Raw genomic sequence first — 61,209 nt, 5'->3', positions numbered from 1 at the left:
TACACTATCAGACAAGTTTACACATTTGGCGTAATTCAGCATGGAATAATAATTTTGCCTTTGATGGTTTTGGTCATTCTTTTTGGATGTAGGCGCTTTTCATTAAAACGGATAAACGATGGAAGGGATTGGCTAATCTTCTGTTAATCTGTAAATACTTAGCAAACATTTGTGTTCATGCTTGGAGTTAAAGTGTGAAAGAACCTCAGATTCATGTCAAAAGCATCTTTACAAAGGTTTTCGAAAGCTGCACTATGAACATGAAAGTAGAAAGATGCACAGGAAGGCTTAGTATATGTACCAATTAGGATTATATTATTAACATCTGCTAGTTATACCTCCATATCCATGTAAGTTTAAACACTCATATCCATTAATACAAGGAAGAACTGCAAAATCCTAACGTTAAAACCAGATTTAGATCTAAAAATGTATTATTAAAATGTAGACACAAGTACAGCTCCAAAAATATATGTATGGCACTGTCATACATTTAAGATATCGATCAATTTCAGATCCATTTAGAATTATCCCTCCATATTATAATTAAGCACAGATTGATATAATTAATAACAACCACAGCATACCAGATCTGATCGATGAACTTTGGAGCAGCACTTATCAAGACATTGATTTCTGGTGGCAGGTAAATTAGGTTTGGGAACTGGTAAATCCCCTCCTAACAGGGATAACAACTCATGGGGATGGAGTAAGTTACTCCAGACCGTATATGGATTATGGAACGTACATGCTACTATTTGATAACTAGCTTCATCATTACTGAAAATTGTACATGTCTGATAGAATTATTTCAGGAGTAAATAAAGTTACGTACAATGACGCGCCTCTATAAGGCACCTAAATGATAAGATCGCCATATTGGTTTGACGAGAAACACCGAAAATCCATGAGTATCTAAGGAATGACCAACCTATGCGATAGCATCCGCAGCAAAATTGGCTTCACTAAACACATGGGAGAAGGAGATGATGACTAAAGTAGATTAGTTTGATGTTTGATAGAGTTCATTTACTGCATTACGACCGTACAGTATTCAACTCCATATAAAAAATAAAAAAATGAAGGGTATGCTGTAATCTTATATATGTGTACGACTATATATTATGTTCGAAGTTCAAATCTAAATATAAGAGATGATAAATAGTATAAGTATGGTGGTGACTGGTGAGTCGTCCATTTGACTTGGTGCTTCAGCTACCCATTAAACCTGGCATCCTTTTCCTGTTTTAAATTAGCACTAGAACAACCTCATTAAGAATAGTGATTGGTGGGAAAAGCTTGTCACGTGGTGTCGTGTGACTGAGAATAGAGGAATCAAATCACTTAATCAACACAGATAATGGTTGCTCTTGCCTGAAGTTGAAGAAGCCTCGTGACTGCACTCACCACCTTACATATTATTTTACTGCTACTGCTCATGATCTAGTTTAGGAATCTCAGCACGAGATAGATCGACGAAAAGGGAAGGGCCGGCCGGGTTGCACTGCACATGAGAGAGAGAGGCAATGGAGTACTATATGCATGCATGCCTCGTGGCCTGGATCGAGCTTTTTGTGTTATACCAGTCCTTTATGCATTGTCTTGTTTGCAAAGGGAGCTAGGAGACAAAGCAGACCTCCCATCAGGATGAAGATCGACGTACGATCACATTACGTACGCCGGTACGCGTACTCATCATTCTTCATATATTGAGCTAGTGATATATAATTACTAGCTAGCTACAAATGTAATTTGATCTTTCTTAATTTCAACAATCGAGATCCTAGTTTGCCTGTGGTTTTAGGGTTTTTACTGAGTGGAGAGATAGAAGATCAATATTCCGATACTCGACGGTTTTTATAAGAGTGTAATTGCCCAATAGTTAAGTATCTTCGAATATGCAAGAGCCTAGATACCGAAAACAAGTTTGCCACAACAACAAAATTATACTAAACTAAATTAAAAGAGACTTATACTATCACTCTTATAGCGAATGACATCAAAATTGTAGTCTAATCACACCAGACCAGTTTTTAGGATGTCATACGTACATTCTTCCAAACATCGATCGAGAACTTGATTAATTATATTCCCCAAAAATGCAAGAACATCATCATTCCATGAATTTTGAGTTTATATGGACAAATAGCTAGGGAACATGGCGCATAGTGCATTTCGCGAGCTTATTCATATAATTGCATAAAGCAAAGCTAAGCACATCATGTGCATAAGACTTCATAATAGACATATAATTGGACAACCAGAGTTTGGCCAAGAAACTCCATTCCGCTTTTTTAGCTTTCAAGCTTGTTGTCCTTCGATTCGATATTAAGCTATGTTTGGGGCAAATATAGAGGAATTAATTCCTACTTTCATTTTCAAACACAAGCAATGAGATTTCATAATCAAATCGCCTCGGTAAATAATCTAAATTGGTAGCTAGCTAGCGCGCTCATACATTTCATTTTTGTCATACTTTGAATCATATCCTCATTTCATTAGAATTTCATATAGTGCTTTAACCTTTTTCTTAATTTCATCAAAACTTTCATGGCTCAAATTTTCCTCAATAGATCTACAATATCCATATACCATAAATCCATAATTAATGAAGATGTTATATATTCGTACAACCTTGTCATGATAAATCAATTGAAGCTTGAAATATCACGACATCATGGTAATTCATATATATGCTGCATAATCACCATGATCGATGTTGTGATATTTCAAGTTTCAATTGATTTATCATGACAAGGTTGTACGAATAAAACATGCAATCTCTCTTCTGGGTCTACATATGATCTCGATCTACAATGGAAAAGATAAAACGAAAAAAAGTGCATGTCATAGTTACATTGAGGAAATAAAATGAGGGCATGATTGAAATGATTGTTGCCAAAAAGCTTCCAATTATGAATTGTTAATGGCTAAGATTAACGATTCCCTTCGAGTTTCAATTAGCGCAAAATCAAATTTAATTGAACTCCACCAATATATATATTCAGATAGATAATTAATCTATCATTGAAGTAAATGTTAATTGATACGTGCATCATCTTGAGTCTTGACATCTTCGTGTGTTGGCATGTTGATATAATTAGAAACGAAACTCGGATCTATAAAGAATTGAAGAAGAACAATATGTTCTTTTCATGTAGATGCATGGTTCGATCCATTTCGTCAATTTGAATATTTTTAGCAACAAATGAAGTTCAATCATATATATATATATATATATATATATATATATAGCCAATTAGCAATGCAGATTCTCATAATTGGTATTTCATTGAATATATAATTCCTTTAAAAAAACTCGATAGATTCTAGCTAGGATTGAAAAACGCTTATCAAGGATCTTATAACATGAACTGATGAACCTGACAATATTTAATGGAACACTATCTTTTTATCCTCAACCATTACTACTATTAGGGAATCACAGTCACGGAAGAAAAGCAATTATTTTCTAAAGTGTGCACGACCAAAACGCTCCATCTAATTATACTTGCATCAGTCAAACTCCTTTCCATTTGTTTATGTGTTTTCCATACCAAATATCCCTTAAAGTGTTTTATTTTCCGTTTTATATTTAGCCTCTTTTCAAAAGAGAAATGCATTATTGCTAGAAATCTCGGTAGCACTATGTAAGTCGTATATGAGAATTGAGAGCTTTGATATTAATTCTTTGTTGTTGGTGACTGGGAATTTTGCTTTGATGTTATGGAATGTTCTTCTCTTCTTTCAAGGTTTATTACCAGTTAAGCTTTTCTTCTTTCGGCGCATCGAAAGAAAAGCATCGATCAACAAAGACAGCTTATCTAGTATAAATGTATAATCTAATTATAAACATCGATGTTGAATGCTAGCTAGGATTCTCCTTGAAGCTAGACATGATACGGAGTTGATACCTATCATCTTTCAAGCAAGAATCCTCCCATGAATCTATCGATCTACCTTATACTACCTAGATCACCATTCTTGTAATTGATCTATCTCTTCGTACGAAGACCACCAACGAAAAGTTCTTCAGTACATATAGACGGATTATTATTAATCTGTACTATTACTCGAAAATAATATCATCGTGAGCAATCTAGCTTAAAAAGTTAGTTATATTGTCTCGGGAAAATATTTCTTTTCTTTTCATTCTCAAGTCTCATCTTAAACGCAAAAAATGAAAAACAAAAAATCTAAGGGCACCCACACCGCACTCGCTTCTAACTATAATAAGTTCAAACTACTCTTGCAAAAAATTGAGCGAATGTTTGGCGGAATCACGGCAACGTATAGCTAGCGATACTTCGCTAATGGACGAAGTAAGTACATTGTTTTATCATATATTATAATTTTTATTTAATTATATGAATTAAATTATGTAATTTATATCTAATTTGTTAAAATATGTAGCATTGTTTACATTATTTGTTTTATCTAATTTGTTTAAATATGTAACATTATTTACATTATTTGTTTTAATATATATAATTTGTTTACATTATTTGTTTTATCCAATTTATTTAAATTATGTAATTAAATATGTACCTAATATAAGTTTTTTCACATCAGGAACGACAAGCTCAATCATGTTACTATAATGCCAAGAAGAAAAAGTTTACATACTTTGAATTTCATCTTTCGTTGCGGTGCTACCTACTACTCCATCTCCATATGCAAGTAGTTACCATAGTACTCCTTCCGCAACTGAATCATCTCCAACCATCAATTTAGATGACGACCAATTGAATTAGACACCTCAAAGCAACACGGCAGCTCCATCGAGTCCACCTAGACCAATGGGAACCAAGGCGGCAAAGGAAACTAGGCGCCAAAAGAAACAGGGTAAAACTCCTATAGTCCTATTGAGCAATGAGTTGATGTTTTGCATACCATTGCAAGTGACCAAACATCATGGCATACGAAGAGGCTAGCCCATAACGAAAGTGAGCTTAATTATTACGCGGAGTACATAGACATTCAAAAGCGGAAAGAAGCAATGGCAGAAGAAGAGTTACGATTGAAGAAATAAGAGAATAACACAAGGATCATGACAATGGATTTGGAGGCTATGACCCCAATCTCGAAAAGGTATTTTACTAAGAGGAAACTAGCAATTCTTAATGAATGAGAAGCTAGTCAAGATCAACATACCGATGAAACATATTTGGATTGTTATCACCCAAGTCGCGTGCTATTTCCATAGTAGTTATAGTATTGTACTAAGAATAAATCTGGGCTTGGCTCGTCATTTTATGTAATTTAAATTTTCGAGAAATAAAATGTAATTTATTTATTAAGTTGAAATTAAAATACACATTAAATTAAAACACATACTTAAATTAAACACAAGCTTAATAATTAAACACAAGCATCATGAAAACACAATAAAACATATTTAATGTATTTCACCGATTTCCACCCTCCAAATGTGTTTCACCAAGTCTCTCTGGAACTCTCGATGGATGTAAGCGGATTCGAGATTGGCAACACGGTCGTGAAACCGTTGTATATTATCTCCATCTCTACTGATTGGCTCAAAAAGAACTCGATTCCCTTGTGCATTCACCGGCCCATCATAAACCCGGAAAGCCCTCGATGAGTTTTGCAAGTCTTCTTCTTCTTCTTCTTCTTCCTCATCCTCATCCTCATCATCCACATACTCTTCCTCAACAATCATGTTATGCAATATAATGCAAGCTAATATGATGGTAGTCATTACCGATTTGTGGTGCAATGTACAACTATGACGTATAATTGTCCATCGAGATTGCAAGATGCCAAATGCCCTCACCACATCTTTCTGGTATGCCTCTTGTTTCTTTGCGAAGAGCTTATCTTGCGGCGTCTTGGATTGAAAATTGTTTTGACAAATGTAGAGTACCTTGGATATATTCCGTCAGCCATATAATAAGATGTGGTGTACCTTTGTCCGTGGACTTCCTAGACGACAGTTGGGCCTCTTCCAGCAAGGATCTCTGAGAACACATTCGATAGGTGGAGCACATTAATGTCATTTTAGCTCCAGGACATCTAAAACAACTGTGCCATATCCACGTATCATACGAGGTCATTGCCTCTAGGATAACCGTTGGGCGACCCTTTCGCCCTGAGTATGCCCCTTGATAGGCGGTTGGGCAGTTCTTCCACTCCCAGTGCATGCAGTTGATGCTTCCAATCATACCTGGAAAACCTCGGCGTTCGCCTTTAGCTAGTAGTCGCGTGAGGTCTGCCGGTGTTGGACTGCAGAGGTATCTTGGACATAGAGATGAACCACTTGGCTGCAAAACTCCTTCATACATTTCAGGGTAGTCGATTCCCCATCCTTGTAATTTCAGTACACTGATCTACGGCTGACCCGTACGCTAGCATTCGTAGAGCCCCGGTCATCTTTTGTTGGGGAAGTAGCCCTAGCAAACCAGTGGCGTCTTCTCTTTGATGCCAAGACAGGTCGTGGTTGTATAGGTCTGTCATGATAATGTTGAATCAGTCTCTGCTTATCCTGTACCTCCGGCAAAAGTCTTGAGCGTCGAAGATTGGATGAAGTAATCTTCCATGAGATTTCGTCCCCTAGATATCCTATGACGTGGCTTATTCGGTTTTTACCGCGACGTGAACCGCTTGGTCGTGTTGATTCATCATCGTGTTGTGCTTCCGCCATGACCACCTGATTCACAAATGATTGCTCAATATCGTCATCCTCTTCTTGTTGACGTTGTCTCCAATTGTGGAAGCTGAAAGGATTCATCAGAGTGATGAACAAAGAAATGTTGCTAAGTGCTTAGATTAAAGGATGAGTTATATGCTCGGATTCTTCACAATGGTGTGAGTATAGAATGAGTGATATTAGACGTTTTATAGCAAATTGGTCGAAAATCTTACCAGAAATCTTGTCCAATTATTTTGACGACACTGACACTTGGCAGTGACATGTGTCAATTCTCTATTACTCGAAAATCTGCTCTAATTATTTTTCCGACAATGACACGTGACAGTGACACATGTCAATTCTCTATTAGTTGAAAATCTTATCGGAAATTTTGGATAATATTGAGTCGATAACGACACGATTGTAAATATATCAGGTAAAAAAATTTAATCATTTCACAACATGACAAAATTGAATTACTCAAGCAAATTGTGAATGTGTGTGTGAAAAAAATTAATTTGCATACGTAAAATATGAAATCGATTTGCTTGAAGTAAAATTTACTTCTAGAACCACATTTTATTTAAGCAAAATTATTTTATGAGTTCAGATACTAATGAAACTATTTGGTGGAAGCAAATCATAATCAGGCCCAGTGAAAAGAAAAACGGCGGGCTTATACCTGAACTTAATTCAAACTCAAAATAAAAGGTACTCCACTCACCTTCTTAACTTACTTCGGTCATCTCCTCTCTCCTCTGACCCTAAAATTCAAACTCTTACTCACTCACTCCTCTCCCTCTCTCTCTCTCTCTCACTCAATTCTCCGGCGATGGACTCCAATCCCGAGGACTCCGTCCGGTCGAAGATGGAGTCACTTAGGCTGGCCTGCGACAGAGAGATTCCGACTCAGCTCCAGAAGACCGACGCCGCCGCCGCGGCGCTGCACGACTCCCTCGCGTCGATCCGCGCCAGAGTACAAGAAACCGTCCAGTGCAAAGGTCCAGTTCAAATATTTGCTTTGTCTTACTTCAAATTTAAGTTCTGGCCTTGTGGATTTGTGATTGTATCGATTTCGCAGTGAAATTAGGGTTTTCGGATTGGGGCAATTGAGTTGAATTTTGTTTTGATTGGAATCAGGGAAAGTCGGAGAGGCTAAAGCTAAGTTGAGGAAAGCCGAGGATGGCTTGTTTAAGGCCCTAGCAAGTAAGTTTCTGTTTCACCTGCATTTTACTGAATTGGAATTCGGATTTACTTATTCAAAGTTGAAATTTTTAACCAACTGATGCAGGTGGTCACTTCAATTGGCTGAAAGTTTTTTTTTAATAGTTAATCTCGGTGTGATTTATTATGTGTAAATGTGATTGATTGGTTTGTAGCAAAGACTCGTAAAGAGGCGAAGCGGATGGCAATGATGGATGCAATTTCCGCCAGGAAAGCGAGAATTGATGAACTTAAGAGAGTGGTGCAGGATCGGAGGGCTAAGCGGGATGAGTACGCTGAAATTATCTCCCAGCAATATTTTGGTACTTCCGTTTTGACGGCCTCGGTGCATTGGATTAAATCATTATTGTTGTATAATAATGGTCAATTGGTGCATTGGCATTCTGAATTCTTTTTAATTGATGGTGGCTGTGTTTTGAAGAAAATGTATGCTTGTGTTTACAACTTTGTCTAGTCTTCTCTCTGTAGTCCTGACAGCTTTTTAATATTGGCAGAATCTGAAGATAGGTCCATCACCAATAGTAAAGAAGAAGTAGAAGAGGCCATATTATGGTATAATAAGGTCCTCGGTTTCAATATTGAAGGCGGACATGGTAAGTATAGTCATTTGATTCTGTAAACAATTTTGTGTAAATTCATGAAAAATGACTTAAAACTGTCCTTTTGCAGGGGTGAGATTCACATTCAAGAACATCAATTTGAAAAATCCAGATGAGGAATTCTCCTTCACTGTTAGGCATGCGAATGATGTGTATACCTGTAAGTATTGTAGTTTCTAGAGGTTACTGTTTAACATTCAATTATCTTAAGGATTTGCATATTAACCTTCCCGTATTGATTTTTTAATCATCAGTGTTGGATTGTGAACCACATTTGAATGAAATCAAAGAGTTGTTAGATGAATTGAACAGAACCAATGGATTATTTAAATTTGTCAGAGATATGAGACAAAGGTTTCAAGAAGCTGCTTCTCAAGGTATAACCTCTTAAATTATGTAGACATCAACTGTGTTGACTTTTGAGAGAAGTATTAGTACTCTATTACCCATTGTTTCTGACAAATAACGTGTCCATTATGATTGAATAGGATTAGCAATGGTTATGCATCAAGAGTACTCCACAATTTCTGGGTCTGCTCCAGCTTGGTCAATGTCAACAGTCAGAAGTGAATCTTTTGCCAAGAGTCATGAGAAAGACCAAGTTCAGCATAAAAAACCTGCTAGACTGGTCAAGAAACTTAGCCCTGGAAAGGGGAGTAAATCACAAAGTCAATCTCCTGGGTCTGCACTGTCTCTTCGCCGCTCTCCTCGGTTCAAGGTACTTTATTAGCTCTTAGGCTACTTGTTTGTCTGGTTTGGATTTATTTGTTGCAGAAACTTTTGAGTGACATGAACTGAAATTTCCATGGCAGGTCAGGAAATGAAGATGGACATACTGTTTGCTATCTTTAGTCAAGTACTAACCTCCTCAATAATCACAGTTCACACCTTGAGTGCTGTCACAAATAACTTTAACTGATAGAAAGGAAGAGCTTCATGGAAGTAAGTTTCGCAAATTAACATGACAATTGCCTTTGTTGCTGGTTTTTGTGCTTGCTCACCTAGTTTGTTCTGAATTGATAAGTTGATGTGATGACAATGTTGGGCATGTCATTTCCAAATTCTGTAGTACTGGATATGTGAATATCACCTTATTTTGTATGCTGATATGTTGTAGTTTTGGTAGTGTGATGTGTTATTATTTTGCAGCAGAGCTCATTAGTTATATGATTTCCTTGTGTGTGTGTGTGGAGAGTGATAAGATATATCAGTCCAACCGCAACTGTTTGATTGTTTTCATATTTATTGGTTACCAGTTTGGAGAATTGGAGATTATAAAATCATTTTCTATTGCTTCTATGACAACTATTGGCTGCATGTTTTTTTCGATGTGAGAATTATTTTCAGTATTTCCTTTGGTACTGCAAGTATGATATGTAGATTTCTATAAATAGTAATGTACAGTGCTAGGGACCTTTGTCATTTTGCTGTCAAGGTCTCACCATAACCAACCCAGACGACCGAAGCTTAATCATGTTGAAAATGCCATTTTACTATCTTTTTTTTATCATTTTAAGCTCTCAGTACTATTTTCATTGTAGATACTCTGCATTTAGGAAAGTACATTCATATGGAGCCTCTATCAAATGATCTATTTTTCTGGCCAACTTACACTGGAATGGTACATAATCATCTGTCTTATTTCCAATTGTCCCAATCAGAATAGATACATATGCTGATCACAATGGCTCTCCTCCCTGGTAAACAGTCGCAGTGAATTAGTAGGCCTGCAAATGGCTTTGCTGAGGGCGCTGCTCCCTTGTAAACAGTCAAACTGGCTAGTCATTATGCTGCAAATCCTGCAAGAAATCGTTCAAACATTTCACATGTGCCTAGCGATTAAGTCTTGGGCCTGAGAAATCTTTGAGATAGTGTTATTAGTGTAAATTAAAAAGATGAAATTTTATTTAATTAATTTAAGGGCCCATATAAAATCTCTGTCACTATTTTTAGGTGAAGCTGATGAGTTAGAAATCTTCTGAGTACCATTTGCATGATAAGAATCAACATATATTTGGAATGAACACATATATAGTTCTTGTCCAAAGCAGAGCTCCGCTTTGAATTAAAGAGCATAATTCTTTGTTTAGCTAACTTTTCGGTTACATTTCCACATTTCAACTGTAAATATTTTAGAACCCAATGTGTAGATCACTTATGCAAAATTTCATCAAATTTAATGATCGTTTGAGCTTTAGTAATTGTGATTTACACAAACGGTTTATGTTGAACATTTTTTTTGTGTTCATTGATTTAATACAGTTTCGGTACCTTAACATACTTAAATACTGAACGGTGGAGATTTAGAAATATAACCGAAAAGTTGGTTAAATAAGAAAATCCGCTCTTTAAATTCAAAGCAAAGCTCCGCTTTAGAAGGGAGATATACACACACATATATACTCTTGAGCTTTATATCACATATAGGCCCTGATGCTTTTGAAAAATTACAATTATATGTTATATGAGGAAGGCGCCGACCTCCTGTGGATGATTCTGACTGGAAGGCGTCGAGCTCCTGCAAGAGGTAAGAACACGAACCCAAACCCAGAAAAAAAAAATTGGCTCTGATACCAAGTGAGAAAGAGAAATGAAATGCTGTATTGATTGTTGATATATTACACATATGATTGTTCTCTATATATAATCAGATTGCCCCACAAATTACGGAAGAAATCACGCTAACAAGAGAAAACTAGTAAAATACGATGAATGAACTTCCAGAGGTCTCATAAAAATTCTTTGACCCGGTGAAGAAATTACTTAAAATAGTAGTATATTGGAGAATAGATGTAAAATGTAATTAATAAAGGATAGTAATTAATTGGTAGAACTATTGATTGTTGTATGATATTACGAAATCACGGGATTTGATGATTGTGTGATTGGTAGTATAGGGGTATCTTTCAGTTTTTTTTTTAACAATTTCACATCATTTGTCACTGGGTTATTACGCAATAGACAAATATTATTTAGCTTGTGTAAGGGCATATATACATGACAGAATGACTGAGGGATACATATGTTTTTAAGTTGTTGGTTGACATAGTCGTCTATGGATAAGAATACGAGTTTGCTTCCATAACTTGTATGCTTCACATTCATCATTTGCTAGATTTGAGCACTCATTCTCATTGCAGTCTGCAAAGTACTTTCCAGTTACCCCTTCTAATTTCGGGCTTAAAGCAACATAGCATGTTGTTGAAGCACCCTGAGATGTTGATTTTAACAACTTGGAAGCTATGAAGAACACAGAATCTGCATGAAAGGGAAAGCTTATTAGATTTCAATTCGCACTACTGTAATATTGATTCAGATTGGATCTTGAACAACATCGAGGAACGTTGATCTTGAATCCATGCCTGTGATAAAGCTTTTGTGAGCTTTAATAATTCCAGTCTTCACGATTCCAGGGTGTACTGCGTTGATGGTTACCCTTGCATTTTTCGCCTGTTAAGTAAAGAAACACTTCGCTGAGTGAGATGCTGATCGAGATCTTTCATTCCTACACAAAATCATGGATCATAATGTGGATGAATATGCCAACTCTAATTCAACATTTGCATTATATCCTTTGCACATTGGACTACTCTTATTGTGCTATCAACTTCACATGCACGCATGTTGTAAAATTAGAGCGGCACATATTCTAGTGTCTCAGAAATGACCTTAAGCTGTTTGCTCAGTTCCTTGACATGCAGTATGTTGGCCAATTTGGACTGTGCGTAAGCTTTCGTGCCATTGTAACTGCATGAATGGAACTAATTGCAGTTAATTATTACCAGCAAATCATCGGGACTGTTAAATTAGTAAGTAAAGCTCAGTTTGATGTAATTTACTTCTTTGGGTTGAGTAGTTGATTAAAGCAGAAACTCTCTCTTTTCACCCAGCTGTGGATTACTGAAGTAACATTGATGATTCTTCCAGTGATACCAATCTGAGCTGCCGTTTCCACCATTTTATCCAGCAGCTTTTCTGTCAAAAAATGATGGCCTGCAAAAGAACGCCTAAATGATCAAATTCATATCCTCAAATCCCCAATCTATACCATGTCAAATTGCCAAGCTAGCTAGCAAAATATAGAAACGATTGAATATTCATGCATGCCTGCTTTGCCTAATATGCATGGTGGCTCGCACAAGGACGTATGAGCTAGGAATAGCACACCGTTGGCCTGGTGGTCCATTAATGGCACAAACTAAACGAGACTGCCTCAATTTCTCTTGTCAGTTTTTGGGAGAGGGGTCCTAGCTAGCTAGAGTTGTGCCCCAAGAAATTTAGGGACGGTATGGCAGTCGTCTATTCCTGTCCCATACATATGTGAGATAAAGCTGTGCTTGTCCATCACCAATTCTGCATTAGTAAATGGGTTTGCCTATGATGATTCCTAATATACACTACCAAAAAAAAAACATAAGAAAATGCTACAAATGTAAAAGTCACAAAAGTATAGAATTGTGCCCTTTAATGATGTGATCATTGTGAAAAGATCTCACGTTTACATTCAAATGTGGCAATTTGATTATTATAAAAATTAAATTACCACATGAAATTTGTGACTTTTTTTTACAATGACCACCAAGCCAAATGCCACACATGTTTTGTGCCATTTGTCCAATTTTTTTGTAGTGACACATCTTCATTTGGTTCAACACATTCCCCTCGAATTTCAATTTCTGGGTTGTTGTACGTTGTGAATTTAGTGAAGATATAATCACTGTACTGCTGGTTGTTATCATATCAACGTTATTTGATCTCGACTACTGGTATGACGACTGATTCAATTAAGTGAACATGAACGATTGATTACATGTATATATGATAATATTATTCATGGATTCGTTTGTATATAATTACCGTACTCGTACCTTTAGCTAATTACTCATCGTCGACTGGTAATATATAGAAGTTGAATCATACATGTTTGTGATAGGGAAAATTTTATGAACCACGTGTTGCTGACATGAAAATCATAATATCGGTTTGATAAAAATTTAACAAACGTGATTCTGATTATAAACATTCGACAACACACTACTAAAATCGACTAAATCAAAATGCAAGTTATTAACAAATGACCGGAAATGAACTAAACCCGTTTTAAAAATGCATGTACGTGACTCAAATAGAGATGCAAATTGCAAAGTGATATAGAAAGATACCCAAGTAATTTGTAGCAAATGTCATCTCAATCTTGTCCTCCGAATACTCCAAACCTTTAGAAAATATCCCACCATTATTTCTGTAAATTACATGTGGAAAAAATCATGCATCAGAGCCAGGAACAAGTTCTATCATTAGTCTGTCCGAGAGGTTAAGCTATATAGCTGTTAGAAAATAGAGTAATGCATGATACACATGGGCTGGGCGGAGCCAGGCAATTTTATCTAGGGGCCAACGTATGACAATTCCTTGATATACAATTAATTTTTCGACTGTTATCATATCTTAAGGGAAAAAAATTAGAATATATTGGTTTGAATCTACACTAGGTAATGTGCATTGTATTTTATTAATTTTCTAGGGATTACCCTATTAGTATAGTACTAATTTGGCAATAGATGGGAGAAAAGTTCTTTATTTTATTTCTAAAAATGACTAAACTTTGTCATAAATATTGTCCACTCACTAATTAGGAAGTATACAAATCATCACCACTTGAAAAATTAGGAAACTCACATGAGGATATTGAGGGGTAGTCTTAGAGCCAAGAACTGGGAGCAGAATCGATTAACAGAAGTAAGTGAGCTCAGATCAATCTCCATTATTATAACCTGAGCGTTTGGAGTCTCCCTTTGTATCCCCTCCTTCACTTTCGCCGCCTTCGCCAAGTCTCTCGCCGGCATCACAATCCTCACACCTCTCGTAGCCAATACTCTTGCTGTTTCTGCTCCAATCCCTGAAGTTGCTCCTAAACATTTTGCATATATTCAACACAGAAATCAGCCTTTTCATTAAACACTTTTATGTCTGTCAATTTTATTATTTTCTGTTCATGTAAGTAGGTACTTGATCATTATTGGTTTCCAAACAATGGTCCAGAAAGCAGCACGTAGTGAGAACAACTCTGAACCAATAAGAAATTACTCTTGATCAAAAGAGACAAAACAATATCTTGCCAGAACCCAAAAGAACCACTAACTTATACTATTAAAATCTCAGATTTAATTATATATTAAATTGTAAATAGTTTGTTAGTATGTAGCAGAAAATGGTTGGGAAAAAAGGGTAGGAATGGAGAACACAGAGATTTTGTCAGATATGTTCAATCCTTGTAGAAAACCTTGCTTTAAAAGTACTTTTGTAGAAACTATATGGTATATAGTTTACTACTCTGATCAAAGAATTGACAACCCTGATCAAAGGCCTTTCAGTTCTGTTGCTGAAAGTCGACCAAACAGTAATAGATTCTCATCACAAATTAATGTGAATTACTTCAGAAGACAAACAGCTCTTGATGAGTTGAACAACCATTAGAAAACCACACGCAAACATATATTCTGTTAGACAGCGTAAATTAACGGACGATACTAGAAATCTTCATCATGTATGTAAAATCCAGAGTTAATGTAGTACGTACCATGTATTACAGAAAAGAATGAGATGAATTCATGCATGTCTTCATTTTCATCTATACTATAAGTCTGTGACCACGTTAATGAAACTAACCAGTAATTATTGCAGTTAGACGATGAGAAGGCGCTGATGAAGAACAACAAAAATCTTGAGTAACTTGTTCAGCAGTTGATTTTGAGCCATAACCACTTGGCCCTGCAAATCCTGCCAAGTACTTTAGTGTTCCTTTCATTGTGGATAATTTTTGACAAATACTGCAGCATATCAGAAGAGATGTATTCTGGGTAGAAAGAATATATGACAGGATTTATAGTGCAGTACAGTGGACGTGGAGAGTTATAGGGTAGTCAGTGCAACACGCTAACTAGTGTGGTCTCTATTAATAAACACAAATGTTGTAATTTTCAGTCACCAGTCGATGTAAATGATTGGTTCAGACTTCAGAGTCTAGACCACTTATTGTAATTATATCATATCAGAAATTCTCGGGTTTGGACGTCCGGACGGTTTTTTTTGTCCGGATTTCCGTCGATTTTCTATGGTCCAGATTCCGGTAACGTTGTTTCTTCTTGTCAGAGTGACACCACACATTCATAAACGCTACTACAATGAAGAAGAAGAAGGCGAAAGAGATCGGAATCAGAGATCCACTATTATTAGTGATGAAGTTCTGAGTGAGATTACTACACAAACCTCTGATTTTGATGTTTTTCGTCTTTCTTCATCGTAACAACATTTAGGAAGATGTGGTATTACTCTGGTGAAAAAAAACGGCGTCACTGGCGTCCGATTTGTGACAAAACTGCAAAAAATCTGGACGAAAAAATTGTGACGTCTGCAGTTGAGAAGCACTCCATATCAAATTGTCCCTAGGATAAATGATTAACTTGATCAAAGTGTGTTACTTTAGAGCTAAAAATGCACCATTACTTCTTTTATCTTTGTTTCTCATTATTACTGTCTGTCAATTTTCAATCTTGATTGATTGCGATTTTCAAGTGCATTTCAAGGCTAATTCAAGTTATGATAGATATAATTAATAATGATCATCCATCACAAAAGGAGGTACTATCCCATTAGAGTTTTTTTTTTGGGGGGGGGGGGGGGGGTAAACTAATGGAGTGGTTAATTGTGTCGTCCACTTCTTTTGTAATTTTCTTAGTCTTGGATGTGATTGGTTGAGATGCTTAATTTTGCTAATCATGTTTTGGGAAAATTACTGTTCTTGGCTAAAACTTAACAGTAAGGATTGACATTTGTGGTTTCACTGGTTTGATTAGGTGCTTGATTGCAATATTTAAGTAGAAACGACGATTAAGATATCAATCAGATTACTAAATTAACAAGCTAGTTGAATCCAGAGATCAAGTGTTTACGCTTTGAATTGCATCATAGCATATATATGTAAATATATGTAACATTCACATCGACATATATATACAGTACTGCATGCTCCATGTGGATGGATTAATTGTGTTTTATATCAAATTAAAAACATTGTCAACAAAGACAACAAGAAATTGTTTCACTTGGTGAACTGAAATGCGACGTACTCTAGGAGGAGAGCTAATTAACCTCTCTTAGATTAATTGCATCCCCATGCGTAATGCGTTACGTATATGACAATGCCTAATGATGTAGAGGATATGATTGAGTTTATTAATAGACTGAATCTTATACTCTAAACGATAACAATATGGAAGATAATAAATCAACACATGTTTTTTTTATAGGAGGGCTAATGCGGCTACCTTCAAACTTTCATTAATGAAATTATCGAATACAAGAATGGATGTAAAACCTAAATTATTGATTACAAAGATCTCACATAATATCAAATATCTCTATAAACAAATACTCAATAAAGCATCAACTAGTAAAGATTAATACTCTAATGACGACTATATTTGCTTTGAAACAATGGTGACATAATGGAGAAGACAATAGATATGAGACCCTAACAACAATGAAGCAGCAATTACATATCCTAATATTCAATACAACAGTTCTCTAACTATGTTGTCGTCGGACAATCAATCTGATAACACTTAGTCTCACTGTGCGACCATTAGACGAAACAAGGAATTCACCGCCTACCTAGAGCAGATAGTGCACAACGAATGCACACACGGACACGAAACCCGACTCCCCTTACAAAACTCATGTAGGGAATTATTAAATAAAATAAATAAAAACACTAAATAAATAAACAAGCTGGTTATGGCTCACAAAGGAAGCCCAACCGTTATTATCAAACCAAGTAAGGCCCAACAGAAGCCTCAAGACCCAAAACCAAAAAAGAGTAAAAAAGGCCCAAGGATTGGTCTAAGATTTGCACCGTCGTTGTACTGAAACCACCACTTCTCCACCCACCTAGATCCTTGTGCCACCGCCGCTCTTGGCCTCTAATTGCCAATAGAAATAAGTCACTGATAGAGAACCGGCAACCATAACCCTCCGCCACCGCACCCTTGAGACTTGAGCGCCCATATCTTAGAGACGCAAGATCCATCCCCCCATATCCGTCATCAATTACCTTCCCATTGCCACAAGGACAAGCAACACAGCCGCCGTTGCAAGACCGATCCACCCCTGCCACCACAGACCCCCCCTTCTCTGGCGACGCCGCCACAACTTTTGGGCTAACCTCATCCCTACTTTGCCCCAACCTCCGATCACGAGCCCAAAGCACACCACCTATGTCTCGTCCGATTGCACATGCCACGAACCAATGAGGCTAGAGGCCGACGTTGCTGCCAACGGGCAGCCAAATGAGAGACAATCTAGATCACAACAACCTTCTCTCTAACCCCGAGCCCGTGCGGCGCGTGCTAGGGAATTTTTAGGAGGGCTAGGATTTAAATCAACACATGTTAGATAATAAAGCATCATCTTCTACATATAAAGGGAAAATTCAACCAACGGTACCTCAATTATTGATTATCCTAACTTTTAGTACCTCACATTTGAAAAATATCGCATTGTTACCTTAAGTTTTTATTTCAGTCTAATTTTAGTTCATTCCATCAATTAACATCGTTTGTGGCTTCATTTCCCACTAATTTTAAAGGGCATTTTCGTGACTTCATTATTTTTCGATTTCATCTTCAATTTTCCTTCAATTTCAACTTTAAAAAAAACTAAGTTAATTAATTCACATCATTTCATTATAAAATTAATAAGCATTCTTTATTTACCACAATTATTACAAACAAGCTAAATTTCGCCATTACAACATAAACCAGCATATATTTCATATTGTATATGTCAATCAAGCAACAACCATATTGTTATAATAATATGCTCAAAAACTCTATCATATCCTCATAGGCATTTAAATGTTTCAAAAGCAAAGAAAATGCTTATATAACAATTGGTTAATTTGAATGATATAAAATGTTGGCTATAAACTAAGTGAAATCAGTGAAAAATAAAGTGACGAAAATGCATTTAAAAATTGATAGGAAATAAAGTTACCAACGTAGTTAATTAACGGAATGAACTAAAATTAACTTGAAATATAAACTTAAGCTACTAATGCGATAATTTTTAAATATGAAATATTAAAATTTATAATAACCAATAATTTGGGTAATGTTTGTTAAATTTACCCACGTATAAAATACACTAAATGATCTTCATCCAAGTAAGTCCACTTACAGCATCAGCATCAGCATCATTCAGCACGCACCAAAGGAGAAAAGGGTTCAGACCCAGAAAAAGAAAAACAAGAATTTGTGTGAATTGAGAACCCCACACGTGCACAGCAAGATTAAAATGATCTTGCATATGATATAATTACAGGCAATGTTCTTCTTCTTCTTTTTTGAGAAGAAACGACAAATGACAATGTCATTGTTCAGAATGTTTTGAATAATTCTATGAAACAAGGGAGAAAGAAAATTGTAGACTCTAGATGATTTTTGCACAGACAGAAATGCTTTGTTGCGTGCGATCTGTCTCCACGTCTCCTTTTTGTCCCTGTGGTCATTTTTTCACACTCGGTCAATTCATTTTTACTTTCTTGTTTAGAAATTAATGATGGCAGGTCGACTCATCAACAATGGAGTATGAACTGGCTATTGCAAAAGGGACCCCTCCTGTTTCCTCTTCTCCTTACACCTCTCGATCATGATTTGCCACGCATGAAGAAGCGCCTCCTCTCTCTCTCTCTCTCTCTCTCTCTCTCGCCCTCACTGATTTTGTTGTGTCGGAGCATATGCTCCTCCTTTTGTACGTTGATTGTCCTGGCTTCCTCTCTCTCTCCATTGTTGAGCTGAGATTTGAACAACAATACTTACTAGTTATTTGTATTGGACTACAAATTATAACTGGGCCTCTGTTTGGCGTTGCCCCTTTTATTGTCTATGAAATATTCAGCATCAACAAAAAAAACACATGAAGCACCTCTCTCTCTCTCTCTCTCTCTCTCTCTCTCTCTCTACAGTGTTTGCCCTATGTAGCTACCTCTTTCTATTCCATCATGGCATGCATTCTAAAAAGTATTAAAGCTGCTGATCGAGCGAGGTTTGCTTAGATATATAGTTGAATGGGTTGCCAGTTTATCGATCTGTACGTACAGTGCGCCAAATACAGCTGATACGTATCTGATAACATGCTTACGGAATACAAAAAAGTGAAGAAGGAACAAGAAGGGCTTTAACTTTAGTTTGTTTTTGGATTTAAACTGTATTGCATGTAGTTTCGTCGTGGGCGTGACCTGTATGTCGAGATGATCATGCCATTGCTTTTCGAGCAAAACAAATGGTGGGAGAATTCTCTGACAAGTTGGACAAAAAAAAAAAGAGAATTCTCTGATAAGGATGTCCTCGATCCTACACCTATTTCATTTTCTTTTTTTAATTCGAAGTATTTACTTCAAAATATAGCTTGCATAGCAGTTAAGCAAAAACAGTGTAATAAGTTAGACAAAATTATAAGTGGTACGTAATTGCTTTACGTCTAGAATTTAAAGATATGAGTAATTATTTTGTGTACCCGCCATACTACGTGATATTGTTATGTGTTGTACCCAATCAATCATATTACATCATGATATAATTAACATGCATGCAGTGAAAATGATAAATTTTTATTTACATATATAAGAACTAATAAATGAACCAATAACATTAAGGGAGTACGCCACATGAGATATATTACAGGTATATATAATAATTTCTCTTAAATATATTTACAAAACTACCTAGCTTAACTTGTCAAATTGTACAGGCAAGACATCAAATAAAAACATATCCAGCAAATTAAGCAACTCTAATTAAGTAATTAATAAAGTATAAACATGTAGTACGTAGGAGCTACATACATACATACCTACATAGAAGACCCTTCTAGTGAGGGATAATTTTTTTTTGGTTAAAAAAATGAATATGTCACTTGACTAATTTCTCGATTATATTTTAACATCTCCATCATTCAATTTTTAGGGCATAATGTGTAGATCATACCTGTAAAATTTCAATAAAATTGAAGGTCGCTAAGGCATGCAAAACTGAGATTTAAACTTATGAGCATGAATTATCCAGGTTTGACACGTCCATTGCTTTAACCAAATTTAACTTTAAAATTTGAACAGTATAGATGTGAAAATGTAGTCGAAAAGTTGGTTAATGAGCTATCCCTTTAAAATACCCAAAAAAATGGACCCCTCATTGGAAGATGGTTGTATATAGGTCACTTGACTAATTTCTCGATTACATTTTAACATCTCAAATGTTCACTTTTAGGGTCTAATGTGTAGATCATTTATGTAAAATTTCAGCCAAAATAGTGATCGTTAAAGTATCAAATTTGGTGAAAACAATGGACACGCCAAATCTTAACCGTTCATGCTTTTAAGTTTAAATTTCAGTTTTTGAATACTTTAAACACCTCCATTTTAGTTGAAATTTTACATATGTATTAGACTTTAAATGTTGAATAGCAGAGATGTTAAAATGCAATCGAGAAGTTAGTCAAGTGACATATCCCTTTAAAATACCCAAAAAAATCCATTAGTAGTAGAAGGGTGGATCACAAGAGGATCACAAGAGGACGTCCGCACAACCCTTAAAGTGTGGACGTCTCAGCGTTTTCAGCCGCCTGATGCCGACAAAAGAACCGTCACTACCAGCACTGGGCAGTTGAAAACACAAAGACGTCCTCTCTTTAAGGGCTATGCAGACGTCCGTTCTCTAACTGGCCTATATATATATATTATATGATTGGCTACCTGGCTATATGCATAAATTCTTTTAATGAAATAGTTGTAGAAAAGATGCAGAACAATGAAGTTCGAATTCCCTAATTGTACTTGAGGGAGGATCCTGCTCAAATGTGAGTCATGTGGCTAATTCATTAAGCAAAGGTGGAGAACAATGACAATGAAAAATGGATTAAATTCAGCAAAATGTATGAAAATCCAATTCCTACATTTTAATTTCGTCTGTTTCGAAAGCTTGGCAATTAGTTTTGATAAATCAGTCCTAGCTATCTTTATTAGTGCAAACAGTGCCCCCATGTCAACAACTCCATTAATAGTACCAAATCAAAAGGAAGTCTAGATGTGAGAGCTTAAGCACAACCTCTAACCTAACCAAAGAAGATGATTATCTATAACCATCTCAAGAACCCATAATTGACTAAACACACAATATTGATACTAAATGTTCACTCAAACGAAGAGAATTGAAATACTCTAGGAAACCCGAGGGGCCGATGCCTAAAAAGATGTCTCCTCCCCTCAGCAAGATTTTCCCGTACCTGAATTGATTCACTCGTTTCCCATTGCCGACAAAACCCCAAAGCCTTTCCTCATATCAATCATATCAAAACCAACCCTTTTCCTCATCCATGAAGATTAAGGCAAAAGCTAGGGTGCGTTGGTTACTTACTTACTTACAAAAGAACCTTATACACATTTCATCTTGATCATGAGTGCCATCTCCACGTGCCCACAATCCAACCATTCGATGAAAAATCAATGGAACCTACAGAGTCAATCACGGAATAGAGTGAGACACAATTTATTATTATTATTATTATTATTATTATTATTATTATTATCCTAATCCATATTACCTCTTGCATGCTAAGGATCTTAATCAATTGCTCTAAGATTCTGAAAGAATTCCATAGTAGGGGGCCCTTGTAAGCAAGATTTGGAGGAAAAGTTTGCTTGTCTTCATCTTCCATATATGTATGAACTTTATACAGTAAAATTTTATTAAATTAATACATAATTAATTAATAATCTTACTAAAATAATAATTTTTGTCGGTCCCGACTCGGGGTCAATGTGCTAAATTAATAAGATAATATAAATTTGAGAATTCATATAAGGCCAATTGAATATATAAATTAATAATAACATAATTTATATAATAAATTTTACATTAATAAAATCATCATAAAATAATATAATATTTTGAACAATGTAATACATATGAAAAAACAGTATATTTAATAAAGTAAAGAACAATGTAGTAAAAAAAAAACAATGTAGTGATAGATGCATGAACAATGTAAAAAATATATATTCGAAAAAGTTAAACAAAATATTTATTACACTTTGATAAATTAATAAGTTATTAATTAATCGATATATTAATATCTCACTAAATTAATAAATTTTTTTAGTTCTGAGACTATTAATTTATAGAGGTTTAATTGTATATCTAATTTAATCTAAATCAAAACGACGTGGGATTTGAAATTTTAAATACAGAGTCTAAGGAGAATTAGTGTATTAGAATATGCTAACGTAGCTAGCCTGATCGTGGTTCGATTGAAGGCACGACATACCTCCTTCTTACCAACATTATTAAAGAAATGGTTAAACGTGTATAGTCTCGAAGGCTCGCTGGTTAGTCACATGGTGGATCTCTCTTGTTAACACTAGCTCCGGTGGTTGAAATGGAGATATTTATAAGAAATTAGACCAGTAACCATTCAAAGACAACATAATGTGTTTTCCATTCTTGGTGAGTGGATGATACTATGTAAAATTCAGCAAGTCAAAACTCAAAACATATGTTCCCAAATGAAATGATGATAATCAGACTCTTATGTTCAGAGTGGTTACAGTTCCTAGTTAAGTTTGATATCCGGTAGCTTGTGCAATACTATTATACTTGATTTATCCCGAAAGAGAAGTTATTCCCTTTTCTGATGGAGTAATGTTGAAGGATTCCGATTCGTTTATCAAGCTTGAATTGAACAAAAAACGTGTATGTATATATGATCTCTTAGGCTTGGATTATGATCTGCTACCGTTTAATTAATTCCAACCAACTAGCGATAGTTTATAATTATATGCACTTTATCTTTAAAACGTCTTATATGCTCAAAATATCGGTATTATGATATGTTGACAATGTAATGACCGTTGACTTTTTTTTAAATTCAAATTTAATAGCTGAAATTGATACTAACATGACTGAGTATTAAAATTATAAGCATGAAAAAACTTTTGAACAAACGTGGAACATCCGACCATACAATGAGTACACTCTCGAATAACCCACTAGACAAGTGGCTCAACTAATGGTGTTCAATATAACAACCTAATGGGAGTAATGGCAAACGATCATATACTTCCGTATAAAAAAATGAGCATACGCTTGTAAACCCCAAGGAAATTCTTCATTGAACATGAGTTGGGCTAAGTAGATAAATTAATGGTCCAACAATCCCCAAAATATTGGGCAAACCAGAAAGCCCAATAGACATGATAACAGCTGTTCCCCCCCAACCCGACTCCAAAATTTTACACTGATTTGCGAACTTCGCGGCTACAACTTCAACTCTCATTCTGTCTTACTCCCCAGAAATTAGGGTTTTCAAATTCCATGGATCCCCATCCTCGCCTCGATGACGTAAGCCTCTCAGCTCAATCCTCATTCCGTTTGTATCAGCTCAATTTCTCGTTGTGATTAATTTCGATTTCGATTTCGTTTAAAATCAGGATGATGATTTCGGAGGTGACTTTCCGGGAACTAGCGGTGCACGCCGGTCAGGTAAGCTTCGATCTCGCCGTCAAGCTCTTAATGCGTGATTGAATTTTTTAGTTGTTGATTTCTTGATGTGTGTAAATTTCAGGGAATAAGAGAAGCTTTGGGGAGATTGAGGACGAAGATGACTTCTTTGGCTCAAAGCAGGTGTCTTCATATTCGTTCTTATCGAAATTTTGAAGAATTGTGTGTGAATTTGTATGAGTCTATATAGCAAATGAAGCTTTAAGAGGCTTGAAAGATTATATGTATGAGGTGTACAGACATTACAAAAATTTCGATTATCCAATGTCACTGTATGATGATGAAGTGTAGGGTTTATGGTGCATATGATTTTGGATAAATTCTGATAGGTTTCATAGGAAGAAAATGATTTTACAAGTTACATCCGATATACTGTATATTGCATTGCTTTCTGTTCAGTTATTGGTCAGTCCTTGCTTAAGAAATATACTGATATATTTACGATGTAGGCTAAAGCAAAAGTCGAAGAAACTGCTCCTGGTGTTGCAACAGGAATGATTTTGTCTCTGCGTGAGAGGTATGCTGAAATTTGGAGTGGCATATAGCTTACTGATTAAAATTCTTTACTTTGGGTAGTTGGTTTTGCATTGAATTTTCTTTTGGTCCTGAATTGATTTTGACCGTGAACTTTTTCTTTTTGCAGTCTCCAGACGTGTAAGGATGATCTTGCAAAGTGCCAAGTATGTAACAATTCATCCCCCCACCCCACCCCTCCCCCCTCTCTTATCCTTCTTCAATTAGTGATATAAAATTCCTCTAGTTGGAAGCTAATGCTAACTAGTGTGTAATCGTGACAATCAAGTCAATTCTAATTCCTTCTAGTCACATGCTTGATTCATGGTTCTCCTGATGTATGCACCACCATTATACAGGTTATATGGGCGTACTTGTACCAAATGTTCTCTCTTATTTTGAATTATGATCTTGGTGACAGATGGAACATGATGCTGCAAAATCTGAGGTTCAAAAGTGGCATTCTGCATTTCAGAATGAACCCTTCATAAATCCGGGGACTTCTCCTGGTTAGTTTCACTTTTCTATGGGGTGTTTTTGTTCATTGTATGCCATTATTATATTATTTAATTTACACGATACCTTTTCTTTTACAAGAATAACTAGCTTTTTCATCATTGAACATATATCCTTTGCCTTTTGAACTAAAACTCTTTCAAAACTTTTATTGTAGATCCTACATTAGTCATCAATTATCTTCAGACCCTGAAAAACTCTGAGGAGTCCCTGAAAGAACAGGTTTGTGTTCAGTGTTCCTTATATTCGTCTTTAGTAATCCCCAGATTTTGTTAATCTTTATTTTCTTCTCCACAGTTGGAAAAAGCAAAGAAAAAGGAAGCTGCATTCATAGTTACATTTGCAAAACGGGAGCAGGAGATTGCAGAGCTCAAGGTAATGTCTTTTGATGTCTTGTCCTACTAAATCCCAGTCTATATGATACAATATAAATATGTACATCGCGCATGTGAGTTTATAGTTGCATTGTAAGATGTACATCTCGAGCTTATAAATATGTACATTTCGCATGTCTTGTCCTACTAAATCCCATTCATACGGCTCCGTCCCGAGCTTCCGTCGTCGGCCTTTGTCATTAGACCACTATTTATGCATGTATTTGTTCTAGTAGGAATAAATTTTAAAGCTCTTGAGGAGAAAAAAGAATTTTAAAATAGCAAATATGTACAAGGTGTGAATGACGAATCCGCAACTTGATTTAAAGAACGAAATTAAAGAGCTTTCTAAAAAGTTACTGGACATCAATTATCAAAACCATCTTTTATTTCACATGAGCTAGCATCAATATATCAAAAGAGTAAAAGACGGTAGCTCCTAAAATCAAGAGAATTTGACACCCAAAGGGTTGACCAAAAGAGAGTAGGAAGTAAAAAAATAAAGTAAGAAGCAATTACTGATGAAGACATGTTCATCAAAGGCTTCTGGAATGTTGGCCTTGAGTGGCGATTTATGCGATAGCATCCCACTCATTACCAGTTGGATTTAAACATGGTAATTTCCAAGTAAAAGATTGTAATCATGCAATTCACTTTTACTATGTTTTCTTGATCATAGAATACTTCTGATATGATACTCATTGTAGATCATAGATATGACTCTTTTTATGCTAGGAATGTCTTACGCTGCTTGATTTTCGACTAGTTTGATTATTCCTTGTGATCATAAGACCCAATTTCTTAATACAGTCTGCAGTTCGGGATCTTAGAGCTCAACTCAAGCCACCATCTTTGCAGGTAACTTATCCATTGTATTTTATGAAATAAAAAAAAAGTTCAAATTTTGTGTTTTTTTTTTCTGTTACTTTTTTTTAAAATTGTTTTATTATTAGTTCAAATGTATTGCTTGTTGCCTGATGCTTTTGTTCTCATTAATTTACAGGCAAGAAAACTATTGCTTGATCCAGCAATTCATGAAGAGTTCACTCGTCTAAAGGTTTGTGATATAAGTTTTGAGTTCTGATATAAGTTTGTTGAAGTTATTGATAGTATTTTATCTTCTCCGATTGGATGTTAGCTGGAGGCTAGTTTACACTATTATATGTTATCTTTTTAAATTTTATTTTGGTGGCTGATTGGAGCTACGATGTAACTCATGAGATTTGTTTATTTATAATACCTTTTAGCTTTGTTAATGTCTTAGGGAATGTAGAATGAAACATTGGCCAAGACGGAAAGAAATATAACAAATGTCTCTTGTGAAAAATAGGAAAATAACATCATAAAGGAAACAAGTTAAGATGCAATTTGACCTCTTGTGTGCTTAATTTCTTGCATGTCTATCACTTGCATGGTGGTAATCATTGGGGATAATTTTAATTTGGTTCTTTTTGTTGAGGTTTTCTATACATTTGTAACTAACTTTTATCTTTGTTTTCCTGGTGCCGATGTTTCAGAAAATGGTTGAGGAGAAAGAAAAAAAATTGAAGGAGTTCCAGGATAATGTCGCTGCCAATAATTTTACTCCACATAGCAAGATGGGAAGACAATTAATGGCAAAATGTAAGACCCTGCAAGAGGAAAATGAGGAGATCGGCAATGAAGCATCTGAGGGAAAGGTGATATAATAAGTGTTATTCTAGTAATTATCATCCTTTCATATTTTCATGCCTGTAATTATTCTATGCATCTGGTGCTTCCTGAATTTATGAAAGGAAACTAATTCAAATGCGAAAATTCTGTGCATGCTTGCAACAAATTTGTCCTAGTTTTGTTAGAAAACATATCTGTATGGTTTCACTCTCAAAGGTAATCTGGTTTTCTTATAAACTTGTTGTCTGATTAAAGATTTTATATTCGTTGGTCTGCAGATGCATGAATTATCCATGAAACTTGCTTTGCAAAAGAACCAAAATGCAGAACTTAGAAGTCAATTTGAAGGTCAGTATACATGCATTGTTCAGTCTTGGGCCCTTATCAATGAGAATGTATATGCGTTATGCCTCACATTAGCTATTTAAGGGTGGCTTTTATAGTCAGTTGCTAATTTATTTATTCTTTGTATGTTTTTTCTTATAGCATTGTACAAGCATATGGAGGGTCTCACAAATGATGTGGAAAGATCAAATGAAATGGTTTGATTCTCTCTAATTTTCTCGTTTATTGATGTACATATCACTGGAGCACCACACACACCGTTTATAACTATGTACAAGTCTATTTCTTCTTTGTTCTCAGGTTGCATCTATCTTTTTGGATGATTTTAATAAAATATTGAGTTGTGTTGTGTGTATTTCTGGGAAATAGTAAATGTGGGACTAGTTTTAGTTATTCTGGGATTAAGAGAACGTTAAGTAACATTTTCTGATTTTGTTTCTTGTTGAAAACCAAAACGTGAAGCATCTCACTTCGCAGGTTGCTATCATGCAAGAGAAGCTTGAACAGAAAGATAGTGAAATTAAAAGATTTACGGAGGAGCTTGAGCAGAAGATCGTAGTGGTGGAGGAGAAAATTGATCCAGCTTCTGATGATGGAAAATCTAGCGATGAAGTAATAGTATCTGAAGAAGCCGATGGCTCGGATAATAAAGATCTGTAGGCTATTGTAGTTTCACTAATCCTGTTGTATGTACATTTATCATCAAAATTTTGGAACTAAAATTTGAAATTTTAGTGTTGTGGAAATGCAATGTTTTGGGAGCTTTTCTGCTTCATTTGTTTTGGCATGAAGCAGAAGCTTGTGGAGCAGGCTTCTCTTTACTGCTGAGTAACAATCTGCTCTTTGGTTGGCCATTGCTGGTTGATTAAGAATTTTAGAGATAGTTTACAGTTCATCTGGGAAATACGTATATTCCCGTTTCACTTAGTTCTGTTTCCCATCAGCTGATTTGTCACCTTATATTTTCTTAATAAGGAGAACGTTCACATCCATTTAAGCGTTTTTGTCTATTCTACTGGATCAACTTGCAGGGTCTTCTTTCTTCATCAAAACTCACATTGCTTTCTTTGGTCACTACGAATTTGCTGCAATTTAAATCTGAGATACCAAGCTGTCCAAATTCTTTGGTTGGATGACTTGGATTGTACCCCTTTGCTCCAATTTGTTTGTTTACAGATGGAACAAAGGAGAACCAAAGTATAATTTTTATATATAAGAAATAATATTAAAAATATAATATTAATTAGAATGATAAAAAGGTTTTTTAGAATAATTAGTTAAAGACTTTAAATTTAATAACGAGTTTGATTTGTTATTTTTAGTTTATTACAAATAAAAGGGATTGTGTGATGTTATGACATCCGATTTTGAATTTTCTTTTTATTTCTTAATTTTAAAATTTTAGTTTCATATGATTTAAATCGGCTCAATATGAGTTTGAGCTCGTTTAATAAAATGAGCCGAGCAAAAATCAAATTTTAGCCTAGCTCGATCTCGATCGGATGAAAACAAGTCAAACATGAGCAACTTAGTATTCGGATTTGTTCAGCTCATTTGATAACATGGTTATTGTCCAAGTGTAATGGCCTAGCTCAGGAAGAACAACTGTAGTTGAGTACCTCTTTTGAGTAAAGGGGAGAACCAGAGAAGTTGTATGATCGTCATTGCTTTTATTGCATGCATATAATTAATAGCAAACTATTTAAAAGTATCAGACAACAATTTAGTTTAAAAATAACTCACTACTTAATTTGATAAAGCAAATGAGGACTAAAATTTACAAATAAAGACCAAATGATGGCAAGTTGCCACATGTCATAAAATATTTTACTTTTTTACATCTATTTGACTCATAGTGTTTGCTACTATCAATTGAGAGGTTATCTGCTATTGTTGATTATAAAAACTAACTGCTACTGTCGACTATAAAAACTAGCTGATACTGTCGAGTTAAAAACTAGTTGATACTGTCGACTTGAAAGACACATGTTACTGTCGACTTGAAAGGTACATGCTACTATCGACTATGAATCTAACTGCTACTGTCGACTTGGAAGATACCTGTTACGGTTGACTTGGAAGGTACCTGCTACTGTTGACTTGAAATGTACATGCTACTGTCGACTAAAAAACTAACTGCTATTGTGGTTTTCGGTGAGCAAAATTCAAAATTTCAAAATTTCTCAAAACATATGCAATATGGTACTTAAATGAAAGCCCATGACATAAGGGACAACTTTATATATTGGCTCACCTCCAAATTGCCGGTGGTTTGGCCGGAAAACTTAAGTTTTTCGGAAAAAAAAACTAAAAAATAAGGAGAGAGAAAAACAAAAATAAGGGCATTTTGGATATTTTTACATTAATTAATTAATCAGTTTTATTTTAGTTATTTTTTAGGCTTGAAATTATGTTCTAATTTGTATAAGAAATATAAAAAGTTAATTTTTAGTTAATTCAAATGTGGTATAATATTACTAAGTAATTTCCCCTATAATTAATCTCTCAAAATTACTAATTTTAGTTCTATGAAGTTCTTAAATTCATGTTTGGGAAAAGGGAGTTGAAATCTTATCACAATGTGTCATCAAGGATGGACAAAAGGAAATGAGTTCAAACAATTTCGGATACATATTGTGTTTTGACTTGAGTATAGCATGTCTCAAGCACATTAAAGTAATTTTTCGTGAATAATTTGTATCAGAAATCAACAATGAATCAGTAATATTTAAAGGTATGAAGAATGTTATAGTACTCAATATTCCCATTGTAATTGTACTTTTGAAGATATTTGAGGAAATTAATAACTAACTTAACACAGAAAAACCCTTTTAATAAACAATAGCACCTATAAGTATTCTCACTACTCATATATTGTATAGAAAAAATCAGTTATAGAGCAGTATTCTGCATTAGAGTGTACTTATTTTTTGGTTAAGCATTAGAGTGTGCTTAAGGCTAAACAAACAATACACAAATCCGCTCCAGCATGTATGCAAATGAAGCTAATAGCCCTCATATGTCTTTCACAACAAATATTACTGATTAGGGCCGGATGTTTTACAGATTGTGGTTTTTTGTCAAAAGTGAGAATGTAGCAGCATTTATCTACTTGTATTTCATAAATATAATCGATCACAATATGAGAATGTTAACCCTAAAACTAAAAAAAATAACAAAATCAATATATTGGGCTGAGCTCACAATGATCGAAAGTTTTATCCAACCCGAAACAGTAAGCAGCGATCTATGCGGCTACGCTTCAACTCGCAAGTCAAATTCCAGTTGACACCATCTCTTTCTCAGTTTCTCTGCACACTCTAACACACAATTCTGAGAGCTTGGAATCTCAGCAAAGCATGTCGCAGAATTACGAAATAAGGCCCACAATCCTTAGCCGATCACGATGAGGACTACATCGGAATTCATGGACAAGCAAATTATGGAACTTTCTCGATCATACTCCGACGACTTCTCTCAACTCACATACCCTCCTCATCAACTGGACAACGACAACGATGACGATTTACTCTCCGGCTTTCATTTCCCCCCTGCACGGCACGGCGCCCCTCAGCAGTCACGCGCCTCGACGCTCGAGGTATGCATTTCAAGCTTCAAGCTTTGATGGAGTGTTCAGCTAAAGTTTCAATCTTTGCTTTTCGAATAAAAAAGTTTTAATCTTTCTGTGTTGGGTAGAATCAAAAGTTGGGTTTCAACTGAAATCTATATGGTTTTGGTGTTTTAGAACTGTGGGTTAGAATATTTTATGTGAAGCCGTATGGAGAGTTCATCAATTTAGTTTGGTATATTGTATAAGTGCATCAAACAAGTTCATATTAGTCATATGCTTAGTTAAGTACGTTGTGGTGCGAATGTGAAACTGTAGATTAGTTTGGGAATTTTGTGTTCAAGTTTGGTTGTTTGAGTTGAAAGATTGATGGTTTTGATATGCTGTCTGTGTTGATTGGTGATGTTGAGTTACTACTAATTTGTTGTGTTGTGACTGATCACAGAATCGCGGTTCCATGGATCAAATTGAATATTCGAGATCCAGAGACTCTGCGTTGATTGCGGTGATTGATGGGAAGATGAACCAGCATTTTGGCAATCTGCTGCATGCGGTGGAGTGTCTCAGTGCGCGAGTTTCTCAACTGGAGACTCGGTTACGCCTAGTTGAGAATTCTGTTGACGACTTGAAGGATTGTACTGGTGTTAATTATGGGAAGACTGATGGGAAGCTGAGGGAAGTAGAGAACATTTTAAGGAAGGTTTGTGAATTACTTCCATTGCCTTATGCCCCTTATTTAACAGTCATTTAGGTTGCATTATTTAAGTCATCTTGAAAGATTAGGAACTTGGGCTGTAAGTTTGGGTTCTTAATCAGCTGAATATGATGGCGATGGTTTTTATATTTTTTGCTTTGAAGCTTCTATTTTGCCAGAACCAAAATCATAGAGGCTTTTCAGGGAATGATTGTAATCTAATTTTGCTTCTCAAACTCTGATCTGTTTACTTGAGCACCACATTCAATTCAGTTTTGTTTCACATAGTATAAGCCATAAATGATCTTTGGCCCTAGTGTATAAGTAGTTTCCAGTCTTTAACTAAAAAAAGTAGATTTCCATTTTTAGCAATGTCACTTTCGAACTGTGAGAAAATGTTGAAGAGCTCCAGTTACCACAATCCATTAAATGCAAACAATTATGTCCAAGGAGTAAAACTAGTTTCAACTCTTGTAAGTAAACAAATGAAATTGATACTGGTGTATAGGTGACACTCTTTTTGACAGGCTTTATATTTGTAAATAAACCGCAGGTTGAAGGTGGTATGCAGGATTTGAGAGATAAGCAAGAGATCTCAGAGGCTCAACTGCAGCTTGCAAAACTTCAAATGCTTAAGGATAACCAGAAGATGGAACAAGAAAGGAGCAATGTGCAATCAACTTTGGCATCACCTGCTCCTCAGCAAACACACCAATCACATTCAACTCCTGTTGTGTCTGCACAACATCCTTCTCTTCCTCCTGATATTCCCCCAACCCTGACCCATCAGAACTTCCCAACAGCACCTACCGCAGCTCAGCTTCCATCTCAGTCATCTCAGTATCAATTCTCTTATATTCAACAGCCAGATCCTAACTACTCAGCAGCTGTGTTGAATCCACCGCCCACACCTCAGGCAAACTATATGTCTCAAGCACAGCAGTCACAACCACCTTACACAGCACCATATCCATCTTACCCAGCAGTGCCATATCCTTCAAAAACATCACAATTTCAGCAGCAGAGTCAACTTCACCCACATCTCAATGCTCCAGAGCCACAAACCCAGTATTCACCAAATCACAATCCAGCAGAAGCACCGTATGAGTTATCTCAAAGCTATCCCCAGAAAACCTCTAATACACCTGGCTTCGTTCTACCATCACAGCAACAATTTGATGGTTCCATGCAGTATACACATGACCAATCTCCAAGAAGTTACAGCACTAATTTCTTCCCTGGAAATATGCGACCAGTGCAACAGTCAAGCTATGATGACTTTTATTCCCGTGGCGGATCTCTTTCTCACTATGGTGATTCAGAACTGAAGCAGTCACAAGTATCACCATCCTCTTCAGTCGCTTCTGGTGGAAGCAGCTTTTCAGGGCTGCCAACTGCAAAGGTGTTGCCATATGCATTACCCATGGCTGCCAGTGTGGATAAGGAGTCAGATTCTGGCGGGACTGGAAATCGCATTCCAGTTGATAATGTCATTGATAAGGTTGTATCTATGGGATTTCGAAGGGACATAGTCCGAGCAACAGTGAGGAAAATGACCGAGAATGGGCAGTCAGTGGACCTTAATGTTGTGCTGGATAAGCTGATGAACAGTGGAGAAGTTCAGTCCCAGAGTGGTGGATATGGCCGGTAATGTGGTTTCCCCTAGTACTTCATTTTGATTTGATCTATAGTCATCAATGTAGACTCGAATGCTTCTATGTATTCACTTGCTCTTTGTTGTGTGCTTCTTGTTTACTGTGTAAATAGGATGATGTTTGACATGTATTCTATGAATGTAAGTTTGGGAAAGTACTCGACTTTTCTTATTATGTCAATACGTTTGAATAGTCAAGTAGCTCGATGATGTTCTGTGCTAGGCTTAAAATGGGCATTAAGGTCTGAAAGCCTTGTGACAAAAAAAAAAGGTCTGAAAACCTAGGGTTGTAAGATTGGGCATACGACTTGGGCATTTGAGGTTTAAGAAATAGTCATGTAGAGTTCAACATATACATTTGTGAGAACACCTTGAGCAACAAAATATATATGATTTTAGCAATAATATTTTTGGGAACACCTTGCTGACATCGATAAGAGGTTTGAGGCTATGAGGCGTTTGAGCAAACATACAGTTTCCATCAAATATGTGCTACACATATCTTGGGCTGCATTTGTTTCTCCATTTGGGTTTGCTCTTCTGGCCCTTGGGTTGGTTTGTAGCTGGAGTTGATTTTTGTCTTGTTTAATTTTTTTTTTCTTAGGCTCCGACACTGTGCTTAGTTGGGGGCTGAGCTTGTTTGATCGAGTTTAAAGTTCGATTTTCTTCTTTTTCAGTTCTTTTGTGTTGTATATTTGTGTGTTAGGAGGTAGTTTCTTAGTTACCGGTTACGAGTTATTTTCAGTTCATGGTTAGCTTGTAATTGACTGCTATTTTGTTCCTGATCTGCTATGATAAATTTGTTCTCATGTTTTCTCAATGATAGGTTTAATTGTTTAAAGGCTGAAAAGAAGCTGCATTTGCATTTAACGCCACACACAACTCTATCAAGGTCGCAGAGACTTGAAACCAGTCAATAATAGATCCATGAAGGAAATCCATTGATTCTGTTGGTCTATTTTCTTCCTTTTGTTGGTAAATTTCTACATCAATCTAATAATAATTCATAAAAAAGCCTATACCCAGCGTTTGATTCTGTGGACCTCAATATATCCAAATGAGGGGCTCGTGATAGAGATGCCCTGCTCCGAGTTATCTCACTCATATGTATTTTACAGCACTTACTGTTTTGATCAGAATAGCATGGACAACAAAACAAACATTAGAAACCAACACAAGAATGTGACTTTACGATGTGATGAACAATTAGCTCATATAGTGAAAGCTGGTTAGTTCTACAGAAAAATTTTCTCATACATCAGCTATCAAAATGGTATGTTCACTGTTGTATTAGGAGTGATGGTTATTTTCTGTCTTTAAGAAATGGACCATCTCCTTAGTGGGTTCAGCTCCGAAAATGGAGACGTTTTCAATAGTAGCTACCGGACCACTTATGCAATGGCTAGTAGAAGATAGTGACATACCATGAATGCATCAAGATCAAGCCGAGGCTGCTACTGACCATCAAAACCATAGGAGAACAGCGAACTGTGTGGAAGGGTTTCTATCAAGCTATGGATTTTTGGGTGGAGATTACTATGACTGAGTTCTCAGCAACATAAATGTTGGTCCCAGGGTTTGGATGGCCAAGTCTTTCCCTCTGATTTATTGGGCTGATTTTGTGGACCCTGAGATTTAGAGCTGAGGTCCAGCCCCTTCCTTTGTTCTCTGGGAATATACATGCCTTGTCCCTTTCACCTCTATTTTCATCCACTTTGTCCAAACAACAAAAAAATGAAGCTTGTTTGATCCATCAGCATCCTTGCAGCTAAATGCATGCCATGCCCCCTTTTGTTTTGAATACCAGAAGTTTCGGGTTCAATGAAATGAATCCTAGACGGAAGACTTGATATGAGTTCCTCTTCATCATCTAGTTTCATTTTAGAGTTTTTTTCACCAACAGTCCATCAATTCTGGTATACCTACCAATGTGATACCTCAACTCTTAATTGTACCGATGTGATACCCAGACTCTAGTATTGCTATCATTGAAGTACTTCCGTCAGTTTTTTTCAACTTCTCCGTCATCTTGGTGACATGGCAAGTACGTGAGGCCCACAAAGAGGGTTAAAAGACAAAATTAACCCAATCTGAAAGAAGCAATGTTTTTCCCGCCCTTTACCTTGAGAAAGACACCCAACAATTCCAATTTTGACGCCAATTTTCCCTCCCTACTCCTTAATTTGTGTCTCTTATCTAAACTAAAGAACTACCGCCAACCAGTCGACCACAATCTGATAAAACCTAGATCAATCTCATTTTCTATTTTTACCCTAGTACTTGTTAAACTAACAGAATAAATATAAAAATTTATATGGAACATCTCATTTCCACAATCTCATAAGAATATAGAAACACATAACTTAACGAAATTCAAATACATGTTTAAGTACCATTAGTTGCCACCTTTTATGTTGATCTGCCATGATTTTTGCTTGTAAGAACTAATGTGCCACAGTACTTTTTAGTAGCAGTATAATGGAGTCAGTAGTTTGACCAATCATGATTCATCACTACCAGTACCAGCAGAAATAAGATCACATCACACAATTCTAGGGCTCCATCCATCACACAATCATACTACTACCCCCACGTGCATTATATTCTTCCCTCTCTATCACCTTTAGATCTTGTTGTATGTTGTACAGCAGCTGTACAGCAGATGTACCCACATTTATGGGGCAATTCTTGCTATTGATGCCTTCATTGGTGGATCAACGTAGGTCTTAATGTTGCCTTAGTACCCTTAAATATACCAAACCTTGTTCATTTGGTAAGCTCTATGCTCTAGTACGAGACGGCGTTGATTCAAGAGGTGTTGCTCTTGTGGTTGCGACATTTGCCAGTGATACTGGCATCGAATCTGATCAGACCTTACATCGATGTTTACCTCTTATGTTTGCTTTGATTTAGCTTATATTAAAGATGGTTCGTCACCTTTTATGTTTGACGTTATAGCGTTGTCATCAAATGAATTTAATGGATAATGACTAAATTAACAGAAACAGCTTAAAATTTACCAATTTCAATGAAAAATGCTTGCGTACAACCTAGTTTTTACATATGCGTCCGAATTCTCTCTCATTTGCACACTTCAGGAATACAAATACAGGATTTCAACAGTTCAAAAATTTAATTTATCAATAAAAATCAATTATGTAAAAGATCAATATAAATAAAAATCGTTTACTTAGTCGATTGCATCAAACAAATAAACAATCGTAGTGAAAATTAGTAGTTTTATGATTAACCGTCAATTTTTTTATGCAAATTGACTATGAAAACGATTTTTGTTTGTAACAATTTTTTAAAGATGATCTTTATTGGTTTATTTAACTTTTCAATAGTTAAATTTTTTTATTTACATTGTGAAAGTAGGCAAATGATAAAGAGTTCGGATGCGCACGTGCATATTAGGTTTTACACAAGTTTTTTTTTCCATTTCAATTATGTGTGCCCATTCCAATAAATTTTTCATAATGACAAAAATGACCTCTCGTAACCTTCCCGATATGAAACAGAGAATTCTCATCTCTCTCTTCTCCCTCAGCGTCGCCGACACCTCTCTCTCCTCCACGACGCGGCCTTGGTGAGGACAGTGACACGCCACCGCATCCACCTACGCCATCTCTCTTATCCTCCTTACTCATTTCTCTCTCTTAAATCCATATCTGCACTTGACGCCAGCAACGATAACTCCCCGACCACGATGACCCGGCCTCACAAACGATGACTACGACGTTCTTGCCAAAGCCTCAATGTCAGATTAAGTGATTTCATCGGATGTGAAATATGTAATCGAATTGCAATCTTGACGAAGCTTGGACGTCTGATGACACCCTCACTCTCTCTTTCCTCGGTGAGGTGAGCCTGTTCCGACGAGGTTTGGTCTGGTGCATGTGGCAGCTTGGCTATGGTGCGACATATCAATAGAGTGAGGTGAGATCCCTTCCAACTTGTGCTACCGAGCCACAATGCCGCGGAGGCCACTCTCCTCTTCATCGTCGCCATCTCGCAACCGGTTGATGAACAATTTGAAATGGTCGGTGTTTCCGTGGCGGTGGTGCTGCAACGGACACTTGGAGTACTCAAGACAAGTTAGGATCAAAGGTGAGGGGTCGGCGGGTTTGAAGAGGAGGAAGATCAAGATGAGAAGAAGCTAAATTTGAAGGTGACTTTGGGGCTTTGGTTATCGGTGGGTGTTCAATGTGAAACACCTTAACCAACACTGTTTTTCTACTGGGAAAGCAGTAACATAATTACTGGGGTCGGTAACATAATTATTGAGGATCAATTACTGGAGTTATTGAGAGTTAGTAATTTTTTACCAATAGTATGCAATTCTGATTTCAATAGTTACAGTAAAACCTCGTTAAATTAATACTCATTTAATTAATAATTTCGTTAAAATAATAATTTTTACTATATCGATTTGGGACCAACGTGCTAAATTAATAATTCGTTAAATTTATAAATTAATAGAAATTTGAGAATTTATATAGACATCATTGAATATATATTCTATTAATAAAACTAGAAGAGAAGTAAAAAAAAGTTAAATGAATAAAATTTTAAATTGCCTGATTTGCCCAGGGTTTATTGATCACCACTATATGTAAGTATATTCTCAGAAGGGATAAAAGTGTAACTTGACAAAGAATAAACCCAAAAATAAAGTTTTTTTTTACGTTTGTTGACTTACTTACCCACAATCTCCATAATTGAATGGAACTGCCCGGCTATTATCTCAACACTTATGATAAATATTAGGCTAGTATATTAATAGTGTCATAATTTATATAATAAATTTTAAATTTATGAGGATTTCACACTACAAGTATTAGGCTAGTATATTAATAGTGTCATAATTTATATCATCAACAAACAATATAATATTTTGAACAATGTAACATTAGAAAAAAACAGTATATTTAATAGGCATACATAATAAATTAAACAATGTAGTGCACAACAAAGTCATTTTTGTTTTTCTTCGAAAAAGTGAAATACATTTTTATTATACCTTGATAAATTAATAAGTTATTAATTAATCGATAAATTAGTACATTATCAATTTATCGATATATTAATATCTAGATAAATTAATAAATTTTATTAGTCCTGAGTGCTGAGACTATTAATTTATAGAGATTTTACTGTATATAAGATTAATAAATCAAATAACTTGAATTTATTACGAGTTATTGGAGTAGTAATTTATTATTACGAGTTATTAAGAATTAGTAATATAATTACTTGAGTCAGTAACATAATTAATGGGAGTCGATAATTAATAATTATGAGTTACTAGGTACAATATTTTATTGATAGTAATATGGTTAACCGGATTTGTAATTCCACCAACTGGTGATTGGATTTCCGATTCCGACCATTGGTTACTCAAAATTTATTACGGGAACTTAAGGATAAATAATTTATTCCGGCGATCCGTACTTTAAAGAGATTTCGAAACCAAAACAAAATAGAAAATAAATATATAAAACAGTACAAAGGAGGAGAAACAAATAAAAAAATGATGGGGGTGGGTCAGAAAAACTGAAAAGGTTTGGTTTGCAGAGGAGAGCATGTAATAAGAGGCAGGCTTTTATTTCCACTCCTTAATTAATCCCATATGCACCTTTACATACCTGCCGTGTATTTATATGTATCCACTACAGTTCTACTCTGAATTGGGTGTTCTTGTTTTCGAGATCTAGCATCGGAAAGCGTTCTGGGATTTCTTGGTCCCTGAGGAAATCTCCGGCCCGGAAGTGCTTTAAACTCTCCGGTGGCATTTCACTACTCACCCACCTCATAAAGTTTCTTCCTTTTCTGTTTTCCATTATCTGAATCTCTTTGAAAAACCCACATGCAAGAGTCCCAGTATTCTAGAGTGTCCTTCCTAACTATCAATAAACTACTTCGACATATACCCAACTTCCCAAGAATCTTTATCTAACCTAGTTGATCAATATTAATCCACAAGACCCTTTTGTAAAGCTTCAAGGTTCACTCTTTACCACCCATTTTGCACTTAAACCCTTCTGTTTCCATCACCTGGATTTCTCTATAAAATCCCACCTCAAGTTTCTCTAGTTCCTCACATTCATTCAGAGCAGTCTGTTCGCGTTGCTCTGTTTTCAGAACTCTGCTTTCAAGTACATCTCTTTTCTTAAATGGCCAAATCTCAGAGCATGTGCACAGTGAGGAACTTGCTTGTGCTTTCTCTGGCGCTCAATCTGAGCTTGATTATGAGGGTTTACTTTGACGGTGAGAAACAGGGGCTCTTCTTCTCTGTGGAGAACCAGAAGCAGAGAGGTCCATCAATTGCTCTAGACAAGGAAGCTCACGCAACCCAAAGGACTCTTCGGTCACTTTCTTTGTCAGGTCAAGAAGGCATGGAAAAAGTTATCAACCTCGACCAGTGAGTACATTCAATTCCATACTCTGTATTCAATTGCGTATTATCATTTTTCACCATTGACGTTTCTTCAAGTAACATATACCGTCTTATTAGTCTCGGCCAGGCTTTGTATATAATACCGTCATTTCGATTGTCTTCGAGTTTCCGCGGACTCCAAATTTTTTGGTCAAAGTGAATAGTGTGTAAAAATGCCCAGGGTAAAGTTGGCTTTTTCACTACTGCAAAAGTTTTGGGGGCATGGAGGAAGAAGTGATGATGGCATCTCGGATCTAAAAAAGAAGGTCAAGATATTATGTCAGAAACCTCACTTGACGTCAGTGATGAGATTTGCAAAGCAACACTCCCTATAATATTTCACCGTTTCTCTTATTTGATGACACCTGAGACTTGAGGGCATAATATGATTAATATTCCTACCTAAGTTTAGTTTAAAGCCTTAATCTTTGCACTGTTCTTGCTTGAGACTTTCCATATTGCATGATACAGTTGGAAAATGGAGCAAACCCTTTTGTTCTTGAGCACTGCTTGTTCTTGTTATTGACCCAAAAAGTAGTAGTGTTTTCGTTTGTTTGTTATTCTCTTGTGCGCCTTAAACTTTTTCTCACGGAGCCATGCGTTCAGCAACTTTTGCTCATTGAAAATTCACATGTTTAGTAACAAAGCTGCATAATTGAAGTGCCCAGATGCATGTTCTTATGGGTAAACTAAAAATAAACCCAAGCGTGTTTGTGGCCTTTTCTTTTCTAGTGTTGGCCTTTGGGCAAGTGTAAGTTAAAAGACTACAGTGTGTCGTGGGTGTGGTGTCCCAAATCTTTACAACTTGTGATTTAGCTTTTTTAAGGGTGGCCTTCATTTTTAGTCCCATAATTGGGGGACTCGGATCTTCTCCACCACTTTGTAGGACCTCTCAAGATTTTGACATACCCTCTTTAGGTCTCTTCCAAGTTCCAATTGACACTAGGGGACTTTGATCTGATGCTAGAAATGTATAAGATCTAAGCATTGATTCTTTGATGGAAGGGGACCCCCAAAACCCACCCTACAATTGCTGCCTTCCCCATTCTTTACCTTAATGTCTCCATGCACTTTCAGAATCTCAATTTTATGTTGCAGATTCTTATGTTTCTTCCATCCTTGGAGTGAACAGTACTTACAGTTTTTTGCTTTGACACTAATTTCCATGTATGAGACTGTCATTGTGTTTTTGCATTTTTACTTTGAAATGGGTAGGTGAATTTTGTAAAGATTTGGTGAGCTTTCAAGAATTCTACATAAAGATATCAGCTTTATACTATGCTTGGCTGCTTGTTGAACATGCTATCACCTGTTTGTATGAGGGAGAATTCTGCTCTGGTCCAACCCCATTGTATGAGACTGTCATTATGTTTTTCTCACTTTTATTTTGAAATGGGAAAGTGGATCTGATGAAGGTTTCATGAAATTCCAAGATTCTCACATAAAGATGTAATTTTTTTTATTGTCGATTGGTTCAACATGCACATGACCTGTTTGTGTTAATGCCTGACTGAATGCAGCGGTGATCCAACTATGTACGAAAAGTACTGGATGATGATGGGTGAGAGAACAACAGTCGTGATTCCTGGGTGGCACTCCATGAGCTATTTCTCTGATATTAAAAATCTTTGCTGGTTTTTGGAGCCCGAGTTTGCCAAGCAGGTTTTCAGATTACACAAAGCCGTGGGCAATGCCATCACTGAAGGACGTCACATTGTGGTTGGGACAGGCTCATCTCAGCTCATTTTAGCTGCGCTTTTCGCCCTTTCTCCCACAGATGGATCTGAGCCAATGAGTGTGGTCTCTACAGCTCCATATTACTCGGTGAGTTTTTATAATTTTGTGTTTGATCCTGTTGGTTGGTTTAATACTTAATCCTTGCTTTCAACGTTTACAGATTGGTTTCTAAGATGAAGTCACTGATTCACTAGTTTGCGTAATGAAAAATTTAGGCAAAGTGAAATGCCATTAGTGATGAACCAGATGGTTTATTCCCTTAGTTTTATATTTGTTTAAGGAATCACTTAGCTTGGTGGACATGCTTTTGTGAATGGTGTCCATTATAGTTTGAATTTGTTACAATGGTTTGCGATATCTTTTTCGGAAGTTGGTGGTGTCATCTTTATCATTGACTTGGCCTTTCATACATATGAAGAACTTGATTTTGGTAAGTTGATGCTACCAACATCACCATTTCATTTTCCAGACTTTCCTTCTCTTTCTTATGCCCTTGACTTGATAAGTAACTTACAGAATACCAAATATCTGGCTTCTAAACCGGTACCTTTTTTTAGGAACTTTTTAATTTACCAGAAGAACAAGGGCAGATGCCCCCTCCTTAAATGTTACTAAATCTTCTGTCCCCCTGTCTCAACTCTCAAGTCCTTTTTTATCCGCCTTGGGAACATTGATAATGTATATGTTCATGCATGTAACTAGCAAAATGGTGATATCTAGCTTCCGATTATCATATAGTAATGACTAGAATATTGTCTGGTACTTTCAAGTCAACTCTATAAGACTTGGCATGAAGTAAACATTATATCCTATCTGTAGAACATGTTAATGTACATGGTTTGTACTTGATGAATCTCTTTCATATTCTTCTCTCATTTCAAATTCAAGTAGGTTCAGAGTTTGGGGCTGTCTTGTTGCCATGATAGTTGTGCATTCTTATATGGAGCTAAAAAGATATTAGATATCACATGTTAGCATGTTATAGTAAAGTTGCATTCTGGTGGAAGTTAAAGAGCAGAAATAAAATGAATCTTCATATTAGCTGGCATGTCACGTCTAAGATTTGCAGTCTTACGGTGGTTCTTGATAATCTCTTTGCAGTCATACCCCTTGATGACTAACTACCTCAAGTCGGGCCTGTACAACTGGGCTGGAGATGCCAGAAGTTTTAACAAAGAAGGCCCGTACATTGAGTTAGTCACCTCACCGAACAACCCTGATGGATTTGTCAGGCACTCAATGGTGAATCGGATTGGAGGTATATTGGTCCATGATTTGGCTTACTACTGGCCACATTATACCCCCATTTCCTCACCTGCAGATCATGATATTACATTGTTCACTGTCTCTAAAGCCACTGGCCATGCCGGGACACGAATTGGGTAAGAATTGATCCTATCAAAGTTCATCATTTTCTTCCCGTTATGTTGCTCCACTGAACAGTTTTCTTCTTTATGAATACTCCAGGTGGGCTCTAGTGAAAGATGAAGAAGTTGCAAAGAAAATGATCAAATTCATAGAGCTCAACACCATTGGCGTTTCGAGGGATTCACAGCTCCGAGCCGCCAAGATCTTGGAAGTGATGACCAACACCACTGAGAAAAATGGCAGTTTGGATTCAGGGGAATCCTTCTTTGAGGTCAGCTACCACCTCATGGCAGAGAGGTGGCGGCTGCTTCGAGCAGCGGTGAATGGTGGCAGAATGTTTAGTCTGCCTGAGTTTGCACCAGGGTTCTGCTCCTTCCTTCAACAGGAGACGCAGCCTCAACCTGGTAAGTGAAAAATACCAAAAACCAGTAGTAAAGGACATTATTGATGAAACACAAAAGAAGAGGACATTATGAGTTGATTAATTTACCTTTGTCGGCAGCTTTCGCGTGGCTGAAGTGTGAAGATGATGCAGTGGACGACTGCGAAAGCTTCCTGAGAGGGCACAAGATTTTAACACGAGGAGGAAGACACTTTGGGGTTGGCCTAAAGTATGTCCGCATAAGCATGCTGGATAGGGACATAAACTTCAGTTTGTTTCTGAAGCGATTGTCCAAAATCCAGTCATAACATCATGACTGAGGGCTCCTTACTAATTCTTATGCCCAAGTTAGGAGAGGCTACACTGGTGTAAGGGGACACTGACTAAGGAGAAGGGAGTGTGATCAGTTGGTTCATATGTAGAATAGTAATAGAAAAGTACTGAAATTTGTACTCATCAATTTGATCGTATGGTGTTTTATAAATGAAATATACAGGGGTCCAGATCCAACCATATTCATTAAAATGGAAGGCAATATTTTTGTTTCCTTAATTCCAAGAGCAAACTTGTATATATATCAAATCGGTAATATAGGTAATTAACGGATCCAAAGACCAATCTGGCAATCTTTCATAAACTTGGTTCCTGTTGAGGCATAAGCTTGAGCAAGGAGCCCCCAAAGTAGACATGAAGAGCTTAGGACTGGCTGCAACCTCCTCATATGTCGCTAGAGGTGCTGGGTATGGAATGAAGTTGGAGGCTGCATCTTGCATGGGTAGTAGGCTCTTACTGGCTCAAGAAGTTGATGCTGCAAACAGTCGCACCACATCCAAGTCTCCTATGTCCCTCTCTATTCAACCATTAACCACATCATTGTTCATCTAAGCCTCATCATTTAGCTCGTGGATCCGAAAAACCCGTGAAGGCCCGCAAGTCCGATGGGCTTTTACCCGGCCCGGCCCGCGAGTCAAAGCCCGCTTCCGTGGGTAGAGGACCGGGCTTAGATTAGAGGTGTAAAACCCGGCCCGTCCCGTAAAAACTCGTCAAATAATAAAATATTATACATACATATTTTATTAGGTTTAGAATAAAACTATCGCATTATAAAGCAACTATATGAAGGAAACTTCTCGGGATCGATTCACACCATCCGATATGATCGGTATATATATTTAGTGACCCTGTAAAAATTTCATCCAATTCGGACCTCGTTTGACAATTAGAGTGTCCAGTAAACAACACTAATATGTCATAAAGGAAGACTCATTACCAAAATATGAACACCGAAAACCGTTTGCATATCTGAAATCACCTAATTTTTATCACCGATTGTGTGCGGTCGCATCAAGGAAACCCATTTAACAAACCCGAGGCAATGAGTATTTTAATATGTCAAAACGCCTCTTTTTTGGTTGACTGTAGGTATGGACGGTCAAACAATGTCCAAACGGGACGAAATTTTTATGAGTTCCCTAAATATATATACTGATCACATCTGCTGGTGTCGATCGACCATATTTCGAACTGGAGTTATCGATCTCTGAAGTGTCCACTAATGTATCATAACCTTTATATTAAGTTTATAATAAAGATATCTCATTTTGAAGCGACTATATGAAGGAAACTTCTCAGGATCGATCGACACCAGCCGATGTGATCAGTATATATATTTAGTGACCATGTAAAAATTTCATCTCATTCGAACCTCGTTTGACAAAATTTCCGATAAACCGTAAACACCACTAATATGTCCCAAATGGAGGACCAATTACAAAGATGCGAACGCCGAAAGCCATTTGCATATCTGAAATCACCTAATTTTTGTAACCTATCGTGCATGGTGATACTGAGGAAACCCATTTAGCAAAGCTCCGGTCAATGTGGTTTCAATATGTCAAAACACTACTTTTTTTTATTGACCGTAGGTATGAACGGTCAAACTATGTCCAAAACGGACGAAATTTTTACGGGGTCCCTAAATAAATATACTGATCACATCTGCTTGTGTTGATCGACCATATTTCGAACTGGAGTTGGCGATCGCCTAAGTGTTCACTAATGTATCATAACCTTTATATTAGGTTTAAAATCAAATTATCGCATTATGAAATGACTATATGAAGGAAACTTCTTGGGATTGATTGACACAAGCCGATGTGATCGGTATATATATTTAGTGATCCTATAAAAATTTCATCTAATTCGGACCTCGTTTAACCGTCAGAATTTTTGGTAAATCGAAAATATTACTAATATGCCCTAAGGGATTACCTATTACAAATATGTGAACGCTGAAAGCCGTTTGCATATCTGAATCACCTAATTTTTGTTACCTATCGTGCGCGGCTGCATTGAAGAAATCCATTTGATAAAGCCTTAGTCAATGGGGATTTATTATGTCAAAACGCCTCTTTTTTAGTTGACCGTTGGTACGAACGGTCAAACCATGTATAAAACGGATGAAATTTTTACGGATTTCCTAAATATATATACCGATCACATCTACTAGTGTCGATCAACCATATTTCGGACTGGAGTTGTCAATTGCCGAAATGTCCACTAATGTATCATAACCTTTATATTAGGTTTATAATAAAACTATTGCATTATGAAGTGACTATATGATGGAAGTATCTCAAAATCGATCGACATCATTCGATGTGATCAGTATATATATTTAGTGACCATTTTAAAATTTCATTCAATTCGGAACTCGTTTGACCGTCAGAATTTTCGGTAAACAAAAAATAACACTAATATGCCCTAAGGGGGGACCAATTACCAAAATGCGAATGCAGAAAGCTGTTTACATATTTGAAATTATCTAATTTGTATCACTGATCGTGCGTGGTCGAAATGAGGAAACTTATTTGGCAAAGCCTCGGTCAATGAGGTTTTATTATGTGAGGACACTATTTTTTTGGTTGACCATAGGTACGGACGGTTAAACCATGTTTAAAACGGATGAAATTTTTACAGGCTCCCTATATATATATCGATCACATCTATTGATGTTGATCGACAATATTTTGAAACTAGAATTTATTTGTGACTTTTTTTAGAATGTTTTCTAATAATTCTTTTATTGTTTCAAACCATTAAATTAGAGTATTATGTTTTTTTTTCTAATAAAAGCTTGTAAGACCCGCTTTAGGTAGGTGAGCTTGGATATTCATATTTGTGAAAATATGCGGTTTGGTCCGGCCCGTCACTTATTTAAATGTATTAAGACGTTATCAATTGACGCGACCTCATGAGAAAGGTTCGCCGCCCATGAACCAGATGAACTATCCGCCAATTTGCAACTATAGTTTCACCCTGTTCAAACCATCGAGATTGTAGATGTCGTTCCGGAATGGCCGCCGCCTCAACCATCTCCATCACAATCGGCGCCTTGCTGACCCACACTGTCGTTGAAACATCTGCACAAACAAAGAGGCCATAAGCCGGAACCCCTCGCCACAAACACGAACATGGAGGTTCTTCAGAAGCCTCCTGATGCCATCACGATCGCTCTGTCAAGGAAAACAGCAGCACCGCCCATTGAGATCTAGATATCGAGAACCAAGATCGCTCCGAGAAGAAGAGAGCTCTCCCATCTCTACTAACTAGCCCTCTATTTTTTGCTATAGTAGTTTGTTGTACCTAATTTTGTGTGTGTATATATATATATATATATATATATAGTCCATATTCAGAGTGAAGCTTCACTCGAAAATTATGGAGTGAAGTTCCAATTTTGGCACACTTTTCAGTCAAATTTTTTCACCATAAGCGATTCAATATTTAAATATGCTATTCAAGATCATCTCTACAAAATTTCATCTAATTCGGACATTGTTAAGGTATTGAAATTAGATTAAATCAATGAATGAATTAAAATTGTTCAACGTGAACCGTCCGTGTAAATCTCAATTTTGAAAGTTCAAACCATTGTCAAATTGGATGAAACTTTGTAGAGATGATCTTGAATATCATACATAAATATTGAATCGCTTATGGTGAAAAAATTTGACCGAAAAGTGTGCTAAAATTGGAATTTCACTCTGGATAGGGACTATATATATATATATATATGGACATCTGGCTAGCAAAGAAGAGTTTCTTTAATATATAATAGATAGATAGTTATCTGGCTAGAAAATATCAACATTATACAATGTTGGTTGAATTTAGAGAGAAGCGTTGCACTACTTTCATACTGTTTTCCTAAGAATTCATGCATCAGTTCTAAGAATGGCTAGCAAATATCAACATTGAAGTTGTTGACTGCGTATGAAGTTGGTTGAATTAGGGGACAAGCGTTTCATTAATTTTGAGAAATTCATAGAATTTTATGCATCCGTATTAAAAATAAATGCTAGGAAATCTACCATCGTAGTGATCGTACTTTGGTATTGCATGTAAGAATTTCACAATTTTCACTAGAGCGTTAAAGAAAATTCATATATACACAATTTGCCGATCTCTATTCCTCTGATTGAGTACCAAAAGTCATAGAATTTAGTAGATGGTAGTGACACACTAATTTCTCTAACTATAGACTTGAGTGCCAGAAGAAGCTCATATATAAATTTATTCAACCACCCTTCTGCCCCAACAATAACCCAACGTGAAGTAAGCCAGAGATGAAAGTGCCGATCAGAATATTGTTCACTTGTCAAGGTGAAAGTGCCTATTCAAAAAAAAAATCAAGGTGAAAGTGTTTGCCCCACCTAATTATTTGATGTACGTAAACATTAAAGATCATCTGCTGAGCAATCATTTATCAAACCAGCCAAACACACAAGGTCTTATAGCCTCATATAATTCCCTGCAAATTTAATCAAACTAAATATATTTCATAAAGCTCTAGTGAAAGACGAAGAAGTTGCCAAGAAAATGGTGAACTTCATAGAGCTCAACACCATCGGCGTTTCGAGGGATTCACAGCTCTGAGCTGCCAAGATCTTGGAAGTGATAACTAGCACAACTGAAAAAGTTGGCAGCTTGGATTCAGGGGCATCCTTCTTTGAAGTTAGCTACCACCTCTTGGCTGAGAGGTGGCGGTCAGCAATGACAGCATGTTCAGTCTGCCCGAGTTTGCCCCGGGGTACTGCAACTCCCTTCAACATGAGACCCAGCCTCAACCTGGTAATCGAAATTCACCATTACTATCATGACTTTAATTACCAAAACAAAAAAGGGACATTAAGTATGAGCTGATTACTTACGTTATTCTCTGCAGCTTTCGCGTGGCTTAAATGTGAGGACGATGCTGTGGAGGACTGTGAAAGCTTCTTCAGAGGGTACAATGTTTTGACTCGCGGAGGAAGTAAATTTGGGCCTTTGGGGTTAGCCCTAAGTATATCCGGATTAGCATGGTAGAGAGGGACATAAACTTGAGGTTGTTCCTGAAGAGATTATTATTATATATATTCGCAACATATTTTACGTGGCGTACCCACTTAATGTTATTGGTACATTTTTTTTTACTATGATTGTTTCTGATTGATTCTTATATGTAAATAAACTTTTGTTATTTTCACCGCGTGCATGTTAATTATACTATGATGTAATATGATTGAATGCGTACACTACATATCAGTGTCAAGTGGTGTGGCGAGTACACAGAATAATTACTCTAAGATGTTGATTTAGCCTTTTACTTCTGTTCTTCAATGTAAATCTTACATTGATATGAGAAATCCGTTTGTACAAATTTACTTGAAGATTAATCTAAAATTCCTATTTTGAACTCTGTACAATTGGAGTTTGGAAGGCAGTAAAAATTCAACACAAACCATTAATAATCAAAATAAAATGTAGTAATTTATTTCTATGGAATATAGATAAATACTTCAAAAATTGACTGAAATGAAACCAGATATAAGAAAGCCAAGAAGTTTTACCTCAACTCAGAGAAAGGATCAGAGGACTTTTCTCCTTCGAGCACCCCGACCACTCTTGTCATGCTTGCAGCCATGGCCATCTTCGGAATTTTCCCATGCCATCCATTTCTATCGAGTACTAGGTTTGTGCTAGTAATGCTTCAATAGTGCTCTCATGGATCCCATAGGTGTTTGAGACTGAGCTGTGTCTGCACCTCTGCATTGAACTCCAAGGAAGAGAGAACGAAAATGGATAATTGAACAAAGGCTTTATGAAAATTGAGTGTAGGATTGAGGAGGTATTTATAGGAAACAAGGACAACAAAAATAAAACTCAAACTAGAGTTTCTTGAACTAAGTGGAAGCGTTTCACTTATATTTGAACCATTTTATTTGAATTTGTTAAACCAGGGGACAATTGTTTTGTTGATAATACGCGACTTTCTTTGAATTTGTTGAACTAGATGACAAGCGTTTCACTTATCAAACGTCCTTCTTAGAATTTGATGACAAGCATGGAAGCATTTTCACCCATTTCAAGGAATGGTTACATAATTTGTTGAAGTAGCGGACAAGTTTTTCGCCGATTTTATGCGACCCTCACACAAAGTGACAAAACATATGCTTAGAAGACATCATTGTTAACGTCAATTAAAGAACATAAAATATTTTCACAGCATTTAAGGGAAGTTAGTAAAACTCATAACTTTTAAGCTAACCACACTTTTGTACTGAAAATAGATACAATATTTATAACATTTTATGCAACATTACAAAAACTTATAAATAAATTTATTATTAAATCATAACATTTACTCCCGTGAGTGTCATATGTAAGAAGTTCATATAATTAAGAAACAATTTTGAACAAAAATATTTATATATATATAATATTCGCACTAAGCCCTATTCTCATTTGTGCACATCCATTTTAGGTTTCAAATTAGTGCTTGTGATTAGACTTAGTACGAACTAAGCTGAGCATTGGCAGTTTTATTTATAGCTCTTTGTCTTTTTATTTTATTGAATCACCAACAATGATATGATTGTTGTGCGAGTATAGGTCGCTTCATTGTGTGTGAGGCTGTTATGTGATAAAAACAGTCACGCACCGAATTATTCTCTGTTGTGATGCAGAATCAAATTGCACCCCACTATATTGAAGCATTGTCAATGTAGATATTGTAATTTTCTTTTTATACTATATTCTAATTGAAATGTTTATGCCTTAGTTCTGTTCTTCAATGGAGATCTTACACTGTAACACTGATATATATGATGAATCATATGGAGATCCATAGTGGTGCTAAATCCTACTACAGATAAATTTTTAATCCGAAGTTTGCTATACATCAGTAGAGAGTAGAGACTAGAGAGTACCATCAAAATAAAAGGATGATTGAAATCAATCAAATCATTGAACGTAGAGACGTCAAATAATGATAGCAAGGCCAATTATCACCCCACATGGAGTAGAGGATTGGATCCAAAATTAAAATCCCTTTGATCACAAAGGGGATGTATAATTGCCAAATCAGACTGTTTCTTCTGGCAGACAAATCTAAGTTTATTAATTCAAATCTAAAATACCCCATTTAATCTTGTAGGAGATTAAAAGAGCACAAAAAAAAAAACAAAAACAAAACTGTTCAAAGAGTCAGAGATTACAATTCTGTAGAATCTGAAGAGAACTGTGACATCTCCTTAAATCACATTTAGAATTTTTCCCTTGCCATCCATTTCCATTCAGGACTAATTTCTATGAGTGACTTTACAAAACATGACTCTGCAGTGCCTCCTCAATTCACTCAAAGCACTCTGTTTACATTGCTCACTTTTCACTACTCTGCTTTCAACTACTTGGTTCCATTTCCTCTTGCTTCAATAAAATTGCCAACTTCTGCTCTCTGTCCCTGAATCTGAGGTTGGTTACGAGGGAATATTTGTGAGAAACATGGCTTCTGGTTCAATGTGGAGAACCAGGAGCAGAGAGGTCCCTCAAAGGTTGCTAACACTGAAGCTCTTGCAATTCAGACTACCCTTCTCTCTGTTTCTTCTTCGTCTGGTCAAGAAGACCTGGATATAATTATCAACCAGCTCGACCAGGTCCAGGAACGCATGCAGCCTCAATCTGGCAAGTGAAAATTTACGGCCAAAATTTACCACAAATCATTAATAATGAAAATTTAATACAGTAATTTCTTTCATGGTTTAGAATTAATTATATAACAAATTGACTGGAACAAATGAAATCAGATATAAGAAAGCCAAGAAGTTTTACCCTCAGCTCAAAAATGAGAATTGTGATTTAATCCTTCGTCGAGCACCTCTGGCAGCTCTTGCCATGTTTGCTCGAACTGAAATTTGACGATCAGCAATGGCCACCTCCCAATATTTTCCCATGCCATCCATTTCTATGCAGTTGTACGTTTATGTGACTGATGCTACAATTAATAGTGCTCTCGGGGATCCCATGCATCTATGATTGAGACCAGAGCCATGTTTGCACCTCTGCATAGGGCTCGTCAACGGGCCGGACTCGGCTCCGTCCGGCCCATAAGTGACGGGTCCGGATCGGGCTTTAATAAATTTAAATAAGTGGCGGGTCGGGTATTTTCAAAAATATAAAGATCCAAGTCCGCCCACTTAAGGCGGGTTTTTGCGGGCCGGGCCTTACGGGATTGTATTAGAAAAATAATTTAACACTCTAATTTAAGGTTTCGAAACAATAAAACAATTATTAGAAAACATTCTAAAACAAAAGTCACAAATAAATTCTAGTTTCGAAATATTGTCGATCGACACAAATAGATGTGATCGATATATATATTTAGAGACCGTGTAAACATTTCATCCAATTCGGACCACGTTTAACCGTCGGAATTTTCGGTTAACAAAAAAAAGAGGCGTTTTCACATAATAAAACTTCATTGACCGGGGCTTTGCCAAATGGTTTTTTCGTTGCGACCACGCACAATCGGTGACAAAAATGAGGTGATTTCAAATATATAAACAAATTTCCGCATTCGCATCTTGATAATTGGTCCCCCTTATGGCATATTAGTGTTGTTTTTGGTTTACCGGAAATTCCGACGGTTAAACGAGGTCCGAATTAGATGAAATTTTAAAATGATCATTAAATATATATATTGATCACATCGGATGGTGTCGATCGATTCCGAGAAGTTTCCTTCATATAGCCGCTTAATAATGTGATAGTTTTATTATAAACCTAATATAAATGTTATAATACATTAGTGGACACTTCAGCGATCGACAACTCCAATTCAAAATATGGTCGATCGATACCAGTAGATGTGATCGGTATATATATTTAGGGAACCAGTAAAAATTTCGTCCGTTTTGGACATGGTTTGACCGTTCGTACCAACGGTCAACTAAAAAATAGGCGTTTTGACATATTTAAACCCCATTGACCGGGATTTTTCCAAATAGATTTCTTCAGTTCGACCATGCACGATAGGTAACAAAAATTAGGTGATTTCATATATGCAAACGGCTTTCGGCATTCGCATATTTGTAATATGTCATTCCTTATGGCATATTAGTGGTGTTTTCGATTTACCGAAAATTCCGACGGTTAAACGAAGTCCGAATTGGATGAAATTTTGACAGGGTCACTAAATATATATACCAATCACATCGGCTAGTCTCGATCGATTCCGATAAGTTTCATTCATATAGTCACTTCATAATGTGATAGTTTTAGTATAAACCTAATATAAAGGTTATAATACATTAGTGGACACTTCGGCGATCGACAACTCCAATTCAAAATATGGTTGATCGACACCAGTAGATGTGATCGGTATATATATTTAGGAAACCCGTAAAAATTTCGTCCGTTTTGGACATGGTTTGACCGTTCGTACCAACGGACAACTAAAAAAAAGGCGTTTCGACATATTTAAACCTCATTGATTGGGGATTTGCGAAATAGATTTCTTAAGTTCGACCGCGCACGATAGGTAATAAAAATTAGGTGATTTCATATATGTAAACGGCTTTCAGCATTCGCATATTTGTAATAGGTCCTCCCTTAGGGCATATTAGTGGTGTTTTCGATTTACCGAAAATTCCGACGGATAAACGAAGTCCGAATTGGATGAAATTTTTACAGGGTCACTAAATATATATACCAATCACATCGGCTGGTGTTGATCAATCCCGACAAGTTTTTTTTTCATATAGTCGCTTCATAATGCGATAGTTTTAATATAAACATAATATAAAGGTTATAATACATTAGTAGACGTTTCGGCGATCAATAACTCTAGTTCGAAAATATGGTCGATCGATACCAGTAGATGTGACCGGTATATATATTTAGAGAACCCGTAAAAATTTTGCCCGTTTTGGATATTGTTTGACCGTCCGTACCTACGGTCAACAAAGAAAAATGCGTTTTGACATATTAAAATCTTCATTGACCGGGACTTAGCCAAATGCGTTTCCTTGGTGCGACCGCACACAATCAGTGACAAAAATTAGGTGATTTCAGATATGCAAATGACTTTTGGTGTTCGCATTTTGGTAATGGGTCTTCCCTTATGACATATTAGTGTTGTTTTAGCCCGAACCGGGTAAAAGCCCGTCAGACTTGCGGGCCTCCGCGAGCTTTTCAGGTCCGCAGGCTAAATGATGAGGCCTACCTCTACATTTGAGCTCGAATGAAGATTGCCAAAAAGGGTAATGAGTAAAGATTTTATGAAAACTGAGTGATAATGAATGTTCTGAGAGGTACTTATAAAAAACTACAACGGCAAAAATGATGGCAAAGACTATAGCTTTTTGAATTAGGAACAAGTGTCTCACAGATTTTAAATGAGGTGCTCATAATTTATCGAGCTAACAGACGAGTGTTTCTTAATCAAGTAACTTTCTCTGACTTTGTTAAATTAAAAGACGAGCGTTTCACTTATTTGAACCGACTTTAAAACCTGTTGAGCTAAAGGACAAACATTTCTTCACCGAATCTCATTAGCCTTCTTAGAATTAGTTGAACTAACGTACAAAGTTTTTCACAAATTTAGTGATCTTCACGAAAAAAATATGCATTAGAAAACATTGATACTAACATCGATTAAACTACAAATAATGTTCTCACAGTATTTAAAGAAGCATTAGAGAAACTCGTAAGTGTATAAATAATTATAAGTTTACAACGTATTTATAAAATCTTTACGCAAGCGTTAACGACAACCATACATATATCCATTGTCGAATCATAAAGATTTTAGTGAGTGTCGGAAGAGTTCCATTTTATTTTTTTTGAAAATGAAGAAGATCAATTTTTAATTAAGAAATAATTTCGAAAAACTGTATTGGGCTTCAACGCCCAACTAAAAGTTCACAATGTGGAAGCCCAATTTTAACTATACATATACTCGCAGTCTCCAATGAAAGAAAGTCTGGAGATCTAAAACCCTAGGGGAGAAGAAGGGTGTGAGAATCGCCACAATGTCGATGTCGAAGAGCTCCAAGATGCTTCAATTCATCAACTACCGCATGCGTGTCACAATCCAAGACGGCCGCCAGCTGGTCGGAAAGTTCATGGCCTTCGACCGCCACATGAACCTCGTCCTCGGCGACTGCGAGGAGTTCCGCAAGCTCCCCCCGGCCAAGGGCAAGAAGAACAACGAGGAGCGCGAGGACCGCCGCACTCTTGGGATGGTTCTCCTCCGCGGCGAAGAGGTCGTCTCCATGACCGTCGAGGGTCCGCCGCCTCAGGAAGAGTCCAGAGCCAAAGCCTCCAGCGCCGCCGCCATGGCCGGACCTGGAATCGGCCGCGGCGCCGGCAGAGGAGTCGTCGCACCACTCGCGCAGGCTCAGCCTGGTCTCTCCGGTCCGGTTCGCGGTGTCGGAGGGCCTGCTCCGGGCATGATGCAGCCTCAGATTTCTCGCCCGCCGATGAACTATCCGGCTGCGCCGGTGCTCAGGCCACCTGGTCAGATGCCTGGATATCCAGGGCAGGGGCCGCCACAGATGCCAAGAGGGCCACCGCCTTCGATGCCGCCTCCACAGTTTGCTCGCCCCGGAGGGCCGCCTCAGTTTCCAGGACCTCCACCAATGCAGTTTGCTCAGAGGCCAATGGGACCTCCTGGCCAGATGATGAGGGGTCCACCGCCGCCTGGAATGCAAGGTCCACCTCCTCGTCTTGGGATGCCTCCACCACCTGGTGGCGTTCCTGTCTATGGACCGCCTCGCGGCATGCCGCCTCCACCCAACTCTCAGAACCAGCAACAGTGATTTGGTATGTTTAACAAGTTCTGAATGTTTGGATTTCTGTTATTGTCATCTGTTCAGTTTAGTATTGAAATTCAGGGTATAATAATTTGTCGCATATGTAATGTTTGGTTATATTAATAGTGTCTGTACAGTGGAATTAAGTTTGGTTTTTGTATATTGATAATCAGTCTTGTGGTATTAGTAATGTAATAGCCTTGATAGCAGCGGAGAAAATGGCTGTTTGATAAACTCTATCAAGAAGGTTAGGTCATCTCTCCACCCGTAGGCATGTCCAATAGCTTTGGTTATGTTTATGTCTGCATTTATATACAAATGGGGCAGACAGAGACCCATCATAAAATTGACTTAAAAAAAAATACCTATTCATGTTTTAGAACAAGGTGTATAGTTGGAATGTGAAAGCACACCTCTCACAGCAGTGATTGCTCAGATGTGCATGCTGTTGCTTACATGTTTAGGTGACTTAGGTCTTTAAGTCTAGTTTTCTTTCTTAGCAGAAGTTTACAAATTTCTCTTTCTATTTAGGATGTGGATTGGTGAAAGCTCTGTTGTATAAGGGCGCTACTCTTCTGAGACTGTAGTTCTTTGGTGTGTTCTATATTGGTAATGAGAATGGAAATGCACGAATTGTTCGAGGAACAACCTGATTTACTCAATGCACTGGTACCAATAAAATCCTTTCTAATATCAAATCATATCATCTTATATTCCAGACCTGCACATTTCAGTCCATGATATAGGACCTTTAACACAACATCTCAAATTCTCAACTCTGCTTATATAGAAGAATAATCTACATTTGCATTTCAGTATCAGTTTGGTTTATGCAAAAGATTTGGTAAGTACCACCTTATCTAGGAGTTGTAGTTAGCTTAAACTCTCTAATACTTTTACTGTTTTCTAAACTTAGCTGATTTTACATGTTCTAGTATGAATTGAGCTGGATCTGTTGTCTACTAAACTTGTATGCACAATCTGTTCTGTTGGTTTATTCTCTTCTTGTACTAAAGTTGACTTTATCCTTTTTCTTGGGCAGGCATGAACATGTTATGATCAAAAGGGTTTCCAAGTGGTGTTGAAGCTGGACATTTTCAATCTGGATTCAGTTTTCTAAATGAGAATGAGCCTGTCTGAATATAGTACTTTTGGCATTACTATGATGTATCAGAATATTGATCTAGTTATTTGTATGTGATGATGATGATTAGAATTTGGTTTGCCCTTTACAGTTCGGCACTATACATCCCTTTTGTTTTTTTTATCCTGCTCTGTTGTGTTGGTGATCAGGTTGTAGTTGCAATCAGGTATTCAGGTGCATCGGAAGCCTTGTCCAGTGTTTTGGGTAGTATTCAACTATTCATCCACAAATTTATTCAAATTGAACCGACTTTGGTGCAATTAGAAGATGAATATCTTGAGATGAATCAATTCCATCTACTCAAATATGAGGGAAAAGAAAAAAAAACTGTTCGGAATTCGGTCCAGATAGCATTCTCAGTTTCTCACCATTGTCTACTCGTAAGATACATGTGTAATCAAAGAATATTATGTCAGACTGATACACGATGAATAGAGAATGGAGCTACACCAAATTCCAACATTTACAATTTCACATTTGCCTATCACTGACTTTAAATAAGCATTAAGCAAAGCTTGGGTCAGAAACAAAATCTGCCGTCCATTATAACAAAAAAGCAAAGCAGAAAATCGGTTGGAAAATTCTTTTGGTAAACCTATTGCACTATAAACCAATGCAGAATATGGGCAGAAAGATCACTGCAGATGATATTAAAGGAAATTTGAGGCGGAATGTATCCTATTTACGCAATCGAAAACAAGTTGCCTTCAGATTAGTCTCAGTTCATACTCGCCAGCCATTGTTATGTATCTCACCCATGGAAGAGCCTGATATCCACTTTTCTCGATGATTTTCAGGTAACGAACCTATACAATACAATTGGCAGATGAGCACTTTCATTTTTAGTAATCACAGCAAGAATTCCATTCATTGGAAATAATGATGTTAATAACGCACCTGAATTCCTGAGACCGTAAAATACGGTATCTCAAACTTCACACGGATTGGAGCTTTTCTTTCTGGAACCGCATCTTCAGCAACAATACTAGGAAGCCTAAACTCAGCCCTCAACATATACTCCTACATAGTTTTATTTACGAAAGTATAATTTAAAATGTCGGAAGGTGTTTGAACAATAACTATATGGAATGTGAACAACAGAATATTGAACTAGAAACCAAGTCTCACCTTATTACCAGGAAAAGATTTTATTTTCCAGACTAAAGCATCCCTCTCAGGAGCATATGCAGCAGATCCCATTGACGTGCGGACAATTGGATTTGTCGCATCAGCAGGAACAGGCAAATCAATTTCAACATTTGTAGCCGTGCTGTACAAAGTCAACAGAGCTTACAGTAAGAAAAACTAACAGTGGTACTCATGGATGTCTTGACGAGTTGGTGGTCTTGCTAAGCTTCTCAAATTTGTAACTTAGAGCCCAAATCATTTTCTCTAATTGATTCGAGAAAACCTTTCATTTTACTAATCCCAATATAGAAAGAAGAAACTGTTAAAATCTAAGAAAATCCATCAAGCAAACATATTAAAATACAGAAGATGGTCAATGCTTTTACCTACGCTCCTTATACTGGCTCCTTGCCTTTACCGTGAATTCAATACGACTTCTAGAATGATTTTCAACTTGTGCTTCCACCCAGATAAGAGGTTTCACCTGAAAATGTTATGGAAAAGTAAATAATATTTTCTCCTTCATTTTCCCTTAGAGAAATGTAAGGGAAAGTCACTAGAAATGTGAAGAACTGGAAATATACCTGAGTACTGAGTCTATATGTCATCAAATCAAATGCTCCATCAGGGGGTATAAAGGAAATAGTGCGGTCATTTTCAAATCGAGCCAAACGCACACACCTAACAAGGTGGAGTAAAAGTAAATGGTAAAGGGTACAGGTATATGAAACGGCAGTAACATGATTAGCTTATAACAATTATTCTAATGAACAAGATTAACATATGTGAAGCAGCAGATACACAAAATAGCTATATGATGAGGAAGAAACAAACTATAACGACATAGACGATATAGGTACAACAGTGAACATACTGATGGAACTTGATATCATCCAGATCAATGGCTTTCCCTTTTGTTGTTCGACCTTGTGCCTCCAGCAAAACTCTATCGTTTAGTCCAAGCTTACACTCGGGCATCCCACTGGAGAAAATAAAACCAAGTTTATCACATCAGTGTGTTGCATAAAGGTACTTTTTTGAAACACAAGTAAACAATGAAATTCCAAGGGCCAGACTCAATTCTATTAGCAATAGTAAAAATTGACTAAATATTCATTTATGAAGCTCATCATAACCTATATAAACCCTTAGTAATTGGGTGAAATTTAGGTCGATCAGTATCCAGTGCCCTAATTCAATATGTATGGCTTAACAAATATCAATCATGCTGAAAAAATATTGTCAACCTAATGGATGATGGTTTGGCCACAGACCATGATAATAAGGCAGGTAAATTGACTTTTGTAGCAATTTACAGAAGCTAAGTCCTAAAGTTTGTCTAGATAAAATGTTGGAACTTATAAGAAGAGAAGTAAGTCACACACCTCAAATATGTTCTCATCTTTAGCGCCCCAACAACATCTGACCGTATTATTTGTCCATTGCTGTTGACAAGTATGTTGACACTTTCCACCACATCCAGGAAGACCTGAAGAAAAGAAGATGCAGATCCATGATACCCCACACATGGTTAACTAATTAATGATAAACGTGCAGAGAGGATCAACCTACTTCGTTCTTCTTATATCGTAACCCTTCACTGCGCCAAGACACAGCATTTGTGACTGCCATGGGAGGACGTTGTGTAGCCTCCATCCTGTAGGCATCCGTCTTGATAAATTCACTAAGAATCTTTGCTTCAGTGTATTGTGGGAAACCAAAGTCCATAATTTCATCGAGCAGCTCGTACTGTCAACCACACAACACCATCATTAGCATACACCACTGTATTAAAATTGTCTCCAAATTCTATCTATGCAACATCTTACAAGTCAATTACCACTACGACAAAATTGTCTCTGAGAGACTCCTCTTCTAGCTCTTCAAAATAATGCTTGAATACCTGCACACATAAACAAAAACAAAAACACGAAAAATCAAAATGAGGCAAATGACATTAATGAAAATGCAAAAGCACAGCTACTAAGAGTGTGTTACATCAACTACACGGTGCAGAAACAGCACTAGGCTAGCAGCATTGCAGTTCTGCCGCGACGCGATCATCAAGTAGATATTGTTGTGCTGTACAAACATGTAGCTGACTCCGTTGTCATACACAACTGGATCTTGCGACTGCTGATCGCCCTGAAATGAGATCAAAATTTCCACCAAAATTCAATATTTCAATTCAATTCAGCTAAAATATAAAGCTTCAAAAAGTTGAATACTCCATTTCAAAATGAATCCGAAGCATAATTTCAATTGAAAGTGAATCACACAGAGAGAAGGGATTGACCTCTTTGTCGATGAACTTGGTGAAGAAACGCTCGGCCTGAGCAGCAGAGACATCGCCACGGTAGTCGCGCCAAATCAAAACTCGGCCTTTGATGTCTAGCAGGAAAAGCGCCGAGGCGGCGCTGGCCATTTGATTCGAGATCGGGAAATGGATCCGATCACCCAGCTCAGCTCAGCTCAGCTATATATCTCTCTCCGTCCCGCCTCTCTGGTTTTCTTCTGGTTTCTTATGTCATGCTGACGTCTGGAATAGCGACCAATGGGAAATGAGGAAGATGATGATGATGATGATATTTCAGAGCTTGAGAATGAGTTTGGTTTCAGGCAAATTTGAGCTGGCGACTCTGAAGGAATGGAATTCAATTCATTTTTGCTTTCAATGGAGACCTGGGTTGATTCAAGTGCTGTGCATACCCACGCACGTGCTCCAAATTTTGATCAACAATCACCTGGGCCTATTGGGCTGCAAAACTACTACTTACCACAGCCTAATATTTATCCCTATGTTGTAATCTTCGCAATTGGTTGACTGGCTGAGTTGGTAAGAAGTTAGTGTTGAGAATATACATCCTACATTGGGAATTGAAATTTAATTTGTGGGTTTATAAGAATTTGGGTCACTCCATCTATTGTCAATTGGTTTTAAATGTGAATCTTAAATCACTTTATCATAGTATCATAGCGAGTTATCCAAATCCACAAGCCCAAATGGCCACACGTACTTCACGTCACCCAAAATGTTGTTCATGTGTATGACTTGAAAATTCGTCACACGTGTCGGGCGTGTTGAGAATATACATCTCACATTGAGAATTGAGACCTAACTTGTAGATTTATAAGAGTTTGAGTCACTATCAATTGTTAATTAATTTTGGATGTGAACCACATATCACTTTTTCAGTTAGTTCGGGCATTTTCGTAGTGACGCTAATTGGAGTTGAAACCAATCTGTTGTCCTACTTAATCTATTCTCACTGAGATACCGACACTAATCGGAGTCAAATTCAGTCTATCCCTGGTGTAATGGCCCCAGCACGAATTTGTAGTAAATTTATGTCGCCAAGACTTTGCTTGCTCATTTCTCAATGGTGTATAAGTTACAACTGCAGTAGATACAAAGATTTTGGGACAGTTGAACATGGAAAAATTTAGTACACTTGTCCTACTTCTTTGATAACAGGC

The 61,209-nt window shown here is 36.8% G+C and overlaps 8 protein-coding genes and 1 pseudogene across 12 annotated transcripts in view; 6 read left to right on the top strand and 3 right to left on the bottom strand.

Annotated features, from left to right (window-relative positions):
* The first annotated feature begins 7,437 nt into the window (after positions 1-7,437).
* LOC126794842 (kinetochore protein SPC25 homolog) lies at positions 7,438-9,671 on the top strand. The gene is made up of 8 exons (XM_050521627.1): positions 7,438-7,650; positions 7,790-7,855; positions 8,029-8,175; positions 8,368-8,466; positions 8,543-8,632; positions 8,727-8,849; positions 8,961-9,190; positions 9,285-9,671. The coding sequence occupies exons 1-8, from the start codon at positions 7,482-7,484 to the stop codon at positions 9,294-9,296; spliced, it is 936 nt and encodes a 311-aa protein (XP_050377584.1). The 5' UTR covers positions 7,438-7,481; the 3' UTR covers positions 9,297-9,671.
* Positions 9,672-11,391: 1,720 nt separating this feature from the next.
* On the bottom strand, positions 11,392-15,333 carry LOC126793990 (short-chain dehydrogenase TIC 32 B, chloroplastic). Its single transcript, XM_050520630.1, has 7 exons — positions 15,142-15,333; positions 14,152-14,383; positions 13,635-13,714; positions 12,312-12,465; positions 12,141-12,219; positions 11,835-11,922; positions 11,392-11,730 (listed from the first exon to the last, which is right to left on the bottom strand). Exons 1-7 carry the CDS (start codon positions 15,278-15,280, stop codon positions 11,501-11,503), a joined length of 1,002 nt encoding a protein of 333 aa, XP_050376587.1. The 5' UTR covers positions 15,281-15,333; the 3' UTR covers positions 11,392-11,500.
* Positions 15,334-23,828: 8,495 nt separating this feature from the next.
* LOC126794270 (FKBP12-interacting protein of 37 kDa) lies at positions 23,829-28,246 on the top strand. Its single transcript, XM_050520934.1, has 14 exons — positions 23,829-23,924; positions 24,014-24,065; positions 24,148-24,206; positions 24,533-24,600; positions 24,727-24,763; positions 25,018-25,105; positions 25,270-25,334; positions 25,410-25,487; positions 26,297-26,344; positions 26,490-26,543; positions 27,004-27,165; positions 27,418-27,487; positions 27,626-27,681; positions 27,962-28,246. Exons 1-14 carry the CDS (start codon positions 23,898-23,900, stop codon positions 28,142-28,144), a joined length of 1,047 nt encoding a protein of 348 aa, XP_050376891.1. The 5' UTR covers positions 23,829-23,897; the 3' UTR covers positions 28,145-28,246.
* Positions 28,247-30,781: 2,535 nt separating this feature from the next.
* LOC126794296 (uncharacterized) lies at positions 30,782-33,601 on the top strand. The gene is made up of 3 exons (XM_050520969.1): positions 30,782-31,082; positions 31,498-31,752; positions 32,300-33,601. The coding sequence occupies exons 1-3, from the start codon at positions 30,891-30,893 to the stop codon at positions 33,395-33,397; spliced, it is 1,545 nt and encodes a 514-aa protein (XP_050376926.1). The 5' UTR covers positions 30,782-30,890; the 3' UTR covers positions 33,398-33,601.
* A 5,936-nt stretch (positions 33,602-39,537) lies between these two features.
* On the top strand, positions 39,538-43,851 carry LOC126793831 (tryptophan aminotransferase-related protein 2-like). Of its 4 annotated transcripts, none has more exons than XM_050520460.1 (5): positions 39,538-39,824; positions 41,360-41,663; positions 42,678-42,958; positions 43,044-43,348; positions 43,447-43,851. In XM_050520460.1, the coding sequence occupies exons 1-5, from the start codon at positions 39,577-39,579 to the stop codon at positions 43,632-43,634; spliced, it is 1,326 nt and encodes a 441-aa protein (XP_050376417.1). In that variant the 5' UTR covers positions 39,538-39,576; the 3' UTR covers positions 43,635-43,851. The 4 variants fall into 4 exon arrangements, with proteins under 4 accessions (XP_050376417.1, XP_050376419.1, XP_050376418.1 ...); XM_050520462.1 differs by lacking the exon at positions 39,538-39,824 and adding an exon at positions 40,665-40,757; XM_050520461.1 differs by lacking the exon at positions 39,538-39,824 and adding an exon at positions 40,786-41,050.
* A 162-nt stretch (positions 43,852-44,013) lies between these two features.
* Positions 44,014-48,821, top strand: LOC126795375 (tryptophan aminotransferase-related protein 2-like; annotated as a pseudogene).
* Positions 48,822-54,635: 5,814 nt separating this feature from the next.
* On the top strand, positions 54,636-56,678 carry LOC126794395 (uncharacterized). The gene is made up of 2 exons (XM_050521104.1): positions 54,636-55,470; positions 56,503-56,678. Exon 1 carries the CDS (start codon positions 54,678-54,680, stop codon positions 55,464-55,466), a length of 789 nt encoding a protein of 262 aa, XP_050377061.1. The 5' UTR covers positions 54,636-54,677; the 3' UTR covers positions 55,467-55,470; positions 56,503-56,678.
* Positions 56,679-57,227: 549 nt separating this feature from the next.
* LOC126793726 (AP-1 complex subunit mu-2-like) lies at positions 57,228-60,395 on the bottom strand. Of its 2 annotated transcripts, none has more exons than XM_050520333.1 (11): positions 60,029-60,395; positions 59,731-59,877; positions 59,573-59,635; positions 59,305-59,481; positions 59,118-59,221; positions 58,607-58,714; positions 58,317-58,413; positions 58,119-58,216; positions 57,733-57,874; positions 57,502-57,624; positions 57,228-57,410 (listed from the first exon to the last, which is right to left on the bottom strand). In XM_050520333.1, exons 1-11 carry the CDS (start codon positions 60,155-60,157, stop codon positions 57,312-57,314), a joined length of 1,287 nt encoding a protein of 428 aa, XP_050376290.1. In that variant the 5' UTR covers positions 60,158-60,395; the 3' UTR covers positions 57,228-57,311. The 2 variants fall into 2 exon arrangements, with proteins under 2 accessions (XP_050376290.1, XP_050376291.1); XM_050520334.1 differs by having other exon boundaries at positions 59,573-59,626.
* A 698-nt stretch (positions 60,396-61,093) lies between these two features.
* Positions 61,094-61,209, bottom strand: part of LOC126795141 (lysM domain receptor-like kinase 3) — a 2,816-nt gene continuing 2,700 nt past the window's right edge. The window contains exon 9 of the mRNA XM_050521966.1: positions 61,094-61,209. This exon is cut by the window's right edge and continues 239 nt beyond it. The gene's annotated coding sequence lies outside the window, so the exon portion shown is untranslated.

Source organism: Argentina anserina, chromosome 5 (assembly GCF_933775445.1).
Source record: "Argentina anserina chromosome 5, drPotAnse1.1, whole genome shotgun sequence".
NCBI lineage: Eukaryota > Viridiplantae > Streptophyta > Magnoliopsida > Rosales > Rosaceae > Argentina > Argentina anserina.
This window is presented reverse-complemented; position numbering and strand designations above follow the sequence as displayed.

Bases quoted from the DNA above. Each gene is read 5' to 3' on its own strand.
- LOC126794842 (XM_050521627.1), top strand. From the start codon at position 7,482: ATGGACTCCAATCCCGAGGACTCCGTCCGGTCGAAGATGGAGTCACTT. The intron at 7,651-7,789 runs GTCCAGTTCAAA...GATTGGAATCAG, and splicing joins AGAAACCGTCCAGTGCAAAG to GGAAAGTCGGAGAGGCTAAA. The intron at 8,850-8,960 runs GTATAACCTCTT...ATGATTGAATAG, and splicing joins TCAAGAAGCTGCTTCTCAAG to GATTAGCAATGGTTATGCAT.
- LOC126793990 (XM_050520630.1), bottom strand. From the start codon at position 15,280: ATGAAAGGAACACTAAAGTACTTGGCAGGATTTGCAGGGCCAAGTGGT. The intron at 14,384-15,141 runs GTTAGTTTCATT...CAAAATGTTTAG, and splicing joins TCTAACTGCAATAATTACTG to GAGCAACTTCAGGGATTGGA. The intron at 12,220-12,311 runs GTAAATTACATC...CCATTCATGCAG, and splicing joins CAACTACTCAACCCAAAGAA to TTACAATGGCACGAAAGCTT.
- LOC126794270 (XM_050520934.1), top strand. From the start codon at position 23,898: ATGGATCCCCATCCTCGCCTCGATGAC. The intron at 25,335-25,409 runs GTTTGTGTTCAG...TCTTCTCCACAG, and splicing joins AGGAGTCCCTGAAAGAACAG to TTGGAAAAAGCAAAGAAAAA. The intron at 26,544-27,003 runs GTTTGTGATATA...CCGATGTTTCAG, and splicing joins AAGAGTTCACTCGTCTAAAG to AAAATGGTTGAGGAGAAAGA.
- LOC126794296 (XM_050520969.1), top strand. From the start codon at position 30,891: ATGAGGACTACATCGGAATTCATGGACAAGCAAATTATGGAACTTTCT. The intron at 31,083-31,497 runs GTATGCATTTCA...GACTGATCACAG, and splicing joins CACGCGCCTCGACGCTCGAG to AATCGCGGTTCCATGGATCA. The intron at 31,753-32,299 runs GTTTGTGAATTA...AATAAACCGCAG, and splicing joins TAGAGAACATTTTAAGGAAG to GTTGAAGGTGGTATGCAGGA.
- LOC126793831 (XM_050520460.1), top strand. From the start codon at position 39,577: ATGGCCAAATCTCAGAGCATGTGCACAGTGAGGAACTTGCTTGTGCTT. The intron at 42,959-43,043 runs GTAAGAATTGAT...TGAATACTCCAG, and splicing joins CATGCCGGGACACGAATTGG to GTGGGCTCTAGTGAAAGATG. The intron at 43,349-43,446 runs GTAAGTGAAAAA...CTTTGTCGGCAG, and splicing joins GGAGACGCAGCCTCAACCTG to CTTTCGCGTGGCTGAAGTGT.
- LOC126794395 (XM_050521104.1), top strand. From the start codon at position 54,678: ATGTCGATGTCGAAGAGCTCCAAGATGCTTCAATTCATCAACTACCGC.
- LOC126793726 (XM_050520333.1), bottom strand. From the start codon at position 60,157: ATGGCCAGCGCCGCCTCGGCGCTTTTCCTGCTAGACATCAAAGGCCGA. The intron at 58,414-58,606 runs GTATGTTCACTG...CCACCTTGTTAG, and splicing joins GATGATATCAAGTTCCATCA to GTGTGTGCGTTTGGCTCGAT. The intron at 57,625-57,732 runs GTGAGACTTGGT...AAAACTATGTAG, and splicing joins AATCTTTTCCTGGTAATAAG to GAGTATATGTTGAGGGCTGA.